Source organism: Coregonus lavaretus (genome assembly GCF_964263955.1).
Source record: "Coregonus lavaretus genome assembly, chromosome: 8".
Classification (NCBI taxonomy): domain Eukaryota; kingdom Metazoa; phylum Chordata; class Actinopteri; order Salmoniformes; family Salmonidae; genus Coregonus; species Coregonus lavaretus.
The window spans coordinates 61890908-61962996 of record NC_139995.1 but is presented as its reverse complement, the minus strand read 5'-3'; the positions used below and the strand labels follow the sequence as shown (position 1 = coordinate 61962996).

General features: G+C 40.3%; 1 protein-coding gene across 1 annotated transcript; it reads left to right on the top strand.

Annotated features, from left to right (window-relative positions):
• Positions 1–21121: 21121 nt before the first annotated feature.
• On the top strand, positions 21122–71356 carry wnt7aa (wingless-type MMTV integration site family, member 7Aa; the record flags this gene model as incomplete). The annotated part of the gene is made up of 4 exons (XM_084167091.1): positions 21122–21192; positions 21713–21939; positions 33186–33457; positions 70877–71356. The coding sequence occupies 4 exons, from the start codon at positions 21122–21124 to the stop codon at positions 71354–71356; spliced, it is 1050 nt and encodes a 349-aa protein (XP_084023217.1).
• Positions 71357–72089: the final 733 nt, after the last annotated feature.

Here is a 72089-nt window from a genome sequence, read left to right as displayed (position 1 = left end):
TGTTTACATCTGTATCCTGTCAGACTGATCTAATATTTACATCTGTATCCTGTCAAACTGATATATATGTTTACATCTGTATCCTGTCAAACTGATATTATGTTTACATCTGTATCCTGTCAAACTGATCTAATGTTTACATCTGCATCCTGTCAGACTGATCTAATGTCTACATCTGTATCCTGTCAGACTGATCTAATGTTTACATCTGTATCCTGTCAGACTGATCTAATGTTTACATCTGTATCCTGTCAAACTGATCTGATGTTTACATCTGTATCCTGTCAGACTGATCTAATGTTTACATCTGTATCCTGTCAAACTGATCTAATGTTTACATCTGTATCCTGTCAGACTGATCTAATGTTTACATCTGTATCCTGTCAAACTGATCTAATGTTTACATCTGTATCCTGTCAGACTGATATAATGTTTACATCTGTATCCTGTCAGACTGATCTAATGTTTACATCTGTATCCTGTCAGACTGATCTAATGTTTACGTCTGTATCCTGTCAAACTGATCTAATGTTTACATCTGTATCCTGTCAGACTGATCTAATGTTTACGTCTGTATCCTGTCAAACTGATCTAATGTTTACATCTGTATCCTGTCAAACTGATCTAATATTTACATCTGTATCCTGTCAGACTGATCTAATGTTTACATCTGTATCCTGTCAAACTGATCTGATGTTTACATCTGTATCCTGTCAAACTGATCTAATATTTACATCTGTATCCTGTCAAACTGATCTAATGTTTACATCTGTATCCTGTCAAACTGATCTAATATTTACATCTGTATCCTGTCAGACTGATCTAATGTTTACATATGTATCCTGTCAAACTGATCTAATGTTTACATCTGTATCCTGTCAAACTGATCTAATATTTACATCTGTATCCTGTCAAACTGATCTAATGTTTACATCTGTATCCTGTCAAACTGATCTAATGTTTACATCTGTATCCTGTCAAACTGATCTGATGTTTACATCTGTATCCTGTCAAACTGATCTAATGTTTACATCTGTATCCTGTCAAACTGATCTAATGTTTACATCTGTATCCTGTCAAACTGATCTAATATTTACATCTGTATCCTGTCAAACTGATCTAATGTTTACATCTGTATCCTGTCAAACTGATCTAATGTTTACATCTGTATCCTGTCAAACTGATCTAATGTTTACATCTGTATCCTGTCAAACTGATCTAATGTTTACATCTGTATCCTGTCAAACTGATCTAATGTTTACATCTGTATCCTGTCAGACTGATCTAATGTTTACATATGTATCCTGTCAAACTGATCTAATGTTTACATCTGTATCCTGTCAAACTGATCTAATGTTTACATCTGTATCCTGTCAAACTGATCAAATGTTTACATCTGTATCCTGTCAAACTGATCTAATGTTTACATCTGTATCCTGTCAAACTGATCTAATGTTTACATCTGTATCCTGTCAAACTGATCTAATGTTTACATCTGTATCCTGTCAAACTGATCTAATGTTTACATCTGTATCCTGTCAAACTGATCTAATGTTTACATCTGTATCCTGTCAAACTGATCTAATGTTTACATCTGTATCCTGTCAAACTGATCTAATGTTTACATCTGTATCCTGTCAAACTGATCTAATGTTTACATCTGTATCCTGTCAGACTGATCTAATGTTTACATATGTATCCTGTCAAACTGATCTAATATTTACATCTGTATCCTGTCAGACTGATCTAATGTTTACATCTGTATCCTGTCAAACTGATCTAATGTTTACATCTGTATCCTGTCAAACTGATCTAATATTTACATCTGTATCCTGTCAAACTGATCTAATGTTTACATCTGTATCCTGTCAAACTGATCTAATGTTTACATCTGTATCCTGTCAAACTGATCTAATGTTTACATCTGTATCCTGTCAAACTGATCTGATGTTTACATCTGTATCCTGTCAAACTGATCTAATATTTACATCTGTATCCTGTCAAACTGATCTAATGTTTACATCTGTATCCTGTCAAACTGATCTAATGTTTACATCTGTATCCTGTCAAACTGATCTAATGTTTACATCTGTATCCTGTCAAACTGATCTAATGTTTACATCTGTATCCTGTCAGACTGATCTAATGTTTACATCTGTATCCTGTCAAACTGATATAATGTTTACATCTGTATCCTGTCAGACTGATCTAATGTTTACATCTGTATCCTGTCAAACTGATCTAATGTTTACATCTGTATCCTGTCAAACTGATCTAATGTTTACATCTGTATACTGTCAGACTGATCTAATGTTTACATCTGTATCCTGTCAGACTGATCTAATGTTTACATCTGTATCCTGTCAGACTGATCTAATGTTTACATCTGTATCCTGTCAAACTGATCTGATGTTTACATCTGTATCCTGTCAGACTGATCTAATGTTTACATCTGTATCCTGTCAAACTGATCTAATGTTTACATCTGTATCCTGTCAGACTGATCTAATGTTTACATCTGTATCCTGTCAGACTGATCTAATATTTACATCTGTATCCTGTCAAACTGATATATATGTTTACATCTGTATCCTGTCAAACTGATATTATGTTTACATCTGTATCCTGTCAAACTGATCTAATGTTTACATCTGCATCCTGTCAGACTGATCTAATGTTTACATCTGTATCCTGTCAGACTGATCTAATGTTTACATCTGTATCCTGTCAGACTGATCTAATGTTTACATCTGTATCCTGTCAAACTGATCTGATGTTTACATCTGTATCCTGTCAGACTGATCTAATGTTTACATCTGTATCCTGTCAAACTGATCTAATGTTTACATCTGTATCCTGTCAGACTGATCTAATGTTTACATCTGTATCCTGTCAAACTGATCTAATGTTTACATCTGTATCCTGTCAAACTGATCTAATGTTTACATCTGTATCCTGTCAAACTGATCTAATGTTTACATCTGTATCCTGTCAAACTGATCTGATGTTTACATCTGTATCCTGTCAAACTGATCTAATGTTTACATCTGTATCCTGTCAGACTGATCTAATGTTTACATCTGTACCCTGTCAGACTGATCTAATGTTTACATCTGTATCCTGTCAGACTGATCTAATGTTTACATCTGTATCCTGTCAGACTGATCTAATATTTACATCTGTATCCTGTCAAACTGATATATATGTTTACATCTGTATCCTGTCAAACTGATCTAATATTTACGTCTGTATCCTGTCAAACTGATATAATGTTTACATCTGTATCCTGTCAGACTGATCTAATGTTTACATCTGTATCCTGTCAAACTGATCTAATGTTTACATCTGTATCCTGTCAAACTGATCTAATGTTTACATCTGTATCCTGTCAAACTGATATAATGTTTACATCTGTATCCTGTCAAACTGATCTAATGTTTACATCTGTATCCTGTCAAACTGATCTGATGTTTACATCTGTATCCTGTCAAACTGATCTAATGTTTACATCTGTATCCTGTCAAACTGATCTAATGTTTACATCTGTATCCTGTCAGACTGATCTAATGTTTACATCTGTATCCTGTCAGACTGATCTAATGTTTACGTCTGTATCCTGTCAAACTGATATAATGTTTACATCTGTATCCTGTCAGACTGATCTAATGTTTACATCTGTATCCTGTCAAACTGATCTAATGTTTACATCTGTATCCTGTCAAACTGATCTAATGTTTACATCTGTATCCTGTCAAACTGATCTAATATTTACGTCTGTATCCTGTCAAACTGATATAATGTTTACATCTGTATCCTGTCAGACTGATCTAATGTTTACATCTGTATCCTGTCAAACTGATCTAATATTTACGTCTGTATCCTGTCAAACTGATATAATGTTTACATCTGTATCCTGTCAGACTGATCTAATGTTTACATCTGTATCCTGTCAGACTGATCTAATATTTACATCTGTATCCTGTCAAACTGATCTAATGTTTACATCTGTATCCTGTCAGACTGATCTAATGTTTACATTTGTATCCTGTCAGACTGATCTAATGTTTACATCTGTATCCTGTCAGACTGATCTAATGTTTACATCTGTATCCTGTCAGACTGATCTAATGTTTACGTCTGTATCCTGTCAGACTGATCTAATGTTTACATCTGTATCCTGTCAGACTGATCTAATATTTACATCTGTATCCTGTCAAACTGATCTAATGTTTACATCTGTATCCTGTCAGACTGATCTAATGTTTACATCTGTATCCTGTCAAACTGATATAATGTTTACATCTGTATCCTGTCAAACTGATCTAATGTTTACATCTGTATCCTGTCAGACTGATCTGATGGTAACATCTGTATCCTGTCAAACTGATCTAATGTTTACATCTGTATCCTGTCAAACTGATCTAATGTTTACATCTGTATCCTGTCAAACTGATCTAATGTTTACATCTGTATCCTGTCAGACTGATCTAATGTTTACATCTGTATCCTGTCAAACTGATCTAATGTTTACATCTGTATCCTGTCAGACTGATCTAATGTTTACATCTGTATCCTGTCAGACTGATCTAATGTTTACATCTGTATCCTGTCAGACTGATCTAATATTTACATCTGTATCCTGTCAGACTGATCTAATGTTTACATCTGTATCCTGTCAAACTGATCTAATGTTTACATCTGTATCCTGTCAGACTGATCTAATGTTTACATCTGTATCCTGTCAAACTGATCTAATGTTTACATCTGTATCCTGTCAGACTGATCTAATATTTACATCTGTATCCTGTCAAACTGATCTAATGTTTACATCTGTATCCTGTCAGACTGATCTAATGTTTACATCTGTATCCTGTCAAACTGATATAATGTTTACATCTGTATCCTGTCAAACTGATCTAATGTTTACATCTGTATCCTGTCAGACTGATCTGATGGTAACATCTGTATCCTGTCAAACTGATCTAATGTTTACATCTGTATCCTGTCAAACTGATCTAATGTTTACATCTGTATCCTGTCAAACTGATCTAATGTTTACATCTGTATCCTGTCAGACTGATCTAATGTTTACATCTGTATCCTGTCAAACTGATCTAATGTTTACATCTGTATCCTGTCAGACTGATCTAATGTTTACATCTGTATCCTGTCAGACTGATCTAATGTTTACATCTGTATCCTGTCAAACTGATCTAATGTTTACATCTGTATCCTGTCAGACTGATCTAATATTTACATCTGTATCCTGTCAGACTGATCTAATGTTTACATCTGTATCCTGTCAAACTGATCTAATGTTTACATCTGTATCCTGTCAAACTGATCTAATGTTTACATCTGTATCCTGTCAGACTGATCTAATATTTACATCTGTATCCTGTCAAACTGATCTAATGTTTACATCTGTATCCTGTCAGACTGATCTAATATTTACATATGTATCCTGTCAAACTGATCTAATGTTTACATCTGTATCCTGTCAAATTGATCTAATGTTTACATCTGTATCCTGTCAGACTGATCTAATGTTTACATCTGTATCCTGTCAGACTGATCTAATGTTTACATCTGTATCCTGTCAAACTGATATAATGTTTACATCTGTATCCTGTCAAACTGATCTAATGTTTACATCTGTATCCTGTCAGACTGATCTGATGGTAACATCTGTATCCTGTCAAACTGATCTAATGTTTACATCTGTATCCTGTCAAACTGATCTAATGTTTACATCTGTATCCTGTCAAACTGATCTAATGTTTACATCTGTATCCTGTCAGACTGATCTAATGTTTACATCTGTATCCTGTCAAACTGATCTAATGTTTACATCTGTATCCTGTCAGACTGATCTAATGTTTACATCTGTATCCTGTCAGACTGATCTAATGTTTACGTCTGTATCCTGTCAAACTGATCTAATATTTACGTCTGTATCCTGTCAGACTGATCTAATATTTACATCTGTATCCTGTCAAACTGATATAATGTTTACATCTGTATCCTGTCAAACTGATCTAATGTTTACATCTGTATCCTGTCAGACTGATCTAATGTTTACGTCTGTATCCTGTCAAACTGATCTAATATTTACATCTGTATCCTGTCAGACTGATCTAATGTTTACGTCTGTATCCTGTCAAACTGATCTAATATTTACGTCTGTATCCTGTCAGACTGATCTAATATTTACATCTGTATCCTGTCAGACTGATCTAATGTTTACATCTGTATCCTGTCAAACTGATCTAATGTTTACATCTGTATCCTGTCAAACTGATCTAATGTTTACATCTGTATCCTGTCAAACTGATCTAATGTTTACATCTGTATCCTGTCAAACTGATCTAATGTTTACATCTGTATCCTGTCAGACTGATCTAATGTTTACATATGTATCCTGTCAAACTGATCTAATGTTTACATCTGTATCCTGTCAGACTGATCTAATGTTTACATCTGTATCCTGTCAGACTGATCTAATGTTTACATCTGTATCCTGTCAAACTGATCTAATGTTTACATCTGTATCCTGTCAAACTGATCTAATGTTTACATCTGTATCCTGTCAAACTGATCTAATGTTTACATCTGTATCCTGTCAGACTGATCTAATGTTTACATCTGTATCCTGTCAGACTGATCTAATGTTTACATCTGTATCCTGTCAAACTGATCTAATGTTTACATCTGTATCCTGTCAGACTGATCTAATGTTTACATATGTATCCTGTCAAACTGATCTAATATTTACATCTGTATCCTGTCAGACTGATCTAATGTTTACATCTGTATCCTGTCAAACTGATCTAATGTTTACATCTGTATCCTGTCAAACTGATCTAATGTTTACATCTGTATCCTGTCAGACTGATCTAATGTTTACATCTGTATCCTGTCAAACTGATCTAATGTTTACATCTGTATCCTGTCAAACTGATCTAATGTTTACATCTGTATCCTGTCAGACTGATCTAATATTTACATCTGTATCCTGTCAAACTGATCTAATGTTTACATCTGTATCCTGTCAAACTGATCTAATGTTTACATCTGTATCCTGTCAAACTGATCTAATATTTACATCTGTATCCTGTCAAACTGATCTAATATTTACATCTGTATCCTGTCAAACTGATCTAATGTTTACATCTGTATCCTGTCAAACTGATCTAATGTTTACATCTGTATCCTGTCAGACTGATCTAATATTTACATCTGTATCCTGTCAAACTGATCTAATATTTACATCTGTATCCTGTCAGACTGATCTAATGTTTACATCTGTATCCTGTCAAACTGATATAATGTTTACATCTGTATCCTGTCAGACTGATCTAATGTTTACATCTGTATCCTGTCAAATTGATCTAATGTTTACATCTTTATCCTGTCAGACTGATCTAATGTTTACATCTGTATCCTGTCAAACTGATCTAATGTTTACATCTGTATCCTGTCAAACTGATCTAATGTTTACATCTGTATCCTGTCAGACTGATCTAATGTTTACATCTGTATCCTGTCAGACTGATCTAATGTTTACATCTGTATCCTGTCAAACTGATCTAATGTTTACATCTGTATCCTGTCAGACTGATCTAATGTTTACATCTGTATCCTGTCAAACTGATCTAATGTTTACATCTGTATCCTGTCAGACTGATCTAATGTTTACATCTGTATCCTGTCAGACTGATCTAATGTTTACATCTGTATCCTGTCAGACTGATCTAATGTTTACATCTGTATCCTGTCAAACTGATCTAATATTTACATCTGTATCCTGTCAGACTGATCTAATGTTTACATCTGTATCCTGTCAAACTGATCTAATGTTTACATCTGTATCCTGTCAGACTGATCTAATGTTTACATCTGTATCCTGTCAGACTGATCTAATGTTTACATCTGTATCCTGTCAGACTGATCTAATGTTTACATCTGTATCCTGTCAAACTGATCTAATATTTACATCTGTATCCTGTCAGACTGATCTAATGTTTACATCTGTATCCTGTCAAACTGATATAATGTTTACATCTGTATCCTGTCAAACTGATCTAATGTTTACATCTGTATCCTGTCAAACTGATCTAATGTTTACATCTGTATCCTGTCAGACTGATCTAATGTTTACATCTGTATCCTGTCAGACTGATCTAATGTTTACATCTGTATCCTGTCAAATTGATCTAATGTTTACATCTTTATCCTGTCAAACTGATCTAATGTTTACATCTGTATCCTGTCAAACTGATCTAATATTTACATCTGTATCCTGTCAAACTGATCTAATATTTACATCTGTATCCTGTCAAACTGATATAATGTTTACATCTGTATCCTGTCAGACTGATCTAATGTTTACATCTGTATCCTGTCAAATTGATCTAATGTTTACATCTGTATCCTGTCAAACTGATATAATGTTTACATCTGTATCCTGTCAAACTGATATAATGTTTACATCTGTATCCTGTCAAACTGATCTAATATTTACATCTGTATCCTGTCAGACTGATCTAATGTTTACATCTGTATCCTGTCAAACTGATCTAATGTTTACATCTGTATCCTGTCAGACTGATCTAATGTTTACATCTGTATCCTGTCAAACTGATCTAATATTTACATCTGTATCCTGTCAGACTGATCTAATGTTTACATCTGTATCCTGTCAAACTGATCTAATGTTTACATCTGTATCCTGTCAAACTGATCTAATATTTACATCTGTATCCTGTCAAACTGATCTAATGTTTACATCTGTATCCTGTCAAACTGATCTAATGTTTACATCTGTATCCTGTCAAACTGATCTAATATTTACATCTGTATCCTGTCAAACTGATCTAATGTTTACATCTGTATCCTGTCAAACTGATCTAATGTTTACATCTGTATCCTGTCAAACTGATCTAATATTTACATCTGTATCCTGTCAGACTGATCTAATGTTTACATCTGTATCCTGTCAAACTGATCTAATGTTTACATCTGTACCCTGTCAGACTGATCTAATGTTTACATCTGTATCCTGTCAGACTGATCTAATGTTTACATCTGTATCCTGTCAAACTGATCTAATGTTTACATCTGTATCCTGTCAAACTGATCTAATGTTTACATCTGTATCCTGTCAGACTGATCTAATATTTACATCTGTATCCTGTCAAACTGATCTAATGTTTACATCTGTATCCTGTCAAACTGATCTAATGTTTACATCTGTATCCTGTCAAACTGATCTAATATTTACATCTGTATCCTGTCAAACTGATCTAATATTTACATCTGTATCCTGTCAAACTGATCTAATGTTTACATCTGTATCCTGTCAAACTGATCTAATGTTTACATCTGTATCCTGTCAGACTGATCTAATATTTACATCTGTATCCTGTCAAACTGATCTAATGTTTACATCTGTATCCTGTCAAACTGATCTAATGTTTACATCTGTATCCTGTCAGACTGATCTAATGTTTACATCTGTATCCTGTCAGACTGATCTAATGTTTACATCTGTATCCTGTCAGACTGATCTAATGTTTACATCTGTATCCTGTCAAACTGATCTAATATTTACATCTGTATCCTGTCAGACTGATCTAATGTTTACATCTGTATCCTGTCAAACTGATATAATGTTTACATCTGTATCCTGTCAGACTGATCTAATGTTTACATCTGTATCCTGTCAAACTGATATAATGTTTACATCTGTATCCTGTCAGACTGATCTAATGTTTACATATGTATCCTGTCAAACTGATATAATGTTTACATCTGTATCCTGTCAGACTGATCTAATGTTTACATCTGTATCCTGTCAAACTGATATAATGTTTACATCTGTATCCTGTCAGACTGATCTAATGTTTACATATGTATCCTGTCAAACTGATATAATGTTTACATCTGTATCCTGTCAAACTGATCTAATGTTTACATCTGTATCCTGTCAGACTGATCTAATGTTTACATCTGTATCCTGTCAGACTGATCTAATATTTACATCTGTATCCTGTCAAACTGATATAATGTTTACATCTGTATCCTGTCAGACTGATCTAATGTTTACATCTGTATCCTGTCAAACTGATCTAATGTTTACATCTGTATCCTGTCAAACTGATATAATGTTTACATCTGTATCCTGTCAGACTGATCTAATGTTTACATCTGTATCCTGTCAGACTGATCTAATGTTTACATCTGTATCCTGTCAAACTGATCTAATATTTACATCTGTATCCTGTCAAACTGATCTAATGTTTACATCTGTATCCTGTCAAACTGATCTAATGTTTACATCTGTATCCTGTCAAACTGATCTAATATTTACATCTTTATCCTGTCAAACTGATCTAATGTTTACATCTGTATCCTGTCAAACTGATCTAATATTTACATCTGTATCCTGTCAAACTGATCTAATATTTACATCTGTATCCTGTCAAACTGATATAATGTTTACATCTGTATCCTGTCAAACTGATATAATGTTTACATCTGTATCCTGTCAAACTGATCTAATGTTTACATCTGTATCCTGTCAAACTGATCTAATATTTACATCTGTATCCTGTCAAACTGATCTAATGTTTACATCTGTATCCTGTCAAACTGATCTAATATTTACATCTGTATCCTGTCAAACTGATATAATGTTTACATCTGTATCCTGTCAAACTGATCTAATGTTTACATCTGTATCATGTCAAACTGATCTAATATTTACATCTGTATCCTGTCAAACTGATCTAATGTTTACATCTGTATCCTGTCAGACTGATCTAATGTTTACATCTGTATCCTGTCAAACTGATCTAATATTTACATCTGTATCCTGTCAAACTGATATAATGTTTACATCTGTATCCTGTCAAACTGATCTAATATTTACATCTGTATCCTGTCAAACTGATCTAATATTTACATCTGTATCCTGTCAAACTGATATAATGTTTACATCTGTATCCTGTCAAACTGATCTAATGTTTACATCTGTATCCTGTCAAACTGATCTAATGTTTACATATGTATCCTGTCAGACTGATCTAATGTTTACATCTGTATCCTGTCAAACTGATCTAATGTTTACATCTGTATCCTGTCAAACTGATCTAATGTTTACATCTGTATCCTGTCAAACTGATCTAATGTTTACATCTGTATCCTGTCAGACTGATCTAATGTTTACATCTGTATCCTGTCAAACTGATCTAATGTTTACATCTGTATCCTGTCAGACTGATCTAATGTTTACATCTGTATCCTGTCAAACTGATCTAATGTTTACATATGTATCCTGTCAGACTGATCTAATGTTTACATCTGTATCCTGTCAAACTGATCTAATATTTACATCTGTATCCTGTCAAACTTATCTAATGTTTACATCTGTATCCTGTCAGACTGATCTAATGTTTACATCTGTATCCTGTCAGACTGATCTAATGTTTACATCTGTATCCTGTCAAACTGATCTAATGTTTACATATGTATCCTGTCAGACTGATCTAATGTTTACTTCTGTATCCTGTCAAACTGATATAATGTTTACATCTGTATCCTGTCAGACTGATCTAATGTTTACATCTGTATCCTGTCAAACTGATCTAATGTTTACATCTGTATCCTGTCAGACTGATCTAATGTTTACATCTGTATCCTGTCAAACTGATCTAATGTTTACATCTGTATCCTGTCAAACTGATCTAATGTTTACATCTGTATCCTGTCAAACTGATCTAATGTTTACATCTGTATCCTGTCAGACTGATCTAATATTTACATCTGTATCCTGTCAGACTGATCTAATGTTTACATCTGTATCCTGTCAAACTGATCTAATGTTTACATTTGTATCCTGTCAAACTGATCTAATGTTTACATCTGTATCCTGTCAAACTGATCTAATGTTTACATCTGTATCCTGTCAGACTGATCTAATGTTTACATCTGTATCCTGTCAAACTGATCTAATGTTTACATTTGTATCCTGTCAAACTGATCTAATGTTTACATCTGTATCCTGTCAAACTGATCTAATGTTTACATCTGTATCCTGTCAGACTGATATAATGTTTACATCTGTATCCTGTCAGACTGATCTAATGTTTACATCTGTATCCTGTCAAACTGATCTAATGTTTACATCTGTATCCTGTCAAACTGATCTAATGTTTACATCTGTATCCTGTCAAACTGATCTAATATTTACATCTGTATCCTGTCAAACTGATCTAATATTTACATCTGTATCCTGTCAAACTGATCTAATGTTTACATCTGTATCCTGTCAAACTGATCTAATGTTTACATCTGTATCCTGTCAGACTGATCTAATGTTTACATCTGTATCCTGTCAAACTGATCTAATGTTTACATCTGTATCCTGTCAAACTGATCTAATGTTTACATCTGTATCCTGTCAAACTGATCTAATGTTTACATCTGTATCCTGTCAGACTGATCTAATGTTTACATCTGTATCCTGTCAAATTGATCTAATGTTTACATCTGTATCCTGTCAAACTGATATAATGTTTACATCTGTATCCTGTCAAACTGATATAATGTTTACATCTGTATCCTGTCAAACTGATCTAATATTTACATCTGTATCCTGTCAAACTGATCTAATATTTACATCTGTATCCTGTCAAACTGATATTATGTTTACATCTGTATCCTGTCAAACTGATCTAATGTTTACATCTGTATCCTGTCAAACTGATCTAATGTTTACATCTGTATCCTGTCAAACTGATCTAATGTTTACATCTGTATCCTGTCAGACTGATCTAATGTTTACATCTGTATCCTGTCAAACTGATCTAATGTTTACATCTGTATCCTGTCAGACTGATCTAATGTTTACATCTGTATCCTGTCAAACTGATCTAATGTTTACATCTGTATCCTGTCAAACTGATCTAATGTTTACATCTGTATCCTGTCAAACTGATCTAATGTTTACATCTGTATCCTGTCAAACTGATCTAATGTTTACATCTGTATCCTGTCAGACTGATCTAATGTTTACATCTGTATCCTGTCAGACTGATCTAATGTTTACATCTGTATCCTGTCAAACTGATCTAATGTTTACATCTGTATCCTGTCAGACTGATCTAATGTTTACATCTGTATCCTGTCAAACTGATCTAATGTTTACATCTGTATCCTGTCAAACTGATCTAATGTTTACATCTGTATCCTGTCAGACTGATCTAATGTTTACATCTGTATCCTGTCAAACTGATCTAATGTTTACATCTGTATCCTGTCAGACTGATCTAATGTTTACATCTGTATCCTGTCAAACTGATCTAATGTTTACATCTGTATCCTGTCAAACTGATCTAATATTTACATCTGTATCCTGTCAAATTGATCTAATGTTTACATCTGTATCCTGTCAAACTGATATAATGTTTACATCTGTATCCTGTCAAACTGATATAATGTTTACATCTGTATCCTGTCAGACTGATCTAATATTTACATCTGTATCCTGTCAAACTGATCTAATGTTTACATCTGTATCCTGTCAAACTGATCTAATATTTACATCTGTATCCTGTCAGACTGATCTAATGTTTACATCTGTATCCTGTCAAACTGATCTAATGTTTACATCTGTATCCTGTCAGACTGATCGAATGTTTACGTCTGTATCCTGTCAAACTGATCTAATGTTTACATCTGTATCCTGTCAAACTGATCTAATGTTTACATCTGTATCCTGTCAGACTGATCTAATATTTACATCTGTATCCTGTCAAACTGATCTAATATTTACATCTGTATCCTGTCAAACTGATCTAATGTTTACATCTGTATCCTGTCAAACTGATCTAATATTTACATCTGTATCCTGTCAAACTGATATAATGTTTACGTCTGTATCCTGTCAAACTGATCTAATATTTACATCTGTATCCTGTCAGACTGATCGAATGTTTACGTCTGTATCCTGTCAAACTGATCTAATGTTTACATCTGTATCCTGTCAGACTGATCTAATGTTTACATCTGTATCCTGTCAGACTGATCTAATGTTTACATCTGTATCCTGTCAAACTGATCTAATGTTTACATCTGTATCCTGTCAGACTGATCTAATGTTTACATCTGTATCCTGTCAAACTGATCTAATATTTACATCTGTATCCTGTCAAACTGATCTATATGTTTACATCTGTATCCTGTCAAACTGATCTAATGTTTACATCTGTATCCTGTCAGACTGATCGAATGTTTACGTCTGTATCCTGTCAAACTGATCTAATGTTTACATATGTATCCTGTCAAACTGATCTAATGTTTACATCTGTATCCTGTCAGACTGATCTAATGTTTACATCTGTATCCTGTCAAACTGATCTAATGTTTACGTCTGTATCCTGTCAAACTGATCTAATGTTTACATCTGTATCCTGTCAAACTGATCTAATATTTACATCTGTATCCTGTCAGACTGATCTAATGTTTACATCTGTATCCTGTCAAACTGATCTAATATTTACATCTGTATCCTGTCAGACTGATCGAATGTTTACGTCTGTATCCTGTCAAACTGATCTAATATTTACATCTGTATCCTGTCAAACTGATCTAATGTTTACATCTGTATCCTGTCAGACTGATCTAATATTTACATCTGTATCCTGTCAGACTGATCGAATGTTTACGTCTGTATCCTGTCAAACTGATCTAATATTTACATCTGTATCCTGTCAAACTGATCTAATGTTTACATCTGTATCCTGTCAGACTGATCTAATGTTTACATCTGTATCCTGTCAGACTGATCTAATGTTTACATCTGTATCCTGTCAGACTGATCGAATGTTTACGTCTGTATCCTGTCAGACTGATCTAATATTTACATCTGTATCCTGTCAAACTGATCTAATGTTTACATCTGTATCCTGTCAGACTGATCTAATATTTACATCTGTATCCTGTCAAACTGATCTAATATTTACATCTGTATCCTGTCAAACTGATCTAATGTTTACATCTGTATCCTGTCAGACTGATCTAATATTTACATCTGTATCCTGTCAGACTGATCTAATGTTTACATCTGTATCCTGTCAAACTGATCTAATGTTTACATCTGTATCCTGTCAGACTGATCTAATGTTTACATCTGTATCCTGTCAGACTGATCGAATGTTTACATCTGTATCCTGTCAAACTGATCTAATGTTTACATCTGTATCCTGTCAAACTGATCTAATGTTTACATCTGTATCCTGTCAGACTGATCTAATGTTTACATCTGTATCCTGTCAAACTGATCTAATGTTTACATTTGTCAGACTAATCTGTCAGACTGGATCCTCTATAGATAATGACAGAACCACTAATCTGTCAGACTGGATCCTCTGTAGATAATGACAGAACCACTAATCTGTCAGACTGGGTCCTCTATAGATAATGACAGAACCACTAATCTGTCAGACTGGGTCCTCTATAGATAATGACAGAACCACTAATCTGTCAGACTGGATCCTCTGTAGATAATGACAGAACCACTAATCTCTCAGACTGGGTCCTCTATAGATAATGACAGAACCACTAGTCTGTCAGACTGGATCCTCTATAGATAATGACAGAACCACTAATCTGTCAGACTGGATCCTCTGTAGATAATGACAGAACCACTAATCTGTCAGACTGGATCCTCTATAGATAATGACAGAACCACTAATCTGTCAGACTGGGTCCTCTGTAGATAATGACAGAACCACTAATCTGTCAGACTGGATCCTCTATAGATAATGACAGAACCACTAATCTGTCAGACTGGGTCCTCTATAGATAATGACAGAACCACTAATCTGTCAGACTGGGTCCTCTATAGATAATGACAGAACCACTAATCTGTCAGACTGGATCCTCTATAGATAATGACAGAACCACTAATCTGTCAGACTGGGTCCTCTATAGATAATGACAGAACCACTAATCTGTCAGACTGGGTCCTCTATAGATAATGACAGAACCACTAATCTGTCAGACTGGATCCTCTATAGATAATGACAGAACCACTAATCTGTCAGACTGGGTCCTCTGTAGATAATGACAGAACCACTAATCTGTCAGACTGGGTCCTCTATAGATAATGACAGAACCACTAATCTGTCAGACTGGGTCCTCTATAGATAATGACAGAACCACTAATCTGTCAGACTGGATCCTCTATAGATAATGACAGAACCACTAATCTGTCAGACTGGGTCCTCTATAGATAATGACAGAACCACTAATCTGTCAGACTGGGTCCTCTATAGATAATGACAGAACCACTAATCTGTCAGACTGGGTCCTCTATAGATAATGACAGAACCACTAATCTGTCAGACTGGGTCCTCTATAGATAATGACAGAACCACTAATCTGTCAGACTGGGTCCTCTATAGATAATGACAGAACCACTAGTCTGTCAGACTGGATCCTCTATAGATAATGACAGAACCACTAATCTGTCAGACTGGATCCTCTGTAGATAATGACAGAACCACTAATCTGTCAGACTGGATCCTCTATAGATAATGACAGAACCACTAATCTGTCAGACTGGGTCCTCTGTAGATAATGACAGAACCACTAATCTGTCAGACTGGATCCTCTATAGATAATGACAGAACCACTAATCTGTCAGACTGGGTCCTCTATAGATAATGACAGAACCACTAATCTGTCAGACTGGGTCCTCTATAGATAATGACAGAACCACTAATCTGTCAGACTGGGTCCTCTATAGATAATGACAGAACCACTAATCTGTCAGACTGGATCCTCTATAGATAATGACAGAACCACTAATCTGTCAGACTGGGTCCTCTGTAGATAATGACAGAACCACTAATCTGTCAGACTGGGTCCTCTATAGATAATGACAGAACCACTAATCTGTCAGACTGGGTCCTCTATAGATAATGACAGAACCACTAATCTGTCAGACTGGATCCTCTATATATATTGACAGAACCACTAATCTGTCAGACTGGGTCCTCTATAGATAATGACAGAACCACTAATCTGTCAGACTGGGTCCTCTATAGATAATGACAGAACCACTAATCTGTCAGACTGGGTCCTCTATAGATAATGACAGAACCACTAATCTGTCAGACTGGGTCCTCTATAGATAATGACAGAACCACTAATCTGTCAGACTGGATCCTCTGTAGATAATGACAGAACCACTAATCTGTCAGACTGGGTCCTCTATAGATAATGACAGAACCACTAATCTGTCAGACTGGGTCCTCTATAGATAATGACAGAACCACTAATCTGTCAGACTGGATCCTCTATAGATAATGACAGAACCACTAATCTGTCAGACTGGGTCCTCTGTAGATAATGACAGAACCACTAATCTGTCAGACTGGGTCCTCTATAGATAATGACAGAACCACTAATCTGTCAGACTGGATCCTCTATAGATAATGACAGAACCACTAATCTGTCAGACTGGGTCCTCTGTAGATAATGACAGAACCACTAATCTGTCAGACTGGGTCCTCTATAGATAATGACAGAACCACTAATCTGTCAGACTGGATCCTCTATAGATAATGACAGAACCACTAATCTGTCAGACTGGGTCCTCTGTAGATAATGACAGAACCACTAATCTGTCAGACTGGGTCCTCTATAGATAATGACAGAACCACTAATCTGTCAGACTGGGTCCTCTATAGATAATGACAGAACCACTAATCTGTCAGACTGGGTCCTCTATAGATAATGACAGAACCACTAATCTGTCAGACTGGATCCTCTGTAGATAATGACAGAACCACTAATCTGTCAGACTGGATCCTCTGTAGATAATGACAGAACCACTAATCTGTCAGACTGGATCCTCTGTAGATAATGACAGAACCACTAATCTGTCAGACTGGATCCTCTATAGATAATGACAGAACCACTAATCTGTCAGACTGGATCCTCTGTAGATAATGACAGAACCACTAATCTGTCAGACTGGGTCCTCTATAGATAATGACAGAACCACTAATCTGTCAGACTGGATCCTCTGTAGATAATGATAGAACCACTAATCTGTCAGACTGGGTCCTCTATAGATAATGACAGAACCACTAATCTGTCAGACTGGATCCTCTGTAGATAATGACAGAACCACTAATCTGTCAGACTGGATCCTCTGTAGATAATGACAGAACCACTAATCTGTCAGACTGGATCCTCTGTAGATAATGACAGAACCACTAATCTGTCAGACTGGATCCTCTATAGATAATGACAGAACCACTAATCTGTCAGACTGGATCCTCTGTAGATAATGACAGAACCACTAATCTGTCAGACTGGGTCCTCTATAGATAATGACAGAACCACTAATCTGTCAGACTGGGTCCTCTATAGATAATGACAGAACCACTAATCTGTCAGACTGGATCCTCTGTAGATAATGACAGAACCACTAATCTGTCAGACTGGGTCCTCTATAGATAATGACAGAACCACTAATCTGTCAGACTGGATCCTCTGTAGATAATGACAGAACCACTAATCTGTCAGACTGGGTCCTCTGTAGATAATGACAGAACCACTAATCTGTCAGACTGGGTCCTCTATAGATAATGACAGAACCACTAATCTGTCAGACTGGATCCTCTATAGATAATGACAGAACCACTAATCTGTCAGACTGGGTCCTCTATAGATAATGACAGAACCACTAATCTGTCAGACTGGGTCCTCTATAGATAATGACAGAACCACTAATCTGTCAGACTGGATCCTCTATAGATAATGACAGAACCACTAATCTGTCAGACTGGATCCTCTGTAGATAATGACAGAACCACTAATCTGTCAGACTGGATCCTCTGTAGATAATGACAGAACCACTAATCTGTCAGACTGGATCCTCTATAGATAATGACAGAACCACTAATCTGTCAGACTGGGTCCTCTATAGATAATGACAGAACCACTAATCTGTCAGACTGGGTCCTCTCTAGATAATGACAGAACCACTAATCTGTCAGACTGGATCCTCTGTAGATAATGACAGAACCACTAATCTGTCAGACTGGATCCTCTATAGATAATGACAGAACCACTAATCTGTCAGACTGGGTCCTCTTCAGAATATGTTCCTATTGATTGGCTGATATAATATAATTACTACTGTAGTTCTATTCTAGGGTCAAAAAGCTGAACACTAGGGGGGGCTATACTGACGTTAACCACAACACAACACACTGTCATACAGGTGACTGCATCATTCACGTTAGTTACTAAAGAGCAGGAGAACAGTAATATGAATTCAATGACAAAATCATTTAAAAATCATAAATATCAAAGTCAAGGGTATATTTTCTGAAAGAGGGAGAACTACTGTAATGTAAAATCCATAACATATGGCAGTGAATAAGAGGTATGCTAATAAAATATGCCCATTAGTTAATTTACTCAGTGTTAATGGGATTCATCAAACGCGTGGCTACCTAATTATGTGATGCTATGATGCTTGCATCATCAATGAAGGCTGTTAATGTAGCAAAACACTAATAAATAGTCTGTCTGGAAATGAGAGGAGCCTTCCTGTGAGTGGATTCTATTTCAGCCACACCCGTTGCTGACAGGTGTATAAAATCAAGCACACAGCCATGCAATCTCCATAGACAAACATTGGCAGTAGAATGGCCTTACTGAAGTACTCAGTGACTTTCAACGTGACACATTTCCAACAAGTCAGTTTGTCAAATTTCTGCTACCTGCCCCAATGCATAGTAACAACTGTAAAGTTTGGTGGAGGAGGAATAATGGGTCTGTGGCTGTTTTTCATGGTTTGGGCTAGGCCCCTTAGTTCCAGTGAAGGGAAATCTTATAGCATACAATGACATTCTAGACGATTCTGTGCTTCCAACTTTGTGGCAACAGTTAGGGGAAGGCCCTTTCCTGTTTCAGCATAACGATGCCCCCGTGCATAAAGCGAGATCCATACAGAAATGGTTTGTCATGATCGGTGTGGAAGAACTTGACTGGCCTGCACAGAGCCCTGACCTCAACCCCATCAAACACCTTTGAGATTAATTGGAACACCGACTGCAAGCCAGGCCTAATCGCCCAACATCAGGGCCCGACCTCACTAATGCTCTTGTGGCTGAATGGAAGCAAGTCCCTGCAGCAATGTTCCAACATCTAGTGGAAAGCCTTCCCAGAAGAGTGGAGGCTGTTATAGCAGCAAAGGGGGACCAACTCCATATTAATGCCCATGATTTTGGAATGAGATGTTCAACGAGAAGGTGTCCACATACCTTTGGTCATGTGGTGTAGATAGCGGACTGCCTTAAGCAAGGCACTTAACCCTAATTGCTCATGTAAGTCGCTCTGGATAAGAGCGTCTGCTAAATGACTAAAAATGTAAAATGTAAATGTCTACATGGCTTTAAATGAATATCCCACGCTACATTCATTCACTCTGTCATGCAAACTCTGCAACAGGAACATTATCAATATAAACTTTAAATGCCGTTTATTATATGAAGACTTAAAATCGATATTTTGTATCAACAATTTAATAATTTGGTAGGACTATCAATCTGCTTTTATAAACGCAGATAGGCCTGTAGACTACTAATGCGGTCAGTCACTGTTCGAGAGGATCCTACCGAGTATCGGTGGCATTGTTTCGGACAGGTAACTGCTGCCTGCCGTGTGTCTGTCTCAGTGCTGGAGTCAGTGAGCTTCTTCTGCTGCATGTGTTAGGAACACGCCCAGATAGATAGCAGAGATAGATACCATCTGCCCTGCAGGCGAGCACTCAGATCTGTTAGATCTCTCTTTCTCTGAAGGTACCGGAGACAGGCCGATCAATGCGACGCACACAACTCCAGATACACCCCAGGATATTTCCGACTCGTTTGCAGAGGAACTTTCATTTGTCCCCCGGAGTTTTTTCTTTCTGTCGCCAATAAGTTTACCTGGAGTTCCCGCCTGCCTGCCTGTCTGCCTGCCGGCCCGGGCTGGGTCCAGACAGAAGAGAGCACGGTCTGATTGGAGCGGTCATATCAAACCAATTGGCATCATGAGCAGGAAAACGCGCTGCTGGAGTTTCCACATGTTTCTCTGCTTGGGAATAGTGTATTTGAAAATAGGGTGAGTAGCTAGCATGCACATTGTGCCTGATTATGCATGTTGAGACCTGATAGCGTGGAATTAGGGACGAGAGCTGGGCATGTTGTCAGTGGATAGCTATGAACACAGATCATATGAGACATGTGGGCAGGAAATAATACCTTCATAATTTATTGTAAACGAAATAGCATTAGACTCGTTTCTTATTTCATTGTTCCATTAATTGTGACACCTGAGTCAATGAGCTATTAGCCCTAATAGACATGTATTAACCTACTGTCCTGTACTGCACAGCGGGATTTATATTATAGCCTTAAATAGAGTTGACATGAAACAGAGAACGAAACATGACCAAGAATAACTCTGATTTAAAACATGTTGAATGGTTTTGTGTTGTAATGTATTTATGATTAATAGTCCCTCTAAAATGTCAATGTACTCGCATGATTATCATTCTCCACAATGTCCAAATGTTTTTAAACCATATTGATGACAAGTATCCCAACGCATTGCTAATTATTTGGACTAATACAATTCCCAGGGGTTTTCCGTCCGTGCTGGCATTAGGCGCGAGGATAATCTGTAACAAGATCCCGGGTCTAGCTCCCCGACAGCGGACGATCTGCCAGAGCCGACCCGGCGCCATCATAGCGATCGGAGAAGGAGCTCAGATGGGCATCAATGAGTGTCAGTTCCAGTTTAAAAACGGACGGTGGAACTGTTCTGCCCTGGGAGAGAGGACCGTATTTGGAAAAGAGCTGAAAGTGGGTATGTTACAATAATTTCAGTTTCACCACTTACAGTGATTAAATCGATATTATTAGGATACACCTGCCAAATTGACAGCACTCTGCTCCCAATTTATTTGCCAAGTGCTCAGAAATGTTCTTCCTTCTATTGCACTAAAGTGTTATAGCTAAATGTCCCCTTTCACTTTAGTTAAGTTTGACCATGACCATCATATGGCATTAGTCAAATTAAAACGGGCTAGGAGGTGTGGGGCAGGATAGGAGGGGTGGGCTAGGAGGGGCGGGGCGGGCTAGGAGGGGTGGGCTAGGAGGGGCGGGGCGGGCTAGGAGGGGTGGGCTAGGAGGGGCGGGGCGGGCTAGGAGGGGCGGGGCGGGCTAGGAGGGGTGGGGCAGGGTGGGAGGGGTGGGCTAGGAGGGGCGGGGCGGGCTAGGAGGGGTGGGGTGGGCTAGGAGGGGTGGGCTAGGAGGGGCGGGGCGGGGCGGGCTAGGAGGGGTGGGCTAGGAGGGGCGGGGCGGACTAGGAGGGGTGGGGTGGGCTAGAAGGGGCGGGGCGGGCTAGGAGGGGTGGGGCAGGGTGGGAGGGGTGGGCTAGGAGGGGCGGGGCGGGGCGGGCTAGGAGGGGTGGGCTAGGAGGGGCGGGGCGGGCTAGGAGGGGTGGGGTGGGCTAGGAGGGGTGGGCTAGGAGGGGTGGGCTAGGAGGGGAGGGGCGGGCTAGGAGGGGTGGGCTAGGAGGGGTGGGGCGGGCTAGGAGGGGTGGGCTAGGAGGGGTGGGCTAGGAGGGGAGGGGCGGGCTAGGAGGGGTGGGCTAGGAGGGGTGGGGCGGGCTAGGAGGGGTGGGGTGGGCTAGAAGGGGCGGGGCGGGCTAGGAGGGGTGGGCTAGGAGGGGTGGGCTAGGAGGGGAGGGGCGGCTAGGAGGGGAGGGGCGGCTAGGAGGGGTGGGGCAGGGTGGGAGGGGTGGGCTAGGAGGGGTGGGCTAGGAGGGGAGGGGCGGGCTAGGAGGGGTGGGCTAGGAGGGGAGGGGCGGGCTAGGAGGGGTGGGGTGGGCTAGGAGGGGTGGGGTGGGCTAGGAGGGGAGGGGCGGGCTAGGAGGGGTGGGCTAGGAGGGGAGGGGCGGGCTAGGAGGGGCGGGGCAGGCTAGGAGGGGTGGGCTAGGAGGGGTGGGCTAGGAGGGGAGGGGCGGCTAGGAGGGGAGGGGTGGGCTAGGAGGGGTGGGCTAGGAGGGGTGGGGTGGGCTAGGAGGGGCGGGCTAGGAGGGGAGGGGCGGCTAGGAGGGGTGGGCTAGGAGGGGTGGGGTGGGCTAGGAGGGGCGGGGCAGGCTAGGAGGGGTGGGCTAGGAGGGGAGGGGTGGGCTAGGAGGGGTGGGCTAGGAGGGGAGGGGCGGCTAGGAGGGGTGGGCTAGGAGGGGTGGGGTGGGCTAGGAGGGGCGGGGCAGGCTAGGAGGGGTGGGCTAGGAGGGGTGGGCTAGGAGGGGTGGGCTAGGAGGGGTGGGCTAGGAGGGGTGGGCTAGGAGGGGAGGGGTGGGCTAGGAGGGGAGGGGTGGGCTAGGAGGGGAGGGGCGGGTAGGAGGGGTGGGCTAGGAGGGGAGGGGTGGGCTAGGAGGGGAGGGGCGGGTTAGGAGGGGTGGGCTAGGAGGGGAGGGGTGGGCTAGGAGGGGAGGGGCGGGTTAGGAGCGGTGGGCTAGGAGGGGAGGGGTGGGCTAGGAGGGATGCTCTCGTCCCTAATTCCACGCTATCAGGTCTCAACATGCATAATCAGGCACAATGTGCATGCTAGCTACTCACCCTATTTTCAAATACACTATTCCCAAGCAGAGAAACATGTGGAAACTTTTCCTGCTCATGATGCCAATTGGTTTGATATGACCGCTCCAATCAGACCGTGCTCTCTTCTGTCTGGACCCAGCCCGGGCCGGCAGGCAGACAGGCAGGCAGGCTGGGTGGGAGGCATATTTTCCGGGTGGGAAGGGAGGATGCTGGTGGGTGGGTGGGGAGGATGCTGGTGGGTGGGTGGGGAGGATGCTGGTGGGTGGGTGGGGAGGATGCTGGTGGGTGGGCGGGGACTGAGGGGGAATGGGTTGGGTTTATCTTTGTATGCATTTCTTTGATAGTTTTTTTTGCTGGTAGGTGGGTGGGGAGGATGCTGGTAGGTGGGTGGGGAGGATGCTGGTAGGTGGGTGGGGAGGATGCTGGTAGGTGGGTGGGGAGGATGCTGGTAGGTGGGTGGGCGGGGCCTTAGATTATATCTAAATGTTTTAATGTGTTTTGAGGCTTTACATTTACTTTGTTTCCAAACATTGGAGTAAACAAGCTTCTATTTGGGTTCTGATGAGGTATGACAGCTGGACTCAGCTCATGGGGCATTTATCAGTTATATTCTTCAACAACCAATGGGTACATATCAATTATTTATAAGTCCAGAAATGGATGTTGCAACTGCAGATTTCCCCTTTGATTGGCATGTTTATGGATTACATTTACAATCAAATGTAGGCTATTCTTTCTATAGTATGATGTTGGTATATGGAGTAATGGTTGGATTCATATTTAAATAATGTGTTCAAGTTCAATTGTTTTCAGACTACTTTTTTTGTTTCAATCGCTTTTGTGCAAGTATGTGGTAAATGTTCATAACTCTTAGTACAAAATTCAAAACAGATCATCAAAAATGCAGTTACAAATCTCTAAGCACATTTTCAATTGACTTAGTACAACACACAAAATCATACAGTCACTGTTTCACCCAATTTAAACAGTGTTTTGCAATACACATTGCAGTACATATTCATAAAGAGCAATTGCTTTTCACAATACAATGTTCATATTACTGATTGTCTTCTCATTTGTTAAAATGCATTTGACAATTGCTTAGTCTGACTGCTGTTAATAATAATCACTTGACTGTTAGGTAGACCTATAGATTTTAAACCGGTTTGTCTACTACAGATTTTAAAGTCTGGATCCGCAGTTGTTCTTCCCAACAGATGGCACCCCACTGCTTGTGTTGTGAGAGAGGAAAAATATAGAGTTTGAACGAAAACAAGGTTTTGCCTAGCCATATCTACTGTCCTGGGGGAAAGGTCCCGTGTCGCTCAGTTGGTAGAGCATGGCTAAATGAAGGAAATGGAAATGGAAAGGTGCGTCACTACGCTAAATGCCGTCCACCCGAACAACCTTCATTGTGCCTCGCTCTGGGAGCCAGTGGAGTGAGAGGGAAGCATCTCCAGCCAGATCTAATGTGTCATATTCTCCTACATTCATTTCACATTTCCACTAACTTCAAAGTGTTTCCTTTCAAATGGTATCAAGAATATGCACATCCTTGCTTCAGGTCCTGAGCTACAGGCAGTTAGATTTGGGGATGTCATTTTAGGTGTAAATTGAAAAAAAGGGTCCGATCCTTAAGAGGTTAAGATCTGTTTAAGATCTAAAGTTAATTAGATACACTGAGTGTACAAAACATTAGGAACACCTTCCTAATGTTGAGTTGCACTCCCGTTTGCCCTCAGAACTGCCTCAATTCTCCGGGGCATGGACTCTACAAGGTGTCGAAAGCATTCCACAGGGATGCTGGCCCATGTTGACTCCAATGCTTCCCACAGTTCTGTCAAGTTGGCTGGTAGTGGATCTCTACTCCGAATAGCTAATTTCATCTCATCCCACAGATGCTTAATTGGATTGAGATCTGGTGACTGGGCAGGCCCCTGCTGTAAGCTGATTTCATGACAATCCTAGCGTTGTGGCACGGGGCATTATCCTGGATACACTGCTGCTATGAAGGGATGCATCTGATTGGCACCACCAGCCTGTAATGTTGGCATACGGCATGATGGATGCATGTTCTCTTGTGGTTTCTCCATGCTCTAGTCTTCCCATCAGCACGTAACAGCAGGGACCAGGATTCATCAAACCAGGAAATGTTTTTCCAATTCTCCAGTGTCCAGTGTTTTAGTTCCTTAGCCCACTGTAACAGCAGTTTCTTGTTTTTTTTGCTGAAAGAAGTGGAACTCTGTAAGATCGTCGGCTGCCATAGCCCGTTCGTGTCAACGTACGACGAGTTGTGCATTCTTTTATGGGTCTTTGGGAACCAATGTTGTACTGGACTGTCAGTTGACAAACTGTAGCCCGTCTGTTGCTCTGCATAATTAGTGTCTGCCTCCTTTGTCCACTTTCATCAATGACCCGTTTTCCACCACTGGTCTGCCGTTGGCTGGATGTCCTTTGGATGGTGGACCATTGTTGATACACACGGGAAACTGTTGAGCGTGGAAAAAAAATTGCAGCGTTGCAGTTCTTGACACACTCAAACCGGTATGCCTGGCACCTACTACCATACCCCGTTCAAAGTCACTTAAATCTTTTGTCTTGCCCATTCACCCTCTAAATGGCACACATACACAATCCATGTCTCAATTGTCTCAAGGCTTAAAAATCCTTCCTTAACCTGTCTCCTCCCCTTCATCTACACCGATTGAAGTGGATTTAACAAGTGATATCAATAAGGGATCATAGCTTTCACCTGAATTCACCTGGTCAGTCTATGTCATGGAAAGAGCAGGTGTTCTTAATGTTTTGTACAGTCCGTGTATATCTAGCTGTTTAAGATCTAAAGTTTACTAGATCTACCTGATGAGAGGCAGGCTTTGCATGATAAGACCTCACTGCACTCGACATTATATTTAAAAATGTTTCAGTTGATTGCCCTGTCGGTATTTCAGTGTGCAATGTGCTGCATACCTGTAGCTATCGGTCCAGAACTGTCAAACTCATAACGCTGGCAGAGAGAACATATATAATCTACTGATGTAGACACAGAAACACGGTGTACATTTCCTACAATGACGTTTTCTGACAAAAAGTACATCCTCTCACCTGCAGGTGACCAGACATGATTGGTCACGATTAACCAGCGTAAACTAGTTAACCGTTCTCACTGCCTCTGCTCTGGGTTACAAGGGTTAGGGTGTTATACACACACTAAAAACAAATGGTTCTATATAGTTCCAAATAAGGGTTATTTGGCTTGTAAGCACAGCGGGACCCTTTTTAGTACTGCTGTATATAGAATCTATAAAGAACCATGTCATAATGTTCTAAATGGAACCTTTATTGTGCTGTAAATAAGCGTTTCCTATGGTTCTATAAAGAACCATTAATTAAATGTTCTATATAGCACCAAATAAGGGTTCTGCTATGATTAAAACCCTTTTTGGGGCTTTATAGAACCCTTTTTAATGGTTCTATAAAGAAACTTTCTCAATCTCAAGGTTCTAGAAAGAACCTTTTGAAGAACCGAACAGGGTTCTATTTTCTGGTTAGCCATTCTATATCGTTAAAATTCCGCAGGTTTCATTATTGTGTTAATTTCACGGTTGAATCAGGTGTTCTAGATCTGGAATGGCTGAAGGTCCCTGGGAAAAATCACTGATTTAGACATCAGTTCTCAAATTGACTCAAGGCCAAATGTGAGTCTTTCACAAGACATCGTCATTGGCCATAGTCATATTTAATAGCATAACACAACCATTAGTTAAACTGGAATGACTCTCTCACTCACGGTTGCACAAATAGAGCTGTGAGCAAACCACGCCCCAAAATATTCAAATCCACCGCCGCCCCTACATTTTAATTATCACTAAAATATCAAATAACCCTTTTGTGAACGGCAAAGAACCATTGAAGGGCTTTAATGGTTATTTGAGTCATTATGGTTCCTCATAGAACCATCAACCTTCCCAAATAACCCTATTTTCTTAGTGTATAGGGGGGCTAGGGGTTGATTTGGAATACAGGGTCTGTTTCCTTGGTTGTAGGGTCAGAGTGTTGTAGGGTTAAGGTGTAAATGATTGATCGTGTGGAGAGTTGACCAGGCAAGCCAGTAACACTGCTGATCAATACTGATGATGATGATGACAGGACTCTGAAACTACAGAGGCTATAGCATTCACAGACTGTCTTCAAATCAACTGAGATTTGTCCTGATCGGATGTGAATAGATTACAGTATCGTACTATCACTGACAAGCTCATCAGTGTTTTCAGTTCCTGTGTATTTTATTTTCAATTGTATATAGACCACACCCTGTTGTAACAAAAACCTATGGTATCAGAACTCTGTGGTATCAGAACTCTGTGGTTTCAGAACTCTGTGGTATCAGAACTCTGTGGTATCAGAACAGAAACCTGTGGTATCAGAATTCTGTGGTATCAGAACTCTGTGGTATCAGAACATAACCCTGTGATATCAGAACTCTGTGGTATCAGAACAGAACCCTGTGATATCAGAACTCTGTGGTATCAGAACTCTGTGGTATCAGAACATAACCCTGTGGTATCAGAACTCTGTGGTATCAGAACAGAACCCTGTGATATCAGAACTCTGTGGTATCAGAACTCTGTGGTATCAGAACTCTGTGGTATCAGAACATAACCCTGTGGTATCAGAACCCTGTGGTATCAGAACAGAACCCTGTGGTATCAGAACAGAACCCTGTGGTATCAGAACACTGTGGTATCAGAACAGAACCCTGTGGTATCATAACCCTGTGGTATCAGAACTCTGTGGTAGCAGAACAGAACCCTGTGGTATCAGAACTCTGTGGTATCAGAACAGAACCCTGTGGTATCATAACTCTGTGGTATCAGAACTCTGTGGTATCAAAACAGAACCCTGTGGTATCAGAACCCTGTGGTATCAGAACAGAACCCTGTGGTATCAGAACAGAACCCTGTGGTATCAGAACAGAACCCTGTGGTATCAGAACAGAACCCTGTGGTATCAGAACTCTGTGGTATCAGAACAGAACCCTGTGGTATCATAACCCTGTGGTATCAGAACTCTGTGGTATCAGAACAGAACCCTGTGGTATCATAACTCTGTGGTATCAGAACTCTGTGGTATCAAAACAGAACCCTGTGGTATCAGAACTCTGTGGTATCAGAACAGAACCCTGTGATATCAGAACTCTGTGGTATCAGAACTCTGTGGTATCAGAACTCTGTGGTATCAGAACATAACCCTGTGGTATCAGAACCCTGTGGTATCAGAACAGAACCCTGTGGTATCAGAACAGAACCCTGTGGTATCAGAACACTGTGGTATCAGAACAGAACCCTGTGGTATCATAACCCTGTGGTATCAGAACTCTGTGGTAGCAGAACAGAACCCTGTGGTATCAGAACTCTGTGGTATCAGAACAGAACCCTGTGGTATCATAACTCTGTGGTATCAGAACTCTGTGGTATCAAAACAGAACCCTGTGGTATCAGAACCCTGTGGTATCAGAACAGAACCCTGTGGTATCAGAACAGAACCCTGTGGTATCAGAACAGAACCCTGTGGTATCATAACTCTGTGGTATCAGAACTCTGTGGTATCAGAACATAACCCTGTGGTATCAGAACCCTGTGGTATCAGAACAGAACCCTGTGGTATCAGAACAGAACCCTGTGGTATCAGAACAGAACCCTGTGGTATCAGAACTCTGTGGTATCAGAACAGAACCCTGTGGTATCATAACCCTGTGGTATCAGAACTCTGTGGTATCAGAACAGAACCCTGTGGTATCATAACTCTGTGGTATCAGAACTCTGTGGTATCAAAACAGAACCCTGTGGTATCAGAACATAACCCTGTGGTATCAGAACCCTGTGGTATCAGAACATAACCCTGTGGTATCAGAACAGAACCCTGTGGTATCAGAACCCTGTGGTATCAGAACATAACCCTGTGGTATCAGAACAGAACCTTGTGGTATCAGAACCCTGTGGTATCAGAACTCTGTGGTATCAGAACAGAACCCTGTGGTATCAGAACACTGTGGTATCAGAACAGAACCCTGTGGTATCAGAACATAACCTTGTGGTATCAGAACACTGTGGTATCAGAACAGAACCCTGTGGTATCAGAACAGAACCCTGTGGTATCAGAACTATGTGTTATCAGAACAGAACCCTGTGGTATCAGAACTATGTGTTATCAGAACAGAACCCTGTGGTATCAGAACTATGTGTTATCAGAACAGAACCCTGTGGTATCAGAACAGAACCCTGTGGTATCAGAACTCTGTGGTATCAGAACCCTGTGGTATCAGAACCCTGTGGTATCAGAACAGAACCCTGTGGTATCAGAACTCTGTGGTGTCAGAACAGAACCCTGTGGTATCAGAACTCTGTGGGATCAGAACAGAACCCTGTGGTATCAGAACACTGTGATATCAGAACACTGTGATATCAGAACAGAACCCTGTGGTATCAGGACTCTGTGGTATCAGAACTCTGTGGTATCATAACCCTGTGTTATCAGAACAGAACCCTGTGGTATCAGAACACTGTGGTATCAGAACAGAACCCTGTGGTATCAGAACCCTGTGGTATCAGAACTCTGTGGTATCAGAACCCTGTGGTATCAGAACAGAACCCTGTGGTATCAGAACTATGTGTTATCAGAACTATGTGTTATCAGAACAGAACCCTGTGGTATCAGAACCCTGTGGTATCAGAACTCTGTGGTATCAGAACTCTGTGGTATCAGAACACTGTGGTATCAGAACAGAACCCTGTGGTATCAGAACTCTGTGGTATCAGAACACTGTGGTATCAGAACAGAACCCTGTGGTATCAGAACCCTGTGGTATCAGAACTCTGTGGTATCAGAACACTGTGGTATCAGAACAGAACCCTGTGGTATCAGAACTCTGTGGTATCAGAACCCTGTGGTATCAGAACTCTGTGGTATCCTCCCGAGTGGCGCAGTGGTCTAAGGCACTGCATAGCAGTGCTAGCTGTGCCACTAGAGATCCTGGTTCGAATCCAGGCTCTGTCATAGCCGGTCGCGACCGGGAGACCCATGGGGAGGTGCACAATTGGCCCAGCATCGTCCAAGGTAGGTAGAGTTGGTAGAGCATGGCGTTTGCAACGCCAGGGTTGTGGGTTCGATTCCCACGGGGGGTATGAAAAAAAAGAAAACATATCTAACTGTAAGTCGCTCTGCTTCTGCTAAATGACTAAAATGTAATGTAAATGGTATCAGAAATATGTGTTATCAGAACTATGTGTTATCAGATCAGAACTATGTGTTATCAGAACCCTATGGTATCAGAACTCTGTGGTATCAGAACTATGTGTTATCAGAACAGAACCGTGGTCTGATCAGAAACTTGTGGTACTGTATTAGTGTGGTATCAGGCGGTCCATCTAGGGAGGGTCTGCATGCCTCTCAGCCCTCAGGCTCACCTTAAGGAGCTGCTAGCTGAATGGCAGGAGCTGGGCTGCAGGCCAGATGTCTAAACATTACAACACCATCTCTCCCTCTGGGTGCACCGTTACATACACCTCTGGCCATTGTAGTGCTGCAATACATGGACTAGACCTTCTTGGGTTGACCTGGTGAGAGACGGTGTTGACCTGGTGAGAGACAGTGTTGACCTGGTGAGAGACAGGGTTGACCTGGTGAGAGACAGTGTTGACCTGGTGAGAGACAGGGTTGACCTGGTGAGAGACGGTGTTGACCTGGAGGTTGACCTGGTGAGAGACAGTGTTGACCTGGTGAGAGACAGGGTTGACCTGGTGAGAGACAGGGTTGACCTGGTGAGAGACAGGGTTGACCTGGTGAGAGACGGTGTTGACCTGGTGAGAGACAGGGTTGACCTGGTGAGAGACGGTGTTGACCTGGTGAGAGACAGGGTTGACCTGGTGAGAGACAGTGTTGACCTGGTGAGAGACAGGGTTGACCTGGTGAGAGACAGTGTTGACCTGGTGAGAGACAGGGTTGACCTGGTGAGAGACAGGGTTGACCTGGTGAGAGACGGTGTTGACCTGGAGGTTGACCTGGTGAGAGACGGTGTTGACCTGGTGAGAGACAGGGTTGACCTGGTGAGAGACAGGGTTGACCTGGTGAGAGACAGTGTTGACCTGGTGAGAGACAGGGTTGACCTGGTGAGAGACAGGGTTGACCTGGTGAGAGACAGTGTTGACCTGGTGAGAGACAGGGTTGACCTGGTGAGAGACAGGGTTGACCTGGTGAGAGACAGGGTTGACCTGGTGAGAGACAGGGTTGACCTGGTGAGAGACAGTGTTGACCTGGTGAGAGACAGGGCTGACCTGGTGAGAGACAGGGCTGACCTGGTGAGAGACAGGGCTGGTACTCTGTCTGTCTGTCCTGAAACTGGTGGTGGCTGGACTAATGATTCCTCTGTCATCTAGCATCTAGCAAGCCCTGTGAGGTTTCTAATACATCTAGCAAGCCCTCTGAGGTTTGTAATACATCTAGCAAGCCCTCTGAGGTTTGTAATACATCTAGCAAGCCCTGTGAGGTTTCTAATACATCTAGCAAGCCCTCTGAGGTTTGTAATACATCTAGCAAGCCCTCTGAGGTTTGTAATACATCTAGCAAGCCCTGTGAGGTTTGTAATACATCTAGCAAGCCCTCTGAGGTTTGTAATACATCTAGCAAGCCCTCTGAGGTTTGTAATACATCTAGCAAGCCCTCTGAGGTTTGTAATACATCTAGCAAGCCCTGTGAGGTTTGTAATACATCTAGCAAGCCCTCTGATGTTTGTAATACATCTAGCAAGCCCTCTGAGGTTTGTAATACATCTAGCAAGCCCTCTGAGGTTTGTAATCCATCTAGCAAGCCCTGTGAGGTTTGTAATCCATCTAGCAAGCCCTCTGAGGTTTGTAATACATCTAGCAAGCCCTCTGAGGTTTGTAATACATATAGCAAGCCCTCTGAGGTTGTCATTATCTCTTCTGCATAGTAAACTAAGTTTAGGTTTTGTCTCTTGCAGAGATCTGTAACCTCACAACACTCAGAGTCCTTCATGTGCATTTGTCTCCCTGTTTTCCTCCCCTCCCCCTTTCCCTCCCCTCCTCTCCTCTCCCCCCTTCCCTGCCCTCCTCTCCTCTCCTCCTCTCCCCCTTTCCCTGCCCTCTCCTCCTCTCCTCCTCTCCCCCTTTCCCTGCCCTCCTCTCCTCCTCTCCCCCTTTCCCTGCCCTCCTCTCCTTCCTCACGCCCCCCCATGCCCCTCACCCCCCTACCGTCGTTAATCTGTTTAAAGCAGCCGTGATAAATGAACTAAACTTGGCTTGACTCGCACATTTTCTGATTTGGTTTGAACAAGCTATGTCAGGTATGTGAGGAAGCTTGACAGAGGGTCTTGTTGTCAGCGATTCTGATTCCAAATGTTATTTCTTTATATATCTCATTGCTGTTATATATTTATATATAAAAACAAATTCCCTTCAGTCAAATCCTCTCTCTTCTCTCCCAGGTAGTAAGGAGGCTGCCTTCACCTATGCCATCATCGCGGCAGGTGTGGCCCATTCCTTCACAGCAGCGTGTACCCAGGGGAGCCTGTCCGACTGCGGCTGTGATAAGGACAAGCAGGGGACCTACAGCCAGGACGAGGGCTGGAAGTGGGGAGGCTGCTCGGCTGACGTGAGCTACGGCCTGGGGTTCTCTAAGGTCTTCGTAGACGCGAGAGAGATCAAACAGAACGCCAGGACCTTAATGAACCTCCACAACAACGAGGTGGGACGCAAGGTACGTAGATAGGGTAACGAAAGAGGACACTCCACCTCAATGACATCCTGCATGAAGTCATGTCAATCCTGCATGAAGTCATGTGTTCCCCTCACTAACAATGTCTAATAGGAAGATCATTTTATCATATCGAGAAATGGTATAAAACAGCTTTCTTGTCGTCTGATAGACCACTATGCATGGATTGACACATAGCAGGAGGTAGAGCAGCAAACAGACCCTTCTCTCGTGTAATAATTATAACCTGGAAGACTCCGGTCCCAAGGAAGAGCTGGAAGCAGCGGACGGTGCTGTAACCTTGGTGTTGTGATGTCGGTATACTCTGGAGCAGAAACCACAGGAACTAGTCAGACACATCAGAGAGGTAACCTGTAAAGGTAGATAGGGTGCCATTAGGGAAAACACTGTGTGTGATCACAGCTTAAATCTGTGGTGTGGAACTGGAAACTGGAACACCCTGGTTCAGAGACACTGTTCTCTCTCTGTTGTCTCTCAGCTCCATCACCCTGGTTCAGAGACACTGTTGTCACTCTCAGCTCCATCACCCTGGTTCAGAGACACTGTTCTCTCTCTGTTCTCTCTCAGCTCCATCACCCTGGTTCAGACACTGTTCTCTCACTGTTGTCTCTCTCAACTCCATCACCCTGTTTCAGAGACACTGTTCTCTCTCTCAGCTCCATCATTCTGGTTCAGAGACACTTTTCTCTCTCTCAGCTCCGTCACCCTGGTTTAGAGACACTGTTCTCTCTCTCAGCTCCATCACCCTGGTTCAGAGACACTGTTCTCTCTCTCAGCTCCATCACCCTGGTTCAGAGACACTGTTCTCTCTCTCAGCTCCATCACCCTGTGGTAACACAATCACCCAGAGCACTGTGGGGGGAACTTCCATTGTGATGTTCAAATGCATCTTTTGATATTTTTCCATCAAGTATCTGGTGAGTTATACTAAGTACTTCCTCTAAGAACAGGCTGAATGGAAATGTAGTAACTGTTTTGAAGTTTAGGTCTTTTGAAGACATGATGAGATAATTTAAGAAATCAACCTCTACATGTTTTGATGATGTTTTCACTTCACAGAGCTTCTCTCTCTGTCTGGAGAAGCACCACTGGATGATAGGACCTTTACATTGATTAAGGTTCAACATTATCAAAGCATTTGTGTTTAGTGAGTCCACCAGATCAGATGCAGTAGGGACGACGAGGGATTTTCTCTTTATAAGTGCGTGAAAATTGACAATTTTGATGTCCTGCTAAACATTCGAAATGTAACGAGTACTTTTGCGTGTCAGGGAAAATTTATGGAGTACAAAGTACATTATTTTCTTTAGGAATATAGTGGAGTAAAAGTAGTACTTCAAAGTATTTTTACTTAAGTACTTTACACGCACTTTATTCCCTGTGTAGTGCACTCTTTTTGACCAGGGCCCGTAGGGTGGTGGTTCACTATAAAGCATAGTGAATAGGGTGATAGTTGGGACACATCCTGGTTGTCTAGAGAAATATATAAAGGCCTTGCTGACTGGCAGCAGGTAGCCTAGCAGTTAAGAGGTTGGGCCAGTAACCAAAAGGTTGCTGGTTCGAATCCCTGAGCTGACTAGGTGAAAACTCCTGTAAGTCTGGATAAGAGCGTCTGCTACATGACTAAAATGTAAATGTAAACAACCTGTTAGAGGTTGGTAGTCTGCTCTCTCTGTCTCCATCTCTCTCTTACTGTCTCTGTCTCTTTCTGTCTCCATCTCTCTCTTTCTGTCTCTGTCTCCATCTCTCTCTTTCTGTCTCTGTCTCCATCAGAGACAGAGACAGAAAGACACATCAGAGAGGTAACCTGTAAAGGTAGATAGGGTGCCATTAGGGAAAACACTGTGTGTGATCACAGCTTAAATCTGTGGTGTGGAACTGGAAACTGGAACACCCTGGTTCAGAGACACTGTTCTCTCTCTGTTGTCTCTCAGCTCCATCACCCTGGTTCAGAGACACTGTTGTCACTCTCAGCTCCATCACCCTGGTTCAGAGACACTGTTCTCTCTCTGTTCTCTCTCAGCTCCATCACCCTGGTTCAGACACTGTTCTCTCACTGTTGTCTCTCTCAACTCCATCACCCTGTTTCAGAGACACTGTTCTCTCTCTCAGCTCCATCATCCTGGTTCAGAGACACTTTTCTCTCTCTCAGCTCCGTCACCCTGGTTTAGAGACACTGTTCTCTCTCTCAGCTCCATCACCCTGGTTCAGAGACATATATAAAGGCCTTGCTGACTGGCGGCAGGTAGCCTAGCAGTTAAGAGGTTGGGCCAGTAACCAAAAGGTTGCTGGTTCGAATCCCTGAGCTGACTAGGTGAAAACTCCTGTAAGTCTGGATAAGAGCGTCTGCTACATGACTAAAATGTAAATGTAAACAACCTGTTAGAGGTTGGTAGTCTGCTCTCTCTGTCTCCATCTTTCTGTCTCTGTCTCTTTCTGTCTCCATCTCTCTCTTTCTGTCTCTGTCTCCATCTCTCTCTTTCTGTCTCTGTCTCCATCTCTCTCTTTCTGTCTCTGTCTCCATCTCTCTCTTTCTGTCTCCATCTCTCTCTTTCTGTCTCTGTCTCATCTCTCTTTCTGTCTCTGTCTCCATCTCTCTCTGTCTCTCTCTCTCTCTCTCCTACCCACAAACTGTTCTTAATGATTCCATTCCCCCTTCTCTCATATCCCACCTCTCTCTCTCTCTCTCTCTCTCTCTCTCTCTCTCTCTCTCTCTCTCTCTCCCTCTCTCTCTCTCTCTCTCTCTCTCTCTCTCTCTCTCCTCTCTCTCTCTCTCTCTCTCTCTCTCTCTCTCTCTCTCTCTCTCTCTCTCTCTCTCTCTCTCTTCTCTTCTCTCTTCTCTCTCTCTCTCTCTCTCTCTCTCTCTCCTCTCTCTCTCTCTCTCTCTCTCTCTCTCTCTCTCTCTCTCTCTCTCTCTCTCTCTCTTCTCTCTCTCTCTCTCCTCTCTCTCTCTCTCTCTCTCTCTCTCTCTCTCTCTCTCTCTCTCTTCTCTCTCTCTCTCTCTCTCTCTCTCTCTCTCTCTCTCTCTCTCTCTCAGACAGGCTGGAGTCAGGTGGGTAATCATCAGAAGCCCTGGGTGCATAGCAGCTTAGTATGTTAATTCCTTAGACTCCTGAGAAACGCTAGATTCACGGAGCTGATTGAAGTTACATGCCCATGATGATGTTGTTGTTAGTTTAACATTCAGACCCCCATGGATCCTCCCATGGCATTCCCTACACCCCTGTTTATTCTGCTCAAGTAGGTAGACAGTCACAGACACAAGCTCAAACCCTTTGATGTCATGGAAGGTATGTTCAGTCCCAGAGCAATGCCTTGGCCAGCCTGGGCCCAGATGACAGACTATGGTAGCCAAGCGGAGGATGTTTCTAATGATGACAGACTATGGTAGCCAAGCGGAGGATGTTTCTAATGATGACAGACTATGGTAGCCAAGCGGAGGATGTTTCTAATGATGACAGACTATGGTAGCCAAGCGGAGGATGTTTCTAATGATGACAGACTATGGTAGCCAAGCGGAGGATGTTTCTAATGATGACAGACTATGGTAGCCAAGCGGAGGATGTTTCTAATGATGACAGACTATGGTAGCCAAGCGGAGGATGTTTCTAATGATGACAGACTATGCTAGCCAAGCGGAGGATGTTTCTAATGATGACAGACTATGGTAGCCAAGCGGAGGATGTTTCTAATGATGACAGAATACAGGTTAGGGATTCTCAGATCGTTAACCCAGCATGGTGCCAGTCTTGAGGGTACCTTGTGCCAGCACAATAGGGTCACATCCCGCATATAAATACTTAGGCATTTGGGTTGATATGATTTTGACGTTTTCAAAAACATATATAATAGCGGGTTAAGAAGCTAAGATTTAAAGTTGGCTTTTTCTACAGAAACAGATCGTGCCTAAGCAGTAGGAAGCAGAATATTCAGTCAACCTTTTGATCTGTTCCTGATTATGGATTATTATTTATCAAAGTGCAGCTGCTACTACTCATAACCCTTTGGATGCCGTCTACCATAGTGCCTTTCGTTTTGTTACAGGGGACAGTTTTGATACTCATCACTGCATCCTGTATCAGAAGGTTGGCTGGACTTCACTAAAGACCCGTAGATCTCTACATTACTCCCTTTTTGTTTACAAGGCCCTACTTCATAAACATCTGTCTTATCTAACTTTGCTGTTGAAGTATAAACACCTGAGTTGTCTAACCAGTTACCAGGATTGGTTAACTCCTGAGGTTCCTGTTAACTCCTGAGGTTCCTGTTAACTCCTGAGGTTCCTGTTAACTCCTGAGGTTCCTGTTAACTCCTGAGGTTCCTGTTAACTCCTGAGGTTCCTAGAGACTCCACCGAGCTTTTAGTGTTAATGCTCCGTATTGCTGGAACAAAATTCAAAATAAATGTCATCTTAATGTTCTGGTGCATTTTTATGTGTATAATGTGAATATTTTGAAAATAGACCTAGGTCTCAATATTTCTTCCCTGGTAAATAAAAATAAAAATAAAACTATATCCCCAACCAGCCCTGTAGGGTCATATCATATCACATCCCCAACCAGCCCTGTAGGGTCACATCATATCACATCCCCAACCAGCCCTGTAGGGTCACATCATATCACATCCCCAACCAGCCCTGTAGGGTCATATCATATCACATCCCCAACCAGCCCTGTAGGGTCACATCATATCACATCCCCAACCAGCCCTGTAGGGTCACATCATATCACATCCCCAACCAGCCCTGTAGGGTCATATCATATCACATCCCCAACCAGCCCTGTAGGGTCACATCACATCATATCACATCCCCAACCAGCCCTGTAGGGTCACATCATATCACATCCCCAACCAGCCCTGTAGGGTCACATCATATCATATCACATCCCCAACCAGCCCTGTAGGGTCACATCATATCACATCCCCAACCAGCCCTGTAGGGTCACATCATATCACATCCCCAACCAGCCCTGTAGGGTCACATCATATCACATCCCCAACCAGCCCTGTAGGGTCACATCACATCATATCACATCCCCAACCAGCCCTCTAGGGTCACATCATATCACATCCCCAACCAGCCCTGTAGGGTCACATCATATCACATCCCCAACCAGCCCTGTAGGGTCACATCATATCACATCCCCAACCAGCCCTGTAGGGTCACATCATATCACATCCCCAACCAGCCCTGTAGGGTCACATCATATCACATCCCCAACCAGCCCTGAAGGGTCACATCATATCACATCCCCATCCAGCCCTGTAGGGTCACATCATATCACATCCCCAACCAGCCCTGTAGGGTCATATCATATCACATCCCCAACCAGCCCTGTAGGGTCATATCATATCACATCCCCAACCAGCCCTGTATGGTCATATCATATCACATCCCCAACCAGCCCTGTAGGGTCATATCATATCACATCCCCAACCAGCCCTGTAGGGTCACATCATATCACATCCCCAACCAGCCCTGTAGGGTCACATCATATCATATCACATCCCCAACCAGCCCTGTAGGGTCACATCATATCACATCCCCAACCAGCCCTGTAGGGTCACATCATATCACATCCCCAACCAGCCCTGTAGGGTCACATCATATCACATCCCCAACCAGCCCTGTAGGGTCACATCACATCATATCACATCCCCAACCAGCCCTGTAGGGTCACATCATATCACATCCCCAACCAGCCCTGTAGGGTCACATCATATCACATCCCAACCAGCCCTGTAGGGTCACATCATATCACATCCCCAACCAGCCCTGTAGGGTCACATCATATCACATCCCCAACCAGCCCTGTAGGGTCACATCATATCACATCCCCAACCAGCCCTGTAGGGTCACATCATATCACATCCCCAACCAGCCCTGTAGGGTCACATCATATCACATCCCCAACCAGCCCTGTAGGGTCACATCATATCATATCACATCCCCAACCAGCCCTGTAGGGTCACATCATATCATATCACATCCCCAACCAGCCCTGTAGGGTCACATCATATCACATCCCCAACCAGCCCTGTAGGGTCACATCATATCACATCCCAACCAGCCCTGTAGGGTCACATCATATCACATCCCCAACCAGCCCTGTAGGGTCACATCATATCAATACACACAAATCTAAAAGTAAAATAATGGAATTAAGAAATATATAAATATTAGGACGAGTAATGTCGGAGTCCGGATTATAAAAAAACGTATATATTTAAAAAAAGAAAAACCCTTGAATGAGTAGGTGTGTCCAAACCTTTGACTGGTTCTGTATCTACAACACAAAATCCATGTGTACTTGTGTGTACAGTGTGGGTCTCTTCACAGTCCCCGTGTGTCTGTACCAGTGTGGGTCTTCTCACAGTCCCCGATGTTCCATAAGGTGTATTTTTTTGTCTGTTTTGTAAATCTGATTCTACTGCTTGCATCAGTCACCTGATGTGGAATAGAGTTCCATGTAGTCATGGATCTATGTAGTGCTGTGCACCTCCCATAGTCTGTTCTGGACTTGGGGACTGTGAAGAGACCTCTGGTGGCATGTCTTGTAGGGTATGCATGGGTGTCCGAGCTGTGTGCCAGCATTCCAAAAAGACAGCTCGGTGTATTCAGTTTGTCAACACCTCTTACAAAAACAAGTAGTGATGAAGTCACTGTCCTCTACTTTGAGCCATGAGAGAGTTCTTCCCTATAAGCATGCTGAAAGTATGTTGTCAATTTGTTTACTGTAAAATAGCATTGTATATGGTCAAACACCGTTTTTTCAGAAAGTTTACTAAGGCTTGGTAACAGGCTGATTGGTTGGCTCTTTGAGCCAGTAAAGGGGGCGTTACAATTCTTGGTTAGCTGAATGACTTTTGGCTCCATCCAAGCCTGAGGGCACACGCTTTCTTGTAGTCTTAGATTGAAGATGTGGCAATATCGTCCGCTATTATCCTCAGTAATTTTCCATGCAAGTTGTCAGACCAAGGTGGCTTGTCAAAAGTGGTGAAGGTAGCAGCCTACAATAAGGAAAAACTCCAGGTAAAAATACACTTTATCTAGTCCTTGGTCTATATCCTAATCTGACTTTAGTGCAGGTCATGTTGTTATTCACATTACCGTCTCTGGTAAACAAACACTATATCAAATAAAATCTATGTTTATTTGTCACATACACAGGATACAGAAGGTGTAAACGGTTCAGTGGTAATATAAAAAACAGGTGTCCAGATAAAACATATTATATGACGGTTACGCAGACACACTTATCTAAATAGATGGGTCATGTGAAATAAATGCTATAAACCCCAGCCATGTCTAGCTAAGTGGATGGGTCTCTACAGAACACATGGTGTGGTTGTGTTAGGAGAGTAGCAGCAACGTGAGTAGCAGCAACGCATGGTGTGGCTGTGTTAAGAGAGAGGCACTGCAGATAGTCCGGATGACTGGGAACTCGCCCGCAGTGATGAACTGGTCTGTCCACACCACACATGAACAAGGGAATCTATATTCAGAGAGCCTGTTTCTGTCCTGCCCTTGACTTTGGTGCAGGTCATGTGATGTCCATGCCCTCTTCATCGCAAAACTCCCTGATCTTCTCAAAAATATCAGTTTGTCTAGTTGTGTCCAGTCCAGGTGGTGCTTGTACGGGCATACCATCTATGGGAGGAAGGACGTCAGCGTTGGCAGCAGCTGAAACCTGGTCCCGACTGAGTCCTAACGCTCCTTGGCCACAACAACACCAGGCTCCAGAGCATCGAAGCTGTAGAACATACAGAAGACATACAACCTCCCAAGTTTAGATGATACCAATAACCTCATACAATGTAACTACAACATTACATTTACATTTTAGTCATTTAGCAGACGCTCTTATCCAGAGCGACTTACAGTTAGTGAATGCATACTTGTTTTTTTGTTTTGTTTTTTTCTTCACACTGGCCCCCCCGTGGGAAACGAACCCACATCCCTGCCGGCCAAACCCTCCCCTACCTTGGACGACGCTGGACCAATTGTGCGCCGCCCATGGGTCTCCCGGTCGCGGCCGGCTGCGACAGAGCCTGGACTCGAACCAGGATCTCTAGTGGCACAGCGCCAGTGGTCATACAATGAAAATTATATTGACCTGAATTGCTGGTACTGCTTGATCTGTGGCAGCGGCCTGAAGTATGGAGTCAGGTGTTGTTGCCAGCCATAGCTTTCCACCAGCACCGAACCATCCTCCAGTCCAACCAGCTGTGGGATGTTGACCCATCACAGTACTGTCCTTCACCACACCAGCAACCATGTTGTTGTATACTGTAGGATGAACCATGTTGAATACTGTAGAATGAGCCATGTAGTATGCTGTAGTATGAACCATGTTGTATACTGTAGGATGAACCATGTTGAATACAGTAGGATGAACCATGTTGTATACTGTAGGATGAAGCATGTAGTATGCTGTAGGATGAACCACGTTTTATGCTGTAGAATGAACCATGTTGAATACTGTAGGATGAAGCATGTAGTATGCTGTAGGATGAACCATGTTGTATACTGTAGGATGAACCATGTTGAATACTGTAGGATGAACCATGTTGAATAATGTAGGATGAAACATGTTGTATACTGTAGGATGAACCATGTTGAATACTGTAGGATGAACCATATGTTGTATGCTGTAGGATGAACCATGTTGAATACTGTAGGATGAACCATGTTGTATACTGTAGGATGAACCACGTTTTATGCTGTAGGATGAACCATGTTGAATACTGTAGGATGAAGCATGTTGTATGCTGTAGGATGAACCATGTTGTATACTGTAGGATGAACCACGTTGTATACTGTAGGATGAACCATGTTGTATACTGTAGGATGAACCACGCTGTATACTGTAGGATGAACCATGATGTATACTGTAGAATGAACCACTTTGAATACTGTAGGTTGAACCATGTTGTATACTGTAGGATGAACCACGTTGTATACTGTAGGATGAAACTTATTGAATACTGTAGGATGAATAATGTTGTATACTGTAGGATGAACCATGTTGTATACTGTAGGATGAACCATGTTGTATACTGTAGGATGAACCTTGTTGTATACTGTAGAATGAACCGTGTTGTATACTGTAGGATGAACCACGTTGAATACTGTAGGATGAACCACGTTAAATACTGTAGCATGAACCACGTTTTATGCTGTAGGATGAACCATGTTGTATAATGTAGGCTGAACCATGTTGAATACTGTAGGATGAACCACGTTGAATACTGTAGGATGAACCACGTTTTATGCTGAAGGATGAATCACATTATATGCTGTAGGATGAACCACGTTGAATACTGTAGGATGAACCATGTTTTATGCTGTAGAATGAACCATGTTGAATACTGTAGGATGAACCATGTTGAATACTGTAGAATGAACCATATGTTGTATGCTGTAGGATGAACCATGCTGAATACTGTAGAATGAGCCATGTAGTATGCTGTAGGATGAACCATGTTGTATACTGTAGGATGAACCATGTTGAATACTGTAGGATGAACCATGTTGAATAATGTAGGATGAACCATGTTGTATACTGTAGGATGAACCATGTTGTATACTGTAGGATGAACCATGTTGTATACTGTAGGATGAAGCATGTAGTATGCTGTAGGATGAACCACGTTTTATGCTGTAGAATGAACCATGTTGAATACTGTAGGATGAAGCATATCTGTAGGATGAACCATGTTGTATACTGTAGGATGAACCATGTTGAGTACTGTAGGATGAACCATGTTGAATAATGTAGGATGAACCATGTTGTCTACTGTAGGATAAACCGTGTTGTATACTGTAGGATGAACCACGTTGAATACTGTAGGATGAACCACGTTAAATACTGTAGCATGAACCACGTTTTATGCTGTAGGATGAACCATGTTGTATAATGTAGGCTGAACCATGTTGAATACTGTAAGATGAACCACGTTGAATACTGTAGGATGAACCATGTTTTATGCTGTAGGATGAACCATGTTGAATACTGTAGGATGAACCATGTTGTATACTGTAGGATGAACCATGTTGTATACTGTAGGATGAACCACGTTGAATACTGTAGGATGAACAACGTTTTATGCTGTAGGATGAACCATGTTGAATACTGTAGGATGAACCATGTTGTATACTGTAGGATGAACCATGTTGAATACTTTAGGATGACCCACGTTGTATACTGTAGGATGAACCACGTTGTATACTGTAGGATGAACCATGTTGTATACTTTAGGATGAACCATGTTGTATACTGGTTGGATGAACTACGTTGTGTGCTGTAGGATGAACCACGTTGTATACTGGTAGGATGAACCATGTTGTATACTGTAGGATGAACCATGTTGTATACTGTAGAATGAACCATGTTGTATACTGTAGGATGAACCATGTTGTATGCTGTAGGATGAACCATGTTGTATGCTGTAGAATGAACCATGGTGTATACTGGTTGGATGAACCACGTTGTATACTGTAGGATGAACCATGTTGTATACTGTAGGATGAACCATGTTGTATACTGTAGGATGAACCATGTTGTATACTGTAGGATGAACCGTGTTGTATATTGTAGGATGAACCATGTTGTATACTGTAGGATGAACCACGTTGGATACTGGTAGGATGAACCATGTTGTATACTGTAGGATGAACCATTTTGAATACTGTAGGATGAACCATGTTGAATACTGTAGGATGAACCACGTTGTATACTGTAGGATGAACCATGTTGTATACTGTAGGATGAACCATGTTGTATACTGTAGGATGAACTATGTTGTATACAGGTAGGATGAACCATGTTGTATACTGTAGAATGAACCATGTTGTATACTTTAGGATGAACCATATTGAATACTGTAGGATGAACCACGTTTTATGCTGTAGGATGAACCATGTTGTATGCTGTAGGATTAACCATGTTGTATACTGTAGGATGAAGCATGTTGTATGCTGTAGGATGAACCATATTAAATACTGTAGGATGAACCATGTTGTATACTGTAGGATGAACCATGTTGTATACTGTAGAATGAACCATGTTGTATACTGTAGGATGAACCATGTTGTATACTGTAGAATGAACCATATCTAATACTGTAGGACGAACCACGTTTTATGCTGTATGATGAACCATGTTGTATACTGTAGGATGAAGCATGTTGTATGCTGTAGGATGAACCATATTGAATACTGTAGGATGAACCACTTTTTATGCTGTAGGATGAACCACGTTCTATACTGGTAGGATGAACCATGTTGTATACTGTAGGATGAACCATGTTGAATACTGTAGGATGAACCACATTCTATACTGGTAGGATGAACCATGTTGTATACTGTAGGATGAACCATGTTGAATACTGTAGGATGAACCAGGTTGAATACTGTAGGATGAACCACGTTGTATACTGTAGGATGAACGACGTTATATACTGTAGGATGAACCATGTTGTATACTGTAGGATGAACTATGTTGTATACTGTAGGATGAACCATGTTGTATACTGTAGGATGAACCATGTTGTATACTGTAGGATGAACCATGTTGTATACTGTAGGATGAACCATGTTGTATACTGTAGGATGAACCATATTGAATACTGTAGGATGAACCACGTTTTAATGCTTTAGGATGAACCATGTTGTATGCTGTAGGATGAACCATGTTGTATACTGTACGATGAAGCATGTTGTATACTGTAGGATGAAGCATGTTGTATGCTGTAGGATGAACCATATTGAATACTGTAGAATGAACCACGTTTTATGCTGTTTGATGAACCATGTTGAATACTGTAGGATGAACCATTTTGTATACTGTAGGATGAACCATGTTGTATACTGTAGGATGAACCACGTTGAATACTGTAGGATGAACAACGTTTTATGCTGTAGGATGAACCATGTTGAATACTATAGGATGAACCATGTTGTATACTGTAGGATGAACCATGTTGAATACTGTAGGATGAACCACGTTGTATACTGTAGGATGAACCACGTTGTATACTGTAGAATGAACCATGTTGTATACTGTAGGATGAACCATGTTGTATACATGTAGGATGAACTACGTTGTGTGCTGTAGGATGAACCACGTTGTATACTGTAGGATGAACCATGTTGTATACTGTAGGATGAACCACATTGTATACTGTAGGATGAACCATGTTGTATACTGTAGTATGAACCATGTTGGATGCTGTAGAATGAACCATGGTGTATACTGGTAGGATGAACCACGTTGTATACTGTAGGATGATCCATGTTGTATACTGTAGGATGAACCATGTTGTATACTGTAGGATGAACCATGTTGAATACTGTAGGATGAACCATGTTGAATACTGTAGGATGAACCATGTTGTATACTGTGGGATTAACCATGTAGTATACTGTAGGATGAACCATGTTGAATACTTTAGGATGAACCATGCTGTATGCTGTAGGATGAACCATATTGAATACTGTAGAATGAACCATGTTGTATACTGTAGGATGAACCATGTTGTATACTGTAGAATGAACCATGTTGTATACTGTAGGATGAACTATGTTGTATACTGTAGGATGAACCATGTTGTATACTGTAGGATGAACCATGTTGTATACTGTAGGATGAACCATGTTGTATACTGTAGGATGAACCATGTTGTATACTGTAGGATGAACCATATTGAATCCTGTAGGATGAACCACGTTTTATGCTGTAGGATGAACCATGTTGTATGCTGTAGGATGAACCATGTTGTATACTGTAGGATGAAGCATGTTGTATACTGTAGGATGAAGCATGTTGTATGCTGTAGGATGAACCATATTGAATACTGTAGAATGAACCACGTTTTATGCTGTTGGATGAACCATGTTGAATACTGTAGGATGAACCATTTTGTATACTGTAGGATGAACCATGTTGTATACTGTAGGATGAACGACGTTGAATACTGTAGGATGAACAATGTTTTATGCTGTAGGATGAACCATGTTGTATACTGTAGAATGAACCATATTGAATACTGTAGGACGAACCACGTTTTATGCTGTAGGATGAACCATGTTGTATACTGTAGGATGAAGCATGTTGTATGCTGTAGGATGAACCATATTGAATACTGTAGGATGAACCACTTTTTATGCTGTAGGATGAACCACGTTCTATACTGGTAGGATGAACCATGTTGTATACTGTAGGATGAACCATGTTGAATACTGTAGGATGAACCACATTCTATACTGGTAGGATGAACCATGTTGTATACTGTAGGATGAACCATGTTGAATACTGTAGGATGAACCATGTTGAATACTGTAGGATGAACCACGTTGTATACTGTAGGATGAACGACGTTATATACTGTAGGATGAACCATGTTGTATACTGTAGGATGAACTATGTTGTATACTGTAGGATGAACCATGTTGTATACTGTAGGAAGAACCATGTTGTATACTTTAGGATGAACCATGTTGTATACTGTAGGATGAACCATATTGAATACTGTAGGATGAACCACGTTTTATGCTGTAGGATGAACCATGTTGTATGCTGTAGGATGAACCATGTTGTATACTGTACGATGAAGCATGTTGTATACTGTAGGATGAAGCATGTTGTATGCTGTAGGATGAACCATATTGAATACTGTAGAATGAACCACGTTTTAGGCTGTTGGATGAACCATGTTGAATACTGTAGGATGAACCATTTTGTATACTGTAGGATGAACCATGTTGTATACTGTAGGATGAACCACGTTGAATACTGTAGGATGAACAACGTTTTATGCTGTAGGATGAACCATGTTGAATACTATAGGATGAACCATGTTGTATACTGTAGGATGAACCATGTTGAATACTGTAGGATGAACCACGTTGTATACTATAGGATGAACCACGTTGTATACTGTAGAATGAACCATGTTGTATACTGTAGGATGAACCATGTTGTATACTGGTAGGATGAACTACGTTGTGTGCTGTAGGATGAACCACGTTGTATACTGTAGGATGAACCATGTTGTATACTGTAGGATGAACCACATTGTATACTGTAGGATGAACCATGTTGTATATTGTAGGATGAACCATGTTGTATGCTGTAGAATGAACCATGGTGTATACTGGTAGGATGAACCACGTTGTATACTGTAGGATGATCCATGTTGTATACTGTAGGATGAACCATGTTGTATACTGTAGGATGAACCATGTTGAATACTGTAGGATGAACCATGTTGAATACTGTAGGATGAACCATGTTGTATACTGTAGGATTAACCATGTAGTATACTGTAGGATGAACCATGTTGAATACTGTAGGATGAACCATGTTGTATGCTGTAGGATGAACCATATTGAATACTGTAGAATGAACCATGTTGTATACTGTAGGATGAACCATGTTGTATACTGTAGAATGAACCATGTTGTATACTGTAGGATGAACTATGTTGTATACTGTAGGATGAACCATGTTGTATACTGTAGGATGAACCATGTTGTATACTGTAGGATGAACCATGTTGTATACTGTAGGATGAACCATATTGAATCCTGTAGGATGAACCACGTTTTATGCTGTAGGATGAACCATGTTGTATACTGTAGGATGAAGCATGTTTTATACTGTAGGATGAAGCATGTTGTATGCTGTAGGATGAACCATATTGAATACTGTAGAATGAACCACGTTTTATGCTGTTGGATGAACCATGTTGAATACTGTAGGATGAACCATTTTGTATACTGTAGGATGAACCATGTTGTATACTGTAGGATGAACCATGTTGAATACTGTAGGATGAACAATGTTTTATGCTGTAGGATGAACCACGTTGTATACTGTAGAATGAACCATGTTGTATACTGTAGGATGAACCATGTTGTATACATGTAGGATGAACTACGTTGTGTGCTGTAGGATGAACCACGTTGTATACTGTAGGATGAACCATGTTGAATACTGTAGGATGTACCACATTGTATACTGTAGGATGAACCATGTTGTATACTGTAGTATGAACCATGTTGTATGCTGTAGAATGAACCATGGTGTATACTGGTAGGATGAACCACGTTGTATACTGTAGGATGATCCATGTTGTATACTGTAGGATGAACCATGTTGTATACTGTAGGATGAACCATGTTGAATACTGTAGGATGAACCATGTTGAATACTGTAGGATGAACCATGTTGTATACTGTGGGATTAACCATGTAGTATACTGTAGGATGAACCATGTTGAATACTGTAGGATGAACCATGTTGTATGCTGTAGGATGAACCATATTGAATACTGTAGAATGAACCATGTTGTATACTGTAGGATGAACCATGTTGTATACTGTAGAATGAACCATGTTGTATACTGTAGGATGAACTATGTTGTATACTGTAGGATGAACCATGTTGTATACTGTAGGATGAACCATGTTGTATACTGTAGGATGAACCATGTTGTATACTGTAGGATGAACCATGTTGTATACTGTAGGATGAACCATATTGAATCCTGTAGGATGAACCACGTTTTATGCTGTAGGATGAACCATGTTGTATGCTGTAGGATGAACCATGTTGCATACTGTAGGATGAAGCATGTTGTATACTGTAGGATGAAGCATGTTGTATGCTGTAGGATGAACCATATTGAATACTGTAGAATGAACCACGTTTTATGCTGTTGGATGAACCATGTTGAATACTGTAGGATGAACCATTTTGTATACTGTAGGATGAACCATGTTGTATACTGTAGGATGAACCACGTTGAATACTGTAGGATGAACAATGTTTTATGCTGTAGGATGAACCATGTTGTATACTGTAGAATGAACCATATTGAATACTGTAGGACGAACCACGTTTTATGCTGTAGGATGAACCATGTTGTATACTGTAGGATGAAGCATGTTGTATGCTGTAGGATGAACCATATTGAATACTGTAGGATGAACCACTTTTTATGCTGTAGGATGAACCACGTTCTATACTGGTAGGATGAACCATGTTGTATACTGTAGGATGAACCATGTTGAATACTGTAGGATGAACCACATTCTATACTGGTAGGATGAACCATGTTGTATACTGTAGGATGAACCATGTTGTATACTGTAGGATGAACCACGTTGAATACTGTAGGATGAACAACGTTTTATGCTGTATGATGAACCATGTTGAATACTATAGGATGAACCATGTTGTATACTGTAGGATGAACCATGTTGAATACTGTAGGATGAACCACGTTGTATACTGTAGGATGAACCACGTTGTATACTGTAGAATGAACCATGTTGTATACTGTAGGATGAACCATGTTGTATACTGGTAGGATGAACTACGTTGTGTGCTGTAGGATGAAACACGTTGTATACTGTAGGATGAACCATGTTGTATACTGTAGGATGAACCACATTGTATACTGTAGGATGAACCATGTTGTATATTGTAGGATGAACCATGTTGTATGCTGTAGAATGAACCATGGTGTATACTGGTAGGATGAACCACGTTGTATACTGTAGGATGATCCATGTTGTATACTGTAGGATGAACCATGTTGTATACTGTAGGATGAACCATGTTGAATACTGTAGGATGAACCATGTTGAATACTGTAGGATGAACCATGTTGTATACTGTAGGATTAACCATGTAGTATACTGTAGGATGAACCATGTTGAATACTGTAGGATGAACCATGTTGTATGCTGTAGGATGAACCATATTGAATACTGTAGAATGAACCATGTTGTATACTGTAGGATGAACCATGTTGTATACTGTAGAATGAACCATGTTGTATACTGTAGGATGAACTATTTTGTATACTGTAGGATGAACCATGTTGTATACTGTAGGATGAACCATGTTGTATACTGTAGGATGAACCATGTTGTATACTGTAGGATGAACCATGTTGTATACTGTAGGATGAACCATATTGAATCCTGTAGGATGAACCACGTTTTATGCTGTAGGATGAACCATGTTGTATGCTGTAGGATGAACCATGTTGTATACTGTAGGATGAAGCATGTTTTATACTGTAGGATGAAGCATGTTGTATGCTGTAGGATGAACCATATTGAATACTGTAGAATGAACCACGTTTTATGCTGTTGGATGAACCATGTTGAATACTGTAGGATGAACCATTTTGTATACTGTAGGATGAACCATGTTGTATACTGTAGGATGAACCACGTTGAATACTGTAGGATGAACAATGTTTTATGCTGTAGGATGAACCATGTTGAATACTATAGGATGAACCATGTTGTATACTGTAGGATGAACCATGTTGAATACTGTAGGATGAACCACGTTGTATACTGTAGGATGAACCACGTTGTATAATGTAGAATGAACCATGTTGTATACTGTAGGATGAACCATGTTGTATACTGGTAGGATGAACTACGTTGTGTGCTGTAGGATGAACCACGTTGTATACTGGTAGGATGAACCATGTTGTATACTGTAGGATGAACCATGTTGTATACTGTAGGATGAACCATGTTGTATACTGTAGGATGAACCACATTGTATACTGTAGGATGAACCATGTTGTATACTGTAGGATGAACCATGTTGTATACTGTAGGATGAACCACGTTGAATACTGTAGGATGAACCACGTTGTATACTGTAGGATGAACGACGTTATATACTGTAGGATGAACCATGTTGTATACTGTAGGATGAACTATGTTGTATACTGTAGGATGAACCATGTTGTATACTGTAGGATGAACCATGTTGAATACTGTAGGATGAACCACGTTTTATGCTGTAGGATGAACCATGTTGTATGCTGTAGGATGAACCATGTTGTATACTGTACGATGAAGCATGTTGTATACTGTAGGATGAACCATGTTGTATGCTGTAGGATGAACCATGTTGTATACTGTACGATGAAGCATGTTGTATACTGTAGGATGAAGCATGTTGTATGCTGTAGGATGAACCATATTGCATACTGTAGAATGAACCACGTTTTATGCTGTTGGATGAACCATGTTGAATACTGTAGGATGAACCATTTTGTATACTGTAGAATGAACCATGTTGTATACTGTAGGATGAACCACGTTGAATACTGTAGGATGAACAACGTTTTATGCTGTAGGATGAACCATGTTGAATACTATAGGATGAACCATGTTGTATACTGTAGGATGAACCATGTTGAATACTGTAGGATGAACCACGTTGTATACTGTAGGATGAACCACGTTGTATACTGTAGAATGAACCATGTTGTATACTGTAGGATGAACCATGTTGTATACTGGTAGGATGAACTACGTTGTGTGCTGTAGGATGAACCACGTTGTATACTGTAGGATGAACCATGTTGTATACTGTAGGATGAACCACATTGTATACTGTAGGATGAACCATGTTGTATGCTGTAGGATGAACCATATTGAATACTGTAGAATGAACCACGTTTTATGCTGTTGGATGAACCATGTTGAATACTGTAGGATGAACCATTTTGTATACTGTAGAATGAACCATGTTGTATACTGTAGGATGAACCACGTTGAATACTGTAGGATGAACAACGTTTTATGCTGTAGGATGAACCATGTTGAATACTATAGGATGAACCATGTTGTATACTGTAGGATGAACCATGTTGAATACTGTAGGATGAACCACGTTGTATACTGTAGGATGAACCACGTTGTATACTGTAGAATGAACCATGTTGTATACTGTAGGATGAACCATGTTGTATACTGGTAGGATGAACTACGTTGTGTGCTGTAGGATGAACCACGTTGTATACTGTAGGATGAACCATGTTGTATACTGTAGGATGAACCACATTGTATACTGTAGGATGAACCATGTTGTATGCTGTAGGATGAACCATATTGAATACTGTAGAATGAACCACGTTTTATGCTGTTGGATGAACCATGTTGAATACTGTAGGATGAACCATTTTGTATACTGTAGGATGAACCATGTTGTATACTGTAGGATGAACCACGTTGAATACTGTAGGATGAACAATGTTTTATGCTGTAGGATGAACCATGTTGTATACTGTAGAATGAACCATATTGAATACTGTAGGACGAACCACGTTTTATGCTGTAGGATGAACCATGTTGTATACTGTAGGATGAAGCATGCTGTATGCTGTAGGATGAACCATATTGAATACTGTAGGATGAACCACTTTTTATGCTGTAGGATGAACCACGTTCTATACTGGTAGGATGAACCATGTTGTATACTGTAGGATGAACCATGTTGAATACTGTAGGATGAACCACATTCTATACTGGTAGGATGAACCATGTTGTATACTGTAGGATGAACCATGTTGTATACTGTAGGATGAACCACGTTGAATACTGTAGGATGAACAACGTTTTATGCTGTAGGATGAACCATGTTGAATACTATAGGATGAACCATGTTGTATACTGTAGGATGAACCATGTTGAATACTGTAGGATGAACCACGTTGTATACTGTAGGATGAACCACGTTGTATACTGTAGAATGAACCATGTTGTATACTGTAGGATGAACCATGTTGTATACTGGTAGGATGAACTACGTTGTGTGCTGTAGGATGAACCACGTTGTATACTGTAGGATGAACCATGTTGTATACTGTAGGATGAACCACATTGTATACTGTAGGATGAACCATGTTGTATATTGTAGGATGAACCATGTTGTATGCTGTAGAATGAACCATGGTGTATACTGGTAGGATGAACCACGTTGAATACTGTAGGATGAACAATGTTTTATGCTGTAGGATGAACCATGTTGTATACTGTAGAATGAACCATATTGAATACTGTAGGACGAACCACGTTTTATGCTGTAGGATGAACCATGTTGTATACTGTAGGATGAAGCATGCTGTATGCTGTAGGATGAACCATATTGAATACTGTAGGATGAACCACTTTTTATGCTGTAGGATGAACCACGTTCTATACTGGTAGGATGAACCATGTTGTATACTGTAGGATGAACCATGTTGAATACTGTAGGATGAACCACATTCTATACTGGTAGGATGAACCATGTTGTATACTGTAGGATGAACCATGTTGTATACTGTAGGATGAACCACGTTGAATACTGTAGGATGAACAACGTTTTATGCTGTAGGATGAACCATGTTGAATACTATAGGATGAACCATGTTGTATACTGTAGGATGAACCATGTTGAATACTGTAGGATGAACCACGTTGTATACTGTAGGATGAACCACGTTGTATACTGTAGAATGAACCATGTTGTATACTGTAGGATGAACCATGTTGTATACTGGTAGGATGAACTACGTTGTGTGCTGTAGGATGAACCACGTTGTATACTGTAGGATGAACCATGTTGTATACTGTAGGATGAACCACATTGTATACTGTAGGATGAACCATGTTGTATATTGTAGGATGAACCATGTTGTATGCTGTAGAATGAACCATGGTGTATACTGGTAGGATGAACCACGTTGTATACTGTAGGATGATCCATGTTGTATACTGTAGGATGAACCATGTTGTATACTGTAGGATGAACCATGTTGAATACTGTAGGATGAACCATGTTGAATACTGTAGGATGAACCATGTTGTATACTGTAGGATTAACCATGTAGTATACTGTAGGATGAACCATGTTGAATACTGTAGGATGAACCATGTTGTATGCTGTAGGATGAACCATATTGAATACTGTAGAATGAACCATGTTGTATACTGTAGGATGAACCATGTTGTATACTGTAGAATGAACCATGTTGTATACTGTAGGATGAACTATGTTGTATACTGTAGGATGAACCATGTTGTATACTGTAGGATGAACCATGTTGTATACTGTAGGATGAACCATGTTGTATACTGTAGGATGAACCATGTTGTATACTGTAGGATGAACCATATTGAATCCTGTAGGATGAACCACGTTTTATGCTGTAGGATGAACCATGTTGTATGCTGTAGGATGAACCATGTTGTATACTGTAGGATGAAGCATGTTTTATACTGTAGGATGAAGCATGTTGTATGCTGTAGGATGAACCATATTGAATACTGTAGAATGAACCATGTTGTATGCTGTTGGATGAACCATGTTGAATACTGTAGGATGAACCATTTTGTATACTGTAGGATGAACCATGTTGTATACTGTAGGATGAACCACGTTGAATACTGTAGGATGAACAATGTTTTATGCTGTAGGATGAACCATGTTGAATACTATAGGATGAACCATGTTGTATACTGTAGGATGAACCATGTTGAATACTGTAGGATGAACCACGTTGTATACTGTAGGATGAACCACGTTGTATACTGTAGAATGAACCATGTTGTATACTGTAGGATGAACCATGTTGTATACTGGTAGGATGAACTACGTTGTGTGCTGTAGGATGAACCACGTTGTATACTGGTAGGATGAACCATGTTGTATACTGTAGGATGAACCATGTTGTATACTGTAGGATGAACCATGTTGTATACTGTAGGATGAACCACATTGTATACTGTAGGATGAACCATGTTGTATACTGTAGGATGAACCATGTTGTATACTGTAGGATGAACCATGTTGAATACTGTAGGATCAACCACGTTGTATACTGTAGGATGAACGACGTTATATACTGTAGGATGAACCATGTTGTATACTGTAGGATGAACTATGTTGTATACTGTAGGATGAACCATGTTGTATACTGTAGGATGAACCATGTTGTATACTGTAGGATGAACCATGTTGTATACTGTAGGATGAACCATGTTGTATACTGTAGGATGAACCATATTGAATACTGTAGGATGAACCACGTTTTATGCTGTAGGATGAACCATGTTGTATGCTGTAGGATGAACCATGTTGTATACTGTACGATGAAGCATGTTGTATACTGTAGGATGAAGCATGTTGTATGCTGTAGGATGAACCATATTGCATACTGTAGAATGAACCACGTTTTATGCTGTTGGATGAACCATGTTGAATACTGTAGGATGAACCATTTTGTATACTGTAGAATGAACCATGTTGTATACTGTAGGATGAACCACGTTGAATACTGTAGGATGAACAACGTTTTATGCTGTAGGATGAACCATGTTGAATACTATAGGATGAACCATGTTGTATACTGTAGGATGAACCATGTTGAATACTGTAGGATGAACCACGTTGTATACTGTAGGATGAACCACGTTGTATACTGTAGAATGAACCATGTTGTATACTGTAGGATGAACCATGTTGTATACTGGTAGGATGAACTACGTTGTGTGCTGTAGGATGAACCACGTTGTATACTGTAGGATGAACCATGTTGTATACTGTAGGATGAACCACATTGTATACTGTAGGATGAACCATGTTGTATACTGTAGGATGAACCATGTTGTCTGCTGTAGAATGAACCATATTGAATACTGTAGGATGAACCACGTTGTATACTGTAGGATGATCCATGTTGTATACTGTAGGATGAACCATGTTGTATACTGTAGGATGAACCATGTTGAATACTGTAGGATGAACCATGTTGAAAACTGTAGGATGAACCATGTTGTATACTGTAGGATTAACCATGTAGTATACTGTAGGATGAACCATGTTGAATACTGTAGGATGAACCATGTTGTATGCTGTAGGATGAACCATATTGAATACTGTAGAATGAACCATGTTGTATACTGTAGGATGAACCATGTTGTATACTGTAGAATGAACCATGTTGTATACTGTAGGATGAACTATGTTGTATACTGTAGGATGAACCATGTTGTATACTGTAGGATGAACCATGTTGTATACTGTAGGATGAACCATGTTGTATACTGTAGGATGAACCATATTGAATCCTGTAGGATGAACCACATTTTATGCTGTAGGATGAACCATGTTGTATGCTGTAGGATGAACCATGTTGTATACTGTAGGATGAAGCATGTTGTATACTGTAGGATGAAGCATGTTGTATGCTGTAGGATGAACCATATTGAATACTGTAGAATTAACCACGTTTTATGCTGTTGGATGAACCATGTTGTATACTGTAGGATGAACTATGTTGTATACTGTAGGATGAACCATGTTGTATACTGTAGGATGAACCATGTTGTATACTGTAGGATGAACCATGTTGTATACTGTAGGATGAACCATGTTGTATACTGTAGGATGAACCATATTGAATCCTGTAGGATGAACCACGTTTTATGCTGTAGGATGAACCATGTTGTATGCTGTAGGATGAACCATGTTGTATACTGTAGGATGAAGCATGTTTTATACTGTAGGATGAAGCATGTTGTATGCTGTAGGATGAACCATATTGAATACTGTAGAATGAACCACGTTTTATGCTGTTGGATGAACCATGTTGAATACTGTAGGATGAACCATTTTGTATACTGTAGAATGAACCATGTTGTATACTGTAGGATGAACCACGTTGAATACTGTAGGATGAACAACGTTTTATGCTGTAGGATGAACCATGTTGAATACTATAGGATGAACCATGTTGTATACTGTAGGATGAACCATGTTGAATACTGTAGGATGAACCACGTTGTATACTGTAGGATGAACCACGTTGTATACTGTAGAATGAACCATGTTGTATACTGTAGGATGAACCATGTTGTATACTGGTAGGATGAACTACGTTGTGTGCTGTAGGATGAACCACGTTGTATACTGTAGGATGAACCATGTTGTATACTGTAGGATGAACCACATTGTATACTGTAGGATGAACCATGTTGTATACTGTAGGATGAACCATGTTGTCTGCTGTAGAATGAACCATATTGAATACTGTAGGATGAACCACGTTGTATACTGTAGGATGATCCATGTTGTATACTGTAGGATGAACCATGTTGTATACTGTAGGATGAACCATGTTGAATACTGTAGGATGAACCATGTTGAAAACTGTAGGATGAACCATGTTGTATACTGTAGGATTAACCATGTAGTATACTGTAGGATGAACCATGTTGAATACTGTAGGATGAACCATGTTGTATGCTGTAGGATGAACCATATTGAATACTGTAGAATGAACCATGTTGTATACTGTAGGATGAACCATGTTGTATACTGTAGAATGAACCATGTTGTATACTGTAGGATGAACTATGTTGTATACTGTAGGATGAACCATGTTGTATACTGTAGGATGAACCATGTTGTATACTGTAGGATGAACCATGTTGTATACTGTAGGATGAACCATATTGAATCCTGTAGGATGAACCACATTTTATGCTGTAGGATGAACCATGTTGTATGCTGTAGGATGAACCATGTTGTATACTGTAGGATGAAGCATGTTGTATACTGTAGGATGAAGCATGTTGTATGCTGTAGGATGAACCATATTGAATACTGTAGAATGAACCACGTTTTATGCTGTTGGATGAACCATGTTGTATACTGTAGGATGAACTATGTTGTATACTGTAGGATGAACCATGTTGTATACTGTAGGATGAACCATGTTGTATACTGTAGGATGAACCATGTTGTATACTGTAGGATGAACCATGTTGTATACTGTAGGATGAACCATATTGAATCCTGTAGGATGAACCACGTTTTATGCTGTAGGATGAACCATGTTGTATGCTGTAGGATGAACCATGTTGTATACTGTAGGATGAAGCATGTTTTATACTGTAGGATGAAGCATGTTGTATGCTGTAGGATGAACCATATTGAATACTGTAGAATGAACCACGTTTTATGCTGTTGGATGAACCATGTTGAATACTGTAGGATGAACCATTTTGTATACTGTAGGATGAACCATGTTGTATACTTTAGGATGAACCACGTTGAATACTGTAGGATGAACAATGTTTTATGCTGTAGGATGAACCATGTTGAATACTATAGGATGAACCATGTTGTATACTGTAGGATGAACCATGTTGAATACTGTAGGATGAACCACGTTGTATACTGTAGGATGAACCACGTTGTATACTGTAGAATGAACCATGTTGTATACTGTAGGATGAACCATGTTGTATACTGGTAGGATGAACTACGTTGTGTGCTGTAGGATGAACCACGTTGTATACTGGTAGGATGAACCATGTTGTATACTGTAGGATGAACCATGTTGTATACTGTAGGATGAACCATGTTGTATACTGTAGGATGAACCACATTGTATACTGTAGGATGAACCATGTTGTATACTGTAGGATGAACCATGTTGTATACTGTAGGATGAACCATGTTGAATACTGTAGGATGAACCACGTTGTATACTGTAGGATGAACGACGTTATATACTGTAGGATGAACCATGTTGTATACTGTAGGATGAACTATGTTGTATACTGTAGGATGAACCATGTTGTATACTGTAGGATGAACCATGTTGTATACTGTAGGATGAACCATGTTGTATACTGTAGGATGAACCATGTTGTATACTGTAGGATGAACCATATTGAATACTGTAGGATGAACCACGTTTTATGCTGTAGGATGAACCATGTTGTATGCTGTAGGATGAACCATGTTGTATACTGTACGATGAATCATGTTGTATACTGTAGGATGAAGCATGTTGTATGCTGTAGGATGAACCATATTGCATACTGTAGAATGAACCACGTTTTATGCTGTTGGATGAACCATGTTGAATACTGTAGGATGAACCATTTTGTATACTGTAGAATGAACCATGTTGTATACTGTAGGATGAACCACGTTGAATACTGTAGGATGAACAACGTTTTATGCTGTAGGATGAACCATGTTGAATACTATAGGATGAACCATGTTGTATACTGTAGGATGAACCATGTTGAATACTGTAGGATGAACCACGTTGTATACTGTAGGATGAACCACGTTGTATACTGTAGAATGAACCATGTTGTATACTGTAGGATGAACCATGTTGTATACTGGTAGGATGAACTACGTTGTGTGCTGTAGGATGATCTACGTTGTATACTGTAGGATGAACCATGTTGTATACTGTAGGATGAACCACATTGTATACTGTAGGATGAACCATGTTGTATACTGTAGGATGAACCATGTTGTCTGCTGTAGAATGAACCATGGTGTATACTGGTAGGATGAACCACGTTGTATACTGTAGGATGATCCATGTTGTATACTGTAGGATGAACCATGTTGTATACTGGTAGGATGAACTACATTGTTTGCTGTAGGATGAACCACGTTGTATACTGGTAGGATGAACCATGTTGTATACTGTAGGATGAACCATGTTGTATACTGTAGGATGAACCATGTTGTATACTGTAGGATGAAGCATGTTGTATGCTGTAGGATGAACCATATTGAATACTGTAGAATGAACCACGTTTTATGCTGTTGGATGAACCATGTTGAATACTGTAGGATGAACCATTTTGTATACTGTAGGATGAACCATGTTGTATACTGTAGGATGAACCACGTTGAATACTGTAGGATGAACAACGTTTTATGCTGTAGGATGAACCATGTTGAATACTATAGGATGAACCATGTTGTATACTGTAGGATGAACCATGTTGAATACTGTAGAACCACATTGTATACTGTAGGATGAACCATGTTGTATACTGTAGGATGAACCATGTTGAATACTGTAGGATGAACCATGTTGTATGCTGTAGAATGAACCATGGTGTATACTGGTAGGATGAACCACATTGTATACTGTAGGATGAACCATGTTGTATACTGTAGGATGAACCATGTTGTATACTGTAGGATGAACCATGTTGAATACTGTAGGATGAACCATGTTGAATACTGTAGGATGAACCATGTTGAATACTGTAGAACCACATTGTATACTGTAGGATGAACCATGTTGTATACTGTAGGATGAACCATGTTGTATACTGTAGGATGAACCACGTTGAATACTGTAGGATGAACAACGTTTTATGCTGTAGGATGAACCATGTTGAATACTATAGGATGAACCATGTTGTATACTGTAGGATGAACCATGTTGAATACTGTAGAACCACATTGTATACTGTAGGATGAACCATGTTGTATACTGTAGGATGAACCATGTTGAATACTGTAGGATGAACCATGTTGTATGCTGTAGAATGAACCATGGTGTATACTGGTAGGATGAACCACATTGTATACTGTAGGATGAACCATGTTGTATACTGTAGGATGAACCATGTTGTATACTGTAGGATGAACCATGTTGAATACTGTAGGATGAACCATGTTGAATAGTGTAGGATGAACCATGTTGAATACTGTAGAACCACATTGTATACTGTAGGATGAACCATGTTGTATACTGTAGGATGAACCATGTTGTATGCTGTAGAATGAACCATGGTGTATACTGGTAGGATGAACCACATTGTATACTGTAGGATGAACCATGTTGTATACTGTAGGATGAACCATGTTGTATACTGTAGGATGAACCATGTTGTATGCTGTAGAATGAACCATGGTGCATACTGGTAGGATGAACCACATTGTATACTGTAGGATGAACCATGTTGTATACTGTAGGATGAACCATGTTGTATACTGTAGGATGAACCATGTTGAATACTGTAGGATGAACCATGTTGAATACTCTAGGATGAACCATGTTGTATACTGTAGGATTAACCATGTAGTATACTGTAGGATGAAACATGTTGAATACTGTAGGATGAACCATGTTGTATACTGTAGAATGAACCATTTTGTATACTGTAGGATGAACCATGTTGTATACTGTAGAATGAACTATATTGAATACTGTAGGATGAACCACGTTTTATGCTGTAGGATGAACCATGTTGTATACTGTAGGATGAAGCATGTTGTATGCTGTAGGATGAACCATATTGAATACTGTAGAATGAACCACGTTTTATGCTGTTGGATGAACCATGTTGAATACTGTAGGATGAACCATTTTGTATACTGTAGGATGAACCATGTTGTATACTGTAGGATGAACCACGTTGAATACTGTAGGATGAACAACATTTTATGCTGTAGGATGAACCATGTTGAATACTACAGGATGAACCATGTTGTATACTGTAGGATGAACCATGTTGAATACTGTAGGATGAACCACGTTGTATACTGTAGGATGAACCACGTTGTATACTGTAGAATGAACCATGTTGTATACTGTAGGATGAACCATGTTGTATACTGGTAGGATGAACTACGTTGTGTGCTGTAGGAAGAACCACGTTGTATACTGGTAGGATGAACCATGTTGTATACTGTAGGATGAACCATGTTGTATACTGTAGGATGAACCATGTTGTATACTGTAGGATGAACCACATTGTATACTGTAGGATGAACCATGTTGTATACTGTAGTATGAACCATGTTGTATGCTGTAGAATGAACCATGGTGTATACTGGTAGGATGAACCACATTGTATACTGTAGGATGAACCATGTTGTATACTGTAGGATGAACCATGTTGTATACTGTACGATGAACCATGTTGAATACTGTAGGATGAACCATGTTGAATACTCTAGGATGAACCATGTTGTATACTGTAGGATTAACCATGTAGTATACTGTAGGATGAACCATGTTGAATACTGTAGGATGAACCATGTTGAATACTGTAGGATGAACCATGTTGAATACTGTAGGATGAACCACGTTGTATACTGTAGGATGAACCACTTTGTATACTGTAGGATGAAGCATGTTGTATGCTGTAGGATGAACCATATTGAATACTGTAGGATGAACCACTTTTTATGCTGTAGTATGAACCACGTTCTATACTGGTAGGATGAACCATGTTGTATACTGTAGGATGAAGCATGTTGTATGCTGTAGGATGAACCATATTGAATACTGTAGAATGAACCACGTTTTATGCTGTTGGATGAACCACGTTGTATACTGTAGGATGAACCATGTTGTATACTGTAGGATGAACCACATTGTATACTGTAGGATGAACCATGTTGTATACTGTAGGATGAACCATGTTGTCTGCTGTAGAATGAACCATGGTGTATACTGGTAGGATGAACCACGTTGTATACTATAGGATGATCCATGTTGTATACTGTAGGATGAACCATGTTGTATACTGTAGGATGAACCATGTTGAATACTGTAGGATGAACCATGTTGAATACTGTAGGATGAACCATGTTGTATACTGTAGGATTAACCATGTAGTATACTGTAGGATGAACCATGTTGAATACTGTAGGATGAACCATGTTGTATGCTGTAGGATGAACCATATTGAATACTGTAGAATGAACCATGTTGTATACTGTAGGATGAACCATGTTGTATACTGTAGAATGAACCATGTTGTATACTGTAGGATGAACTATGTTGTATACTGTAGGATGAACCATGTTGTATACTGTAGGATGAACCATGTTGTATACTGTAGGATGAACCATGTTGTATACTGTAGGATGAACCATATTGAATCCTGTAGGATGAACCACGTTTTATGCTGTAGGATGAACCATGTTGTATGCTGTAGGATGAACCATGTTGTATACTGTAGGATGAAGCATGTTGTATACTGTAGGATGAAGCATGTTGTATGCTGTAGGATGAACCATATTGAATACTGTAGAATGAACCACGTTTTATGCTGTTGGATGAACCATGTTGAATACTGTAGGATGAACCATTTTGTATACTGTAGGATGAACCATGTTGTATACTGTAGGATGAACCACGTTGAATACTGTAGGATGAACAACGTTTTATACTGTAGAATGAACCATGTTGTATACTGTAGGATGAAACATGTTGTATACTGGTAGGATGAACTACGTTGTGTGCTGTAGGATGAACCACGTTGTATACTGGTAGGATGAACCATGTTGTATACTGTAGGATGAACCATGTTGTATACTGTAGGATGAACCATGTTGTCTGCTGTAGAATGAACCATGGTGTATACTGGTAGGATGAACCACGTTGTATACTGTAGGATGATCCATGTTGTATACTGTAGGATGAACCATGTTGTATACTGTAGGATGAACAATGTTGAATACTGTAGGATGAACCATGTTGAATACTGTAGGATGAACCATGTTGTATACTGTAGGATTAACCATGTAGTATACTGTAGGATGAACCATGTTGAATACTGTAGGATGAACCATGTTGTATGCTGTAGGATGAACCATATTGAATACTGTAGAATGAACCATGTTGTATACTGTAGGATGAACCATGTTGTATACTGTAGAATGAACCATGTTGTATACTGTAGGATGAACTATGTTGTATACTGTAGGATGAACCATGTTGTATACTGTAGGATGAACCATGTTGTATACTGTAGGATGAACCATGTTGTATACTGTAGGATGAACCATATTGAATCCTGTAGGATGAACCACGTTTTATGCTGTAGGATGAACCATGTTGTATGCTGTAGGATGAACCATGTTGTATACTGTAGGATGAAGCATGTTGTATACTGTAGGATGAAGCATGTTGTATGCTGTAGGATGAACCATATTGAATACTGTAGAATGAACCACGTTTTATGCTGTTGGATGAACCATGTTGAATACTGTAGGATGAACCATTTTGTATACTGTAGGATGAACCATGTTGTATACTGTAGGATGAACCACGTTGAATACTGTAGGATGAACAACGTTTTATGCTGTAGGATGAACCATGTTGAATACTATAGGATGAACCATGTTGTATACTGTAGGATGAACCACGTTGAATACTGTAGGATGAACAACGTTTTATGCTGTAGGATGAACCATGTTGAATACTATAGGATGAACCATGTTGTATACTGTAGGATGAACCATGTTGAATACTGTAGAACCACATTGTATACTGTAGGATGAACCATGTTGTATACTGTAGGATGAACCATGTTGTATGCTGTAGAATGAACCATGGTGTATACTGGTAGGATGAACCACATTGTATACTGTAGGATTAACCATGTTGTATACTGTAGGATGAACCATGTTGAATACTGTAGGATGAACCATGTTGAATACTGTAGGATGAACCATGTTGAATACTGTAGAACCACATTGTATACTGTAGGATGAACCATGTTGTATACTGTAGGATGAACCATGTTGTATGCTGTAGAATGAACCATGGTGTATACTGGTAGGATGAACCACATTGTATACTGTAGGATGAACCATGTTGTATACTGTAGGATGAACCATGTTGTATACTGTAGGATGAACCATGTTGTATACTGTAGGATGAACCATGTTGTATGCTGTAGAATGAACCATGGTGTATACTGGTAGGATGAACCACATTGTATACTGTAGCATGAACCATGTTGTATACTGTAGGATGAACCATGTTGTATACTGTAGGATGAACCATGTTGAATACTGTAGGATGAACCATGTTGAATACTCTAGGATGAACCATGTTGTATACTGTTGGATTAACCATGTAGTATACTGTAGGATGAAACATGTTGAATACTGTAGGATGAACCATGTTGTATACTGTAGAATGAACCATTTTGTATACTGTAGGATGAACCATGTTGTATACTGTAGAATGAACCATATTGAATACTGTAGGATGAACCACGTTTTATGCTGTAGGATGAACCATGTTGTATACTGTAGGATGAAGCATGTTGTATGCTGTAGGATGAACCATATTGAATACTGTAGAATGAACCACGTTTTATGCTGTTGGATGAACCATGTTGAATACTGTAGGATGAACCATTTTGTATACTGTAGGATGAACCATGTTGTATACTATAGGATGAACCACGTTGAATACTGTAGGATGAACAACATTTTATGCTGTAGGATGAACCATGTTGAATACTATAGGATGAACCATGTTGTATACTGTAGGATGAACCATGTTGAATACTTTAGGATGAACCACGTTGTATACTGTAGGATGAACCATGTTGTATACTGTAGAATGAACCATGTTGTATACTGTAGGATGAACCATGTTGTATACTGGTAGGATGAACTACGTTGTATGCTGTAGGATGAACCACGTTGTATACTGGTAGGATGAACCATGTTGTATACTGTAGGATGAACCATGTTTTATACTGTAGGATGAACCATGTTGTATACTGTAGGATGAACCACATTGTATACTGTAGGATGAACCATGTTGTATACTGTAGGATGAACCATGTTGTATGCTGTAGAATGAACCATGGTGTATACTGGTAGGATGAACCACATTGTATACTGTAGGATGAACCATGTTGTATACTGTAGGATGAACCATGTTGTATACTGTAGGATGAACCATGTTGAATACTGTAGGATGAACCATGTTGAATACTCTAGGATGAACCATGTTGTATACTGTAGGATTAACCATGTAGTATACTGTAGGATGAACCATGTTGAATACTGTAGGATGAACCATGTTGTATACTGTAGGATGAACCATGTTGTATACTGTAGAATGAACCATTTTGTATACTGTAGGATGAACCATGTTGTATACTGTAGAATGAACCATATTGAATACTGTAGGATGAACCACGTTTTATGCTGTAGGATGAACCATGTTGTATACTGTAGGATGAAGCATGTTGTATGCTGTAGGATGAACCATATTGAATACTGTAGGATGAACCACTTTTCATGCTGTAGTATGAACCACGTTCTATACTGGTAGGATGAACCATGTTGTATACTGTAGGATGAACCATGTTGAATACTGTAGGATGAACCATGTTGTATAATGTAGGATGAACCACGTTGAATACTGTAGGATGAACAACGTTTTATGCTGTAGGATGAACCATGTTGAATACTATAGGATGAACCATGTTGTATACTGTAGGATGAACCAATGTGGAATACTGTAGGATGAACCACGTTGTATACTGTAGGATGAACCACGTTGTATACTGTAGGATGAACCATGTTGTAAACTGTAGGATGAACCATGTTGTATACTGGTAGGATGAACCATGTTGTATACTGTAGGATGAACCATGTTGTATACTGTAGGATGAACCATGTTGTATACTGTAGGATGAACCATTTTGTATACTGTAGGATGAACCATGTTGAATACTGTAGGATGAACCATGTTGAATACTGTAGGATTAACCATGTTGTATACTGTAGGATGAACCATGTTGAATACTGTAGGATGAACCATGTTGTATACTGTAGGATGAACCATGTTGTATACTGTAGAATGAACCATGTTGTATACTGTAGGATGAACCATGTTGTATACTGTAGAATGAACCATATTGAATACTGTAGGACGAACCACGTTTTATGCTGTAGGATGAACCATGTTGAATACTGTAGGATGAACCATGTTGTATACTGTAGGATGAACCATGTTGTATACTGTAGAATGAACCATGTTGTATACTGTAGGATGAACCATGTTGTATACTGTAGAATGAACCATATTGAATACTGTAGGACAAACCACGTTTTATGCTGTAGGATGAACCATGTTGTATACTGTAGGATGAAGCATGTTGTATGCTGTAGGATGAACCATATTTAATACTGTAGGATGAACCACTTTTTATGCTGTAGGATGAACCACGTTCTATACTGGTAGGATGAACCATGTTGTATACTGTAGGATGAACCATGTTGAATACTGTAGGATGAACCACGTTCTATACTGGTAGGATGAACCATGTTGTATACTGTAGGATGAACCATGTTGAATACTGTAGGATGAACCATGTTGAATACTGTAGGATGAACCACGTTGTATACTGTAGGATGAACCACATTATATACTGTAGGATGAACCATGTTGTATACTGTAGGATGAACTATGTTGTATACTGTAGGATGAACCATGTTGTATACTGTAGGATGAACCATGTTGTATACTGTAGGATGAACCACGTTGTATACTGTAGGATGAACCATGTTGTATACTGTAGGATGAACCATATTGAATACTGTAGGATGAACCACGTTTTATGCTGTAGGATGAACCATGTTGTATGCTGTAGGATGAACCATGTTGTATACTGTAGGATGAAGCATGTTGTATACTGTAGCATGAAGCGTGTTGTATGCTGTAGGATGAACCATATTGAATACTGTAGAATGAACCACGTTTTATGCTGTAGGATGAACCATGTTGTATACTGTAGGATGAACCATTTTGTATACTGTAGGATGAACCATGTTGTATACTGTAGAATGAACCATGTTGTATACTGTAGGATGAACCATGTTGTATACTGTAGGATGAACCACGTTGAATACTGTAGGATGAAGAACGTTTTATGCTGTAGGATGAACCATGTTGAATACTATAGGATGAACCATGTTGTATACTGTAGGATGAACCATGTTGAATACCGTAGGATGAACCACGTTGTATACTGTAGGATGAACCACGTTGTATACTGTAGGATGAACCATGTTGTATACTGTAGGATGAACCATGTTGTATACTGGTAGGATGAACTACGTTGTGTGCTGTAGGATGAACCACGTTGTATACTGTAGGATGAACCATGTTGTATACTGTAGGATGAACCACATTGTATACTGTTGGATGAACCATGTTGTATACTGTAGGATGAACCATGTTGTATGCTGTAGAATGAACCATGGTGTATACTGGTAGGATGAACCACGTTGTATACTGTAGGATGAACCATGTTGTATACTGTAGGATGAACCATGTTGTATACTGTAGGATGAACCGTGTTGTATATTGTAGGATGAACCATGTTGTATACTGTAGGATGAACCACGTTGTATACTGGTGGGATGAACCATGTTGTATACTGTAGGATGAACCATGTTGAATACTGTAGGATGAACCATGTTGAATACTGTAGGATGAACCACGTTGTATACTGTAGGATGAACCATGTTGTAAACTGTAGAATGAACCATGTTGTATACTGTAGGATGAACCATATTGAATACTGTAGGATGAACCACGTTTTATGCTGTAGGATGAACCATGTTGTATGCTGTAGGATGAACCATGTTGTATACTGTAGGATGAAGCATGTTGTATGCTGTAGGATGAACCATATTGAATACTGTAGGATGAACCACGTTTTATGCTGTAGGATGAACCAAGTTGTATACTGGTAGGATGAAACCTGTTGTATACTGTAGGATGAACCATGTTGAATACTGTAGGATGAACCACGTTGTATACTGTAGGATGAACCATGTTGTATACTGTAGGATGAACCATGTTGTATACTGTAGGATGAACCATGTTGTATACTGTAGGATGAACCATGTTGTATACTGTAGGATGAACCATTTTGTATGCTGTAGAATGAACCATGGTGTATACTGGTAGGATGAACCACGTTGTATACTGTAGGATGAACCATGTTGTATACTGTAGGATGAACCACGTTTTATGCTGTAGGATGACCCATGTTGTATACTGTAGGATGAAGCATGTTGTATGCTATAGGATGAACCATATTGAATACTGTAGGATGAACCACGTTTTATGCTGTAGGATGAACCACGTTGTATACTGGTAGGATGAACCATGTTGTATACTGTAGGATGAACCATGTTGAATACTGTAGGATGAACCATGTTGAATACTGTAGGATGAACCACGTTGTATACTGTAGGATGAACCACGTTGTATACTGTAGGATGAACCATGTAGTATACTGTAGGATGAACCACGTTGTATACTGTAGGATGAACCACGTTGTATACTGTAGGATGAACCATGTTGTATACTGTAGGATGAACCATGTTGAATACTGTAGGATGAACCATGTTGTATACTGGTAGGATGAACCATGTTGTATACTGTAGGATGAAACATGTTGTATGCTGTAGGATGAACCATATTGAATACTGTATGATGAACCACGTTTTATGCTGTAGGATGAACCATGTTGAATACTGTAGGATGAACCATGTTGAATACTGTAGGATGAACCACGTTTTATGCTGTACTATGAACCATGTTGAATACTGTAGGATTAACCATGTTGAATACTGTAGGATGAACCATGTTGTATGCTGTAGGATTAACCATGTTGAATACTGTAGGGTGAACCATGTTGAATACTGTAGGATGAAGCATGTTGTATGCTGTAGGATGAACCATGTTGAATACTGTAGAATGAAGCATGTTGTATGCTGTAGGATGAACCATGTTGAATACTGTAGGGTGAACCATGTTGAATACTGTAGGGTGAACCATGTTGTATACTGTAGGATGAAGCATGTTGTATGCTGTAGGATGAACCATGTTGAATACTGTAGGATGAACCATGTTGAATACTGTAGGTTGAACCATGTTGTATGCTGTAGGATGAACCATGTTGAATACTGTAGGGTGAACCATGTTGTATTCTGTAGGATGAACCATATTGAATACTGTACGATGAACCATGTTGTATACTGTAGGATGAAGCATGTTGTATGCTGTAGGATGAAGCATGTTGTATGCTGTAGGATGAAGCATGTTGTATGCTGTAGGATGAAGCATGTTGTATGCTGTAGGATGAAGCATGTTGTATGCTATAGGATGAACCATGTTGTGATTGACTACCACTGACATAGCGTGCCAAAGACATCTGGAATGTTTATGATCAATTGGAATGTTTTAAAGCCTTTTTCTCGACCTGTTTAACTATTTAAGGTATTCTGCTGTAATACCTTATCAGGGACACGAAGAAACAGGAACATACCCTCTGCTTTTGAGGAAATATGTAATTTAATGTTTCTAGCCCTCAAGTTATTTTTAAACTTACAACCAATACTGTATCCTATATGTCAATAATACAGTAATAATACAATAACTTACTGTATATCTCTATATGATCCTCCTAACCTGACAAGTCGACTCACTAGATCAGGATGTCTTAACAGAACCATCTGGTTTAGTAGTGACCCTCTCTCTGTATCTGACCCTCCTTCGCTCTCTCTCTCTCTCTCTCTCTCTCTCTCTCTCTCTCTCTCTCTCTCTCTCTCTCTCTCTCTCTCTCTCTCTCTCTCTCTCTCTCTCCTCTCCCCTCTCTCTCCCTCTCTCTCTCTCTCTCTCTCTCTCTCTCTCTCTCTCTCTCTCTCTCTCTCTCTCTCTCTCTCTCTCTCTCTCTCTCTCTCTCTCTCTCTCTCTCTCTCTCTCTCTCTCTCTCTCTCTCTGTCTCTCTCTCGCTCTCTCTCTGTATATACCTCTTACTAAAGCATAGTTTAAATTTAATTCAAATCGAAACGTGTTGTTCTCTTACACAGATTTGCAGATGCTATCGCAGGTGCAGCGAAATGCTTGTGTTTGTAGCTCCAGCAATCAGTTGAATGCAGTGTATATGACCCTGTGTTCCTCTCTGTGTCCCAGGTCCTGGAGAAGAGTATGCATTTGGAGTGTAACTGTCACGGAGTGTCAGGATCCTGCACCACTAGGACGTGTTGGACCACGCTGCCCATGTTCCGCCAGCTGGGGTACATTCTGAAGGACAAGTACAACCAGGCCGTGCACGTAGAACCGGTGCGCGCCACGCGCCACAAACGACCCACCTTCCTGAAGGTCAAGAAGGCCCACTCCTACAGGAAGCCCATGGACACAGACTTGGTGTTTGTAGACAGGAGCCCTAACTACTGCGAGGCCGACCTGGTCACCGGCAGCGTGGGTACCCACGGGAGGTTATGTAACAAGACAGCCCAACAGACTAATAGCTGTGACCTGATGTGTTGTGGACGAGGTTACGACACTCACCAGTACTCTAGAGTCTGGCAGTGCAACTGCAACTTCCTCTGGTGCTGCTATGTGAACTGTAATACCTGCAGAGAGAGAACAGAGGTATACACCTGTAAGTAATCTCTCATGTACAGACGCACGTAACATAGAACTATCAAAGCATCCGTCAAAAGACTGTGGGATGCGACGACCAACGAGGAACTTTGTTCCGGTTCGCATCGTTTGGACAAATCACGATTTTGCAGGTGTTCACCTTTTGAATTTCTGAAGGGGAGGGGACATTTGGATCATGATTTAGCTGAGAGTTTCCATTTAGGGGGGTGGAGACTTCACTAGTCTCCTTAGTATCTTATCATTTAGGGGGGTGAAGACTTCACTAGTCTCCTTAGTATCTTATCATTTAGGGGCGTGGAGACCACTAGTCTCCGTAGTATCTTATCATTTAGGGGGGTGGAGACTTCACTAGTCTCCTTAGTATCTTATCATTTAGGGGCGTGGAGATCACTAGTCTCCTTAGTATCTTATCATTTAGGGGGGTGAAGACTTCACTAGTCTCCTTAGTATCTTATCATTTAGGGGCGTGGAGACCACTAGTCTCCTTAGTATCTTATCATTTAGGGGGGTGAAGACTTCACTAGTCTCCTTAGTATCTTATCATTTAGGGGGGTGGAGCCTTCACTAGTCTCCTTAGTATCTTATCATTTAGGGGGGTGGAGCCTTCACTAGTCTCCTTAGTGTCTTATCATTTAGGGGGGTGGAGACCACTAGTCTCCTTAGTATCTTATCATTTAGGGGGGTGGAGCCTTCCCTAGTCTCCTTAGTATCTTATCATTTAGGGGTGTGGAGACCACTA